The sequence below is a fragment of the Aspergillus nomiae genome, assembly GCF_001204775.2.
Source record: "Aspergillus nomiae NRRL 13137 chromosome Unknown contig00158, whole genome shotgun sequence".
In the NCBI taxonomy this organism is placed as follows: domain Eukaryota; kingdom Fungi; phylum Ascomycota; class Eurotiomycetes; order Eurotiales; family Aspergillaceae; genus Aspergillus; species Aspergillus nomiae.
In genome coordinates, this window is record NW_015378213.1 from 1,048 (window position 1) to 63,789 (window position 62,742).

A 62,742-nucleotide genomic window follows, 5' to 3' on the forward strand; every position below is an offset into this window, starting at 1 on the left:
AATACCCTGATGGAGAACAGTATGATTATACATACGCACTGGACTCCGTACAATACATACATCCTCTAAATGATTAGGGATGTCACTCGAATATGGTCGAAACGGTGTACTGAAAGAGACAGGACCTGAATTGAAGCTCACGAGCATTCTAGTAGTGGTGTGGATGATATTGCATTGTCAATTGGGCATTCATCTGCTTTCTTTTCTTTCTTTTTTGGTTCTCTCTCCTTCTCTTTTTTACTCTATAAATGGTATGTTTATGATACCGTCACCATCAATGAGTATTGGGAGGTATTGGGAAATTGGCATACTTGGATCAGGGTGAAGCGGGATCCATGGATGAGCTTTGGATCTGAGAATCGAAATGGAATGGTTCTACAAGGGGATTGTTTTGGGGATCTGGCCAGGTACAGCTTCACCTGTATCCCTCTATCTATGTTGTTAGTCGGGCGTAGTATATTTGCATTGGAAAATCCACTTTATTTTATTTTGTTTCCTTGTATTGTATTTTTCTTTGGGCTCTCCGTCTCCCTTTGAGATCGCCGCCTTATATGTTTGACATGTCGGATTGGAATGGATGATTGTAAGAATGCAATGCTTGGCTTGTAGGAAAAGGGTGTCAGGGAAAAATATCCTCAATCATATGAATTGGTTCTGAATATATAATTATTTTTTTTTTCTTTCATGAGATTCCTATGTAGATTGTCATTGACTCTCCGTGGTGGTGGTTCAATTGGAGGAGTGAAATTAAAACAAGATCAACCAAAATTGATGTTGTTCTGAGTGGACTAATCCCTAGGAAGCGTTAGCTCCCCAAGTTGAATGAAGACAAGAGCCCCCTTTCTTTTACACCACCAACGGACTGACTCTCCACCCCAAATCACTCCGCAGGTCCAATCGTTCTCGCCTTCTCCTGTCTTCTCTCTACGCTCTTCTGTTCTCTCTTTCAGCTTCCCTTTGAGTTTTTTTTCTTTTCGATTCTTCTGTTTGTATTTTTTTTAATTAAAACCTTACATCCCGTGCACACTCCCCGTTTCCTCCAAGACTCGGTGATCTTTGAGAGCTTTTTGTCCCCTGATTGTTGAACCATCTGATCCTCTCACCCTTTTTCAGGTGTTCGGGATTCCAAAGGTACGGTGGCACTTGCCTGCGCTCCTTCCCCCAATTCTTCAACCCCCTCCCCTCTAAAAAACCACTTCCCCCTCCCCTCCCTTGGAAAGAAGAGCCTGGTTCCAGATGCTTTCCTGATCTATTACCAACCCATCGTCTGAATTTCCGTCTCTGCCAGGGTATTGTCTGCTAACCAAGAAGGTGCGACCTGCTCAGGGGAACTTCCTCATCAACGCTCGCTACCTCGACATTTTTTTTCCAACCGTCCACGCTCGCTTCCTGAACCAATCGCTTAACATTCATAATGGGTAAGCTTATCGCTACCAGCGACATCCCACTTCACCGGCCTTGCTTTCTTCCCATTCTTTCACCTGGCGGACAATCCTTCATTCGTGTACCTCCGAAGCTCTTGCGCGTGGTGACAACATCATGGCACATGCCAGACGCCGGAGTGCAGAGGGTCGCTCGCATGTAGACTCTCAACGATTCAGTGCTTCTCCGTCGTTGAAACACCATAGATCCAAAAGCCATACGTCGTGTTCGCCAACTCGGGGAACTTTGCCTACCGGAACTCAATCCGATATTACGCCAGTTACTGACTTGACTTTACCTGTTGTAGCTTCACCACCCCCCACCAACGGCTCCGCCACCCCAGCCGTGGAGTCTCCTGAGAGCAGCAAGCCCAGCTCCCCCTTTGTTGAGCGCAGCAACCCCATGGGATCAGGAAACGCACAAACTGTCAGCTCCAGCGACCCGAAGGCTGTGGCCCAGGCCGCCACCGACATGAAGAACGTGGTTCGCCGCAAGTTGACTGGCTATGTCGGTTTTGCCAACCTTCCCAACCAATGGCACCGCAAAAGTGTTCGCAAGGGATTCAACTTCAACGTGATGGTTGTCGGTGAGTGCCCCTGATGAAAGGATAATGGATGGGCGTGACTGATATGTGTTCTAGGTGAATCTGGTCTCGGAAAGTCGACTCTTGTGAACACTCTCTTCAACACCTCTCTCTACCCCCCCAAGGAGCGCACCGGCCCCAGCCACGACATCATCCCCAAGACTGTGGCCATCCAGTCGATCAGCGCAGACATTGAAGAGAACGGTGTTCGTCTTCGCCTCACCGTGGTTGACACTCCCGGATTCGGTGATTTCGTGAACAACGACGATTCGTGGCGCCCGATTGTAGAGAACATTGAGCAGAGATACGATGCCTACTTGGAAGCTGAGAACAAGGTCAACCGTACTAACATTGTTGACAACCGTATCCACGCCTGTGTCTACTTCATCCAGCCCACCGGCCACTCCCTCAAGCCTTTGGATATTGAGGTCATGCGCCGGTTGCACACCAAGGTCAACCTGATCCCTGTGATCGCCAAGGCCGATACATTGACGGACGAGGAGATTGCTCAGTTTAAGCAGAGAGTATGTCATCTGTCTCGAATGAGTTGGTCCTGACCCTATGCTAATTTTGGTCTAGATCCTTGCCGATATCCAACACCACTCTATCAAGATCTTCGAGGGCCCTCGCTACGAACTCGACGACGAAGAAACCATCGCCGAGAACCAGGAGATCATGTCGAAGGTCCCCTTCGCTGTGGTCGGTGCCAACGCTGAGGTTGCCACCGCTGACGGGCGCAAGGTCCGGGGCCGTAGCTACCCATGGGGTACCATCGAGGTCGACAACGAGGAACACTGTGACTTCGTCAAGCTGCGCCAGATGTTGATCCGCACCCACATGGAAGAGCTCAAGGAACACACCAACAACTTCCTGTACGAGGACTACCGCTCCGACAAGCTGACCCAGATGGGTGTCGCTCAGGACCCGAGCGTGTTCAAGGAAGTCAACCCAGCCGTGAAGCAGGAGGAGGAGCGTGCTCTACACGAGCAGAAGCTCGCCAAGATGGAGGCAGAGATGAAGATGGTCTTCCAACAGAAGGTGGCCGAGAAAGAGAGCAAGCTGAAACAGAGCGAAGACGAACTATACGCTCGACATCGCGAGATGAAGGATCAACTGGAACGGCAACGCCAGGAACTGGACGAGAAGAAGAGTCGCCTCGAAAGTGGTCGACCGATCGAAGAGAAGGGCAAGCGAAAGGGCTTCTCTCTTCGTTAGATAGCTGGAATTCAATGACACGGACTCCCCCGGTGATGTATGGTCGTTGGAGGCACGTTGGCGGTTCTGTGTTGGATTCCCCACGACTGTTGATTGACCGAGCGCTCTTTTCGCCTGCCCTTCTATTGCTGTGTTTATTCGATTTCCTCCACGCTCTCTCAACCTCTACTTTCTCGTATCTGCTGCCAGTAATGACTCTGTTATCTAATTGGGTGCACCGAGGCAGCGGAATGACTCGGTTGTGTTTCATTCCGTCTGTCGGACGAACTCCAGTTGGGGCCTTTGACTAGGAGAAATGTGCTGGGACACCGGAGCAGCGCTGCCGGCCTGCTCGTGTGGTCCGGCCCATGGTTTTGCAAGATGATATGCGGTGGCCCTCACGTCCTCTTTTCGCTTCTTGTTAATGTACTTTTGCCTACGCTATACCTTGTTCTCTCCTGTTTCTTATTCCCCAGTGTGGCCTAACCTCATTTTCCCTTCTTATCTTCGTGCACTTTTGTCCACTTCTACACATTTTAGTGAGCTCTCCCACCCTCCGACCATCATTTCAAGATGCTTTTCCTATTTTCCTATCTCTTACTTATTGCAGTTTATTGTGCGTTAGTTGTCAATCTCAGATGTTCTTGAAAAGTCCGACCAGGCCAGAAAGCGACGGGGAGGGTCTGTTTCTGTAGAGGACGACGGGGAGGACGTCCCTGGTAGAAAATCACTACAAGAACAAAACCAAAGAAAAACGAACTACAATCAAAGACGTAAAAGTTTAAAAAGAAAGAGAAATATATATAAACAAATGCAGTAGGGCAAGACAAGAATGAAATCTGTGGAAGAAATTCAATTCGAATCGCAGGATGAAATAACCTTAGCGTGCCTCACCGGCTACTTGCATCATGCCGAGTCAATCCGTGAGTGTTTGTCAACGTCACTGGACAAGGTTTGGTCTGCCTCAGGTTCTCAGTCAGCTACGACGACTCCCGGAGCCTGTTAAAAGTACTCACTCCTCTGTGTCGTCCGCCCAGCAGCTTCTTCCCTCCTTCCCGATTTCCGTACTAAAGAATACCTTAGTCCAGCGAAAAGGGCATCGTCAAAACCCACCCACTACGACCGCCCCCGCCCAGCCTCCCCAAAATAGTGCAGGTCCGCAGGCCTCCACCGCTCAATTCGCTCCCCTTCCAGCTTTTCTCGACCCTTCTCTGCTCTCACGTCACAGCCACTTAGCGCATTGCTATCTCTCCGCTCTCGCTCTCGCTCTCTGAGGCCTTCCTTCTCACTATCTTTACGCACTTCCCTCGTTCCCGAGTAGACCACACCTTTTCAGCTCTCATGGCTCCACCTCCCCCATCGAACTTGCCTTTGGCCGAGAGGCTGAAGGCCCTGGCTCAGACGCTACAGTATGTGCTTCGCTGGCCTTTCCCGAGCTCGCAATGTGGATACTGACCGTATGACTCTCAAATAGGTTCGCGTGGTTTGCTGGGTAGGCTTCCCTTGTGATTGTGTGCTGCCTCGGCCGGCGGCACACGGTACCCGTTTGGAGCAATTTGCGACATCCGTACACCAGATGCTGCCCTTATCGGACGACATTCGCAAGTCCAGGATGGGAGAAAACAGATCCGCTGACTGGCTTTAGGCACGTCACACTGCTGCTCTCCGTCTTCCGCTACCTCCTGTCCTACATCACCTTCAACTACTACTCGTCCTCGGCCCAGGTGTCCTACCGCTTGGCTTTCCTTTCGGCTGCTGCAACATACGGTATCGTGGTGTACAAAGGACACATCGCCCGTGGTCGTCTTCAGGGTAGCGTTCCGAACATTGTGGTGAAGCTCGCTGGTGATGAAAATGTCCAGTATCTTGGTGAGTAGAACCGCCTGGCTGTCTGACCAAACCGGCATGGGCTGACCAAACCACCAGGAATGGCGATTGTCTGGCTCTATTCCCGACAGGTCCCATTGGCCCTCCTCCCCTTCAGCGTCTACTCAATCTTCCACGTTGCGACGTACTCTCGGGCCCACCTGATCCCTACCTTGCAGCCTCCCGCCCAGGGCGCCGCCGGATCCGGGTCGCCCTCTTCTCCTGGTGCTGCCAAGCCTGCTGCCAGTCCTTTGGCAGAGACCATTGGAAGATTCGTCAAGCAGTACTATGATGCCAGCATGGATCTCGTGGCTGGGCTCGAGATGGCGCTGCTGTTCCGCCTGGCCTTGGGAGTTCTGACTTTCTCCAAGGGAAGCATCCTTCTCTTCATTATCTACGTGGCCTTCTTCCGCGCGAGATACACCCAGAGCTCGTTCGTCCAGCAGGCCGTGCGCCACTTCACCGCCCGCGTGGATGCTTCGGTTTCCCACCAGAGCACCCCCCCTGCGGTGCGCCAGGGATGGGAGACCTTCAAGGGTGTTGTTCGCCAGGCGTATGAGAGCACCGACCTGGGCCGTCTGACTTCCGGAGCTCCGGGCAAGAAGCCGCAATAAATGGCACCTTTGGCGATGAGCGATGACCGCCCGGGACGCGTGGGAAAGGCCCAATCCGATTGCGACGCATCTTAGCCGGACTTAGACCATTCGCGCAGGCCCGGGATCACAGATTGACGTGTGGGCTCTCGTTTGTAAAGTGATGAGCATATAACGAATAATGTGCCATTGGTACTAACCCGGTTTGGGTTGGGAAGTGGTTCTTCTTACGATAAGCAAAAGATTGTTTACATGCTGTTGCGGGGGAGGATGTCGATGAGGATGTTTAGTGCTTGGGGGAGAGGAGAGTCATATTATAATCTTGTATTGCCATTAAGTCATGCACATGATGGACCTCCGATGGGATGTTTTGCCCAGACGGATTCCATTGCATTCTGTATTTGCGCGAAATTATTACTGTGAGGGGAAATGAGCACTTGTTTGTTGTTGAGGCATATTATTGTGTCCTATAAGTCTAGACCGACGACCACGTTCTTGTTCGGTAGTAGTCTAGTTTGGTGGATTCTTGTGGCAATTGAAGGGACTGAGTTGTTTTTCGGTCCATTGCCATTTGTTCCTTCGGACCCGAATTAAAACTAGCGAGAGTTTATTAAGGCGGCGTGGTGTGCCTGAGGTGGAGAGTCGGCCTCGGACGCGGAGAAAGCGGAAAACCGACCAAAATTTTGGGCTGAGCGTTGACCCATCGTTTCTGTGAACTACCGACTGGGAGAGGTGCCATGTTTCATTTCTTAACCTCTCGACTTTCCTTGATTTCTGTATAGTTTAGATCTCCTTCGATTCCTCTTCTCCCCTTCCTTCTTTCCCACCGTCATCCTTCATTGGGGTGGCATCCATCCGGTAAACGTCGCCGCCGCATCCCAACCCCCCGTGGTCTGGCCCGCACCACGATTTGGTGGGTTGCGGTATTCTTGCCATGAGCTTGACCTCGCGCGTGTTTGGCCTGTTTTCCACGACAGAGACAACCGCTCTGGACTCTCCTCCGACCGCTTCGTATTCGAACACCTCCAGCACCGGCGACCATGTCTTCCATGCGACGGGCCCGATAAGGGCAGGCTCCAGCCATGTACAAACTACACCACTCGAGGACGAGGAAGAGCCTCGTCCGCCATATCTCCATGTATGTTGTGCTATCTGCCAGACGGGCAATACGGATGGTGATGTGAATGCGCAGGGTGTGCGCAGAATTCTTTTATCTCAAACTGACATGAATCTTTTCCCGTAGGCCATGCTTGCCGGAGTACCGGTGGGACATGCGGCGATATGCTCATGCATTCTCTCGATACGGTGAAGACGAGACAGCAAGGCGACCCCCATTTCCCTCCCAAATATGCCTCGATGACCTCTTCGTATGCGACGATCTATCGACAGGAAGGTATCCTACGAGGCCTCTATGGGGGTGCGGTTCCGGCATTTTTCGGCTCCTTTCCCGGCACTCTGATCTTCTTTGGTGTGTATGAGTTCACCAAGCGACGGATGATCGACGCTGGCATCAATGCCAATGTGGCATACCTGTCTGGAGGTAAGAGCGTTGTCCGGTTTCTGTCAGGATTCAGTGGCGCTGACGCAACTGCTCAGGTTTCTTTGCGGACTTGGCCGCTTCCGTTGTTTATGTCCCTTCAGAGGTTTTGAAAACGCGACTGCAACTCCAGGGACGCTATAACAACCCCCATTTCAATTCGGGATATAACTACCGCTCTACTCGCGATGCTCTCCGTACGATCGTCCGCCAGGAAGGATTCTCCGCGCTCTTCCATGGATACAGGGCGACCATCTACCGTGATCTGCCGTTTTCCGCCCTGCAATTCGCATTCTACGAACAGGAACAGCGTTTGGCGAAGGAATGGGTGGGATCCCGCGACATTGGACTTGGATTAGAGATCCTGACTGCGGCAACCGCCGGTGGAATGGCCGGTGTGATAACGTGCCCCATGGATGTGGTGAAGACCCGCATCCAGACTCAGCAGAACCCCGATATCCAGAGCTCTGCGTCTTCGTCGAAACCTGCTGCGGAACATGCGTCGATCAAAGAAAGCCCTCGACAGCATACATCGTCTCAGACTACGTCGAGTCTGCGCACGCACTCACGGCCGATCTCCACGGGGGGTGCGTCGACGTCAGTGGCCCCGCCGGGAGCGCCTCGCCTGGACACCTCCTCTTTCTTGACGGGTCTCAAGATGATCTACCAGAGGGAGGGGCTTGGCGGCTGGTTCCGCGGCGTCGGACCTCGTGGAGTGTGGACTAGCATCCAGAGTGGAACGATGCTGGTCATGTACCAATACTTGTTAAAACAGCTGGAGTCCTACGACATACTGGGGGAGATGAATCCTCTGTGATCGAACGGGCTTTATTGCATGGCACGACGGGGATGTAGTGTTGCCACGGGGCGACACTTGTAGATAATGTTGAATCATCACCACATGGGACACGATGTGGGTAGGGCGTTCTGGGACGAGGCTGTTGCATGATCTCTCACTTCTTCTATTACCACCCATTTGCTTGGATCGGTCTGGAGCATGGCAGCATTTTTCCTTTGGGGTTTGTCCTTGCCGTTTGTTCTTGGTTTTAGACTCCCTGCTCCAGACGGGCATAGATTTGTATTTCCCCTTTTCCTTTTTTTTGTTATTTAGACATGGTTAATCACGCCACGATGTATATTATTATATAAAGTATAGAGTCAAAGAAGCACTGAACTGAGGGCCAAGTTGTCTTCTCCAAAATGAGGGTTATTTTCGGTCAGGTGGAAATGTAAACAAACGGATGCGGTCAAGCGCCCCCCGACGGGCCAATCAGCGAGCGTCGGGGAGGACTGTGACCTCACTGGTGATTTGTTGCATTTGCTTTTATTATTTATTGTGATTGTTTTTCCCTCTCTTGTTCGTTTTGGTTTTCGAATCCTTTTGGTCCCCCGAAACCCTGCGCGCGCACTTTATCATCATCCCACCCTTCTCCCCCTTGCTCATAAAGTCACCACCTCCCCCCCCGTCGCATGGTCCCTTATCCCCGCGCATCATGTCTGCCGCATTGCCTTATTTACAGAAGCTGCGCAAGTCCCAACTGACGGACTGGGCGGAAGCCACTGATCTTCACGAGTAAGTCTGGTGCCGTTGTTTATCGCCCCACCACGATAACAACCCCGGCTGACCGTTGACAGCTACGAGGAGTACAATAAACCTGAACTCGCCACGCTGCTGGACCAGCATCTCCAGGCCAACCAATCCATCTTCGCCAAGGATGCGCGCCTAACGGATTACTACCGTCGCCTGTCGCAAACCCCGCGCAAGGGGTCGCCGGTCAAGAGAGACCCTCGGGTGGAAATCTCGCCGCCTGTGAAAGAGACTCCGCGGTCGGCGCCACGGTCGGCGCGTCGTAGGCAGATGCGAGTCCTGGAGGAAGAGGTGAAGGGAGAGGAGACGAAGGAGGAACCCAAAGAGGAACCTAAGGCGGAACCCAAGGAGGAGGCTGAGCAACCCCAGTATGTCCTGTATTCTTTCCGACGTCGCGCGCGCGCATGGTCAGAAGCGCCGTCGCACGCGACCGCAGTAATCATGACGACATGAACTGATCCATTTCTTGTTGCAGAGAGGAATCCGACGCGTCTCCACCACCGGTCTTCCAGACTCCTGGACCGTCGCCGCTCAACTTTCAATCGGCCTTGCCGGCATCGCCGGCCCTCATCGCTGATGCGGTGGACCGGGAGTCCGTCGCGTGGCGCAAGAAGGCGAGCGATTGGTGGGCCGGCTCAGGGGTGCCGGATGGCACGCAGTCACTGCGCTCCTTGCTCAGCAGCGTGAAGGCCGTCCAGATTCTGACATTGCTGCTCGAAGGGTGTTCCATCATTTATGAAGTTCTACCACTGCGATTCGTGTCCACCATTACGATTTGGGCGATTGAGATCTCCATCAAGGTCCCTGACGTCTTCGTCCTCGTTGACGGCGTCTTCTGGGCCCCATTCTCGCTGTGGCTGCTGACTAGCATTCTGCTGCCATTGACCGTCGCATACTTCTTCAACATCAGCCTGAACCTCGCGCCAGGCAGTGCTGCGTCTCATGCGCGTCGCAGCCGCGCATCGCCTGCGAACTTCGATCCGCTCAGCTTCAACATTGCCAAGGCGGGGCTCGCATACCTGGTGTATGCCCGGCAGTTCAACTTCTTCAATCTGTACAGCCAATTTTCGATCGCCCGGGTGAACGCCGCGGTCCCCGGTCAATGGGCTGGCTTGGTGACCGGGTCTGCGATTGGGGTGATCGGCACTCTGTACGAGGCGATCCTGCGGAAGTAAATACGTGGTGTATATACGTGAATGTGTTGTGGCAGAGCCACTGGTTGTAACGCAGATTGATTGAGTAGGACCTGCTCCGTACAAGAGAAAAGGCGTGCGAGTGCCTGTCGGAGGGGGTTGTGAGAAGGGTTTCTCTCGCCTAGAAGGTCTATTTTCTGGATAATCGTTGGATTCCATGTGTGCAGTGCGATGGTGCTTCGGTCTTGTTCTAATGTTGAGTTATCTTCGGTTTCTCTCCTTTCTCGGGGGTATCTGGCGTGAGAATGGTGTGGCGCGTTGATTGTTATGAATTGATCTGATCTGATCTGATACTTCGCGGGGGGCGTTAGCTTGGGTTTCCTGGATGTACTATCGTGAAACCGATATAGGATGTTCCAATACAGATCCTTATTCATCGTACAGTAGCTGTTGGTATCTATCTAGGTATTGTATGCTTCTATAACCCCAACCCCAAACGATACACTATATAAAAAGAAAGACACAGACAGAGACAGAGAAGACTACCTCGTCCTCTTCAACCTCTCCGCCAACTCCACCGTAAAAAGCACCGGCACCAAGCTCTCCACCGTAACCACCTCGCTCCGAATATGATTACTCGTACTCAACTGCCCCCCAATCGCCGTCCTCCAATCCACCACATCCCACTGGAACCCACTCGTCGTGATCCTCGCCGGCCCCGAGAGCGGTATAATCCCCACATTCTCCTCAAGCAGATCCTCTCCTTGTTCCGCAGGAGATATTCCCGGCCGATTCGTCCCAGGCGTGCGAATGGTATTCACCCCCGGCCGCAGGATAAACGTAATACTCTCCTCGGAGATGAGATACAGATTCCCTATCTTCCCTGTCCCTTCTTGATTGGACGTAGAAGAAGAGCTGTAAGTTTGAGTCATGGAGTACAGATGGTGGATTTGCGAGAAAGCTTGGTCGACACGGCCGCCCAGTCCGCCGAGGATGAGGACGTCTAGCTCGCTCCCTCTTCCTCCTTCTTCATTCTGTTCTTCTGGTTTCGATACTGGAGATGAAGAGGAGATGAATTCCCCTACATGCGTACGCAGATAATCCAAACACTTTGTGAAATCCGTCGAATATTGATCTTCGTCTTCGATAATGCGAACTCCTAGATTGGCGTAGTGGGTTCTTGTGTCGGGGGTTATGGAGTCTAGATCACCGATTATGAGATCGGGGAGCTATTTCTTTTCATTAGAATATATGCCTATGCCTATATATGTATCATATCATATCATAAGTGGGACAAGGAAGGGAAGGAAAGAGAGCGTACATCTGTTGATTCCCGGTCGTGCGCTTTCATCATCGAGTAGAAGCGGTTTGCGCCGCCGTCCGCGCAGAGCGTTATCTTTGCTTTAATTTCATTTCTTTAGTCTTCATGCTGTAATGTGCTGGGTTTGGTATGTATTGTATCAATATATGGTCCACAACCACATCCATATTTAACACATGTAGAAGATTCGTAGAATATATGTACAGTAGAACATACCATGTCTCTTCAAAACGCGAAACGCGCGCTCATTGATTGGCTGGTTGAGGATCAACAGCGCAAAGGGGTTTGGAGTGTGATCATCACGGAAGAACTGGGTGGGATCCCACTCCATTCTGTGTCTTGGGTCGTAGTTTAGTTTCGTCCTTTGGGTTATGGTAGGGTCGAGGGGGGTCAACGTAGGGAGGGGCATTAAAATCAGTTGATTTTATCTTATCGGCGATGTGATGGAGAGTGGGGACGTATGTGGTGGTGCTGGGCGGCCAATCGGGTGGGGCGGGGGGATTTATGGATTATGGATGTACCGATGTATGATGTATATTATTTTGGGGAATGTTATGGTTTATTTTAAGGGTTGGCTTCGGATTTGGGTTTGGGTATGTACTGGTTGTGGTATGGGTTGGATATTGATACTATACTACCAAGATAATATACAAATGTAAAGTACTGGAAACAATGTATGACTACTGGAGACATCTTGGCTAAATTGTCTCTTATTCCATCTGGTAAGAATATGAAATATTATAGAATATTGAAAAATATACTTCAAAAGCTCGACTGTGCATATACTAATAGTCGATGATTGGCCCAGTAGACTTTTAGAACAGTATATGGACGGCCCTCTCAGTTTAAAAGAACCTCCTCGTATGACACTGTACACAGATGGCGAAGATATGGAGTAGACTGTTTCATACCCTCAGACCAATCCATATCACCAATACAGATTCCGTCCACATAAGCAAAACCTACCAACTTATAGTATACTTGGTCACTATTATCGTCTATGCCATAGCCTTGTCGCAGTACAACGGGAATGCCGAGCTGATAAACGCCAACGATCACCTGGTCGTCCTCTTCCACATTTTGTTCACTGAGGCCAAAGCCGATAGAGGATGTATGATGGATAGTAAACACTTTGATGCTATATAGTCTTGGCACCAGATCTCTCAGAAATCCAAACCCCGCTGCGGCTAACGTCTCCAGGATTGTGTCAGTATCTTGGTGGATCAAGTCTAATGTCTGGAATACGGCGCATAGCCTTGTCAAGAAAAATCTCGGGCAGTCGATATTAAATGCGGCATGGCTATATTCGGAAAAAACACCGCATGCTCGAAGGAATCTGTGTGGGATGTTCTCAGGCTCCCAGACATTATCCCACACATGGTGCCCATCGCCGTGTATTTTAATTACCCCCTTCATTTGGGCCAGGACGCTCTTCACGTCGGATGCGAACTGAAACATTGGTCTGCATTTTCCAATCAGACGCCCTGATATTCGTAGGGCAGAAGGATCTTCCGTGACAGGATCGCACCGTGGCTGCCAGATTGGTTGGATATCACGGCAGGGTGAAAGCCTTCTAGAGTAAGAAGCCCATTCATTGGCCGTGGACACCTTAACTGTCGTTGTGAGATCCGGCACCCAAGAAGGAATCGAAACGTTCTCCAGCCGATCCTTCCGCAGGCAGAACCGATCTAGCATAACGATATTTTCGAATCTCTCTTGCAGAAGGTGCTTTGCTGTTTCGAAAATAATTTGGCACAGAGGCTTGTTATAATCCGGCGGATATTCCCTCTGTAATGATGGAAGAAGACCATATAAGGCATATATTTTGTCTTTGGGATTTTGACACTTGCGGCTGCTTGTTTCCTCCAGGAGGCTTAGCAACGATATCTCGTCCTTCTCCGAGGTCCACGTATGGCTGGAGATTATAAAATCTCGTCTGGATGCCTCCTCAGACAGCTCTTTCCTGTGTGCTTTCATCTCTACGTAGTGGTCTTCTAATCGCATCCGTCTCCCGGTTATAACCTTAGAATGCATCTTAAAAAATTGGTCTGTTGCTTCGTAGCATGTCCAAAAACGATCGAACTCAGTTTTGGCTGGGAATTCTACATCGCCACATATGCAGATTGGTGGCTTCCTTCGTGACAATCGATATTCTTGAAATGTCCACATTCGCGTCCAGTACTCCGCGAGCCAAAAATGGTGATTAAAATCGAGAATGTTCCCAAGAGAGACAGAAAAGCGCTTTTCATACCGCACTGATATCCGGCATAGAACGCCTTTTATCCACCAGCATGCGCCTTTCCATTTCCGACTCTCCATGTCGGACATCTTCCGCCACTTCATGGCATCTGCCGTATTGTCACAGAGGTTATCCAAGCTGATGATGGCGAGCACAGATGTAGCATTGGCATATATTGCACTCATCAAGGGAACCTGGGTATTCTTCTCTACTACATCGTCTTGATTAATGCAGACAAAGTCGATCCATAAAACACGTCGCTTCGTGCGGTGGCGGAGTCTTTGCAAGATTCGGCGGACATTCTTTGGGACCGGGATTGTACGGCCGTCCAGTAGGATCTCATTCATCTCTCGAGTGTCACCCCATACATACGAGATGGCCTCATATTCAGGGAAAGTGTCCAATGATGCAACCCGCAGGGAACATCTAATAGGAGCTTTAGACATCCCAGCGGGTAAAATTGTTAAAAGCCTGATGTCCCTCCTAGCGCAATCGAGAGGATAGTCGTGTAGATGGTCTGCCATTTGGACTGGTATGAGATCACGGTGGGAATGTGAGGATTGTTTGAAGCCATTAGGAGTCTCTGTCACCCTCAAAAGGAGGTTGACACGTCAGTTGCGATCCCACAGCCTTACCGGTGGCGGTGCAGCCAATAGAAGTAGAAGCCGAGGGGGTTCATGTTTGCTTTTTCCTCTGTATATGTTCTTGAACTACGGAGTACCGGCTACTAGGAAAAGTGCTTGTATCTCCACCACACAGCGATCAACCTCTTCCCACGGTTTGAAGAAATGTTTAGCCACCCATAGTTCGTGACTAGTTTGGCTATAGTGTGAAATGTAGCTGGTCCAACAATCTCTGATTTCAGTGAATAGCTTTTATCGTTCTACCAAAAATATCCATACGGCTTCAATCAAGCCTCGGGCGTGAGCCCTAAACCTTACGCTACAGACTAGTTAGTTCATATCTGCGTTTGCTTGTCGTGTGTCAATTCTACTAAAATAAACTCTGTACAAAGCCTTACTGACTCAAAGTTTGTGTTTAAAACCCATAATTCAAAATCTTGCTCATGCGTCTGGATGTCAGCAGGCAAATACTTCAACGTCAATGGGACGCATCGTTGCAGTCGTTGCTCTGCATATATTCCTATAAACACCGATTTGAAATCAGCACTAAAAATGTAAGGATCGGAAACGGTGTTCGCTGAAATAGGACGATGCTTAGCAGCTTAACGAGATCCAACTCCACGCCCTATGAGAAGTAATCAGAGACCAACACAAAAGAGACCAGAAACACTTACGTACTTCAATCATTTGTACGAGATGATTTCAAAATTAGACGTGGATGTTGCTAGCAAGTCTTCAACGCTCCAACTAGGAATGGAATTAGCCGGCATTAGTATAAACGACTTCCCCGCAGGAATTTATCCGTGACTTGCCCAATGGTGGAGAAATCAAATGAAGGAGGAACATGTAGTCCGCAATGTGAAACAAGACCGAGGAAGAGTTAAAAGTGCCTGGTGGCCATCTTTCCGTATCACGATTACCCTTCATACCTCGAATTGTGTGGCTAAGACTAGAAATATGCGGTCCCTGGTTTTACTCGGGATGGGCTCCCTTGCTACGGCGACTTCCTTGTGGTCGTCGAAGGCCGCGTCCTGGGATACGACTAACGAGGCATTTGTTCTGGGGAATGGCAAGCTGGGGGGTAGGTCTATTTCTTTAATTTCTAAAAATTCCCTACTAACCCAGACAGTGATGTCGTTCGGAGAGCCGGGGGCGGAAAAGCTCAATCTCAACCACGACGAGCTTTGGGACGGTGGCCCCTTTGAAATCGATGTGAGTTCTGCTGAAGTATGATGGATTGTATGCGTTCATAACTGAACGTGCCAGGAATATCGGGGTGGTAATCCGAATTCTAGTATGACGGAGATCCTATCCGATATTCGAGACGAGATCTGGAAGAAAGGAACCGGCAGTGAGTTTTACTCCAAGGTCTGCGTCAATATATACCTGACGTTTTTAGACGATACACGGCTGCACGGAGACACAGACGGCTATGGATCCTTCCATTCATTAGCCAATCTTACCATTGCGATAGATGGAGTTGACAACGTAAGCAACTATAGTCGGTCCCTAGATCTCGGCACCGGTATCCATACGACAACCTACTCGACTAGTAAGGGAATGTATACTACAGACGTCTACTGTAGCTACCCTGCTCAAGTTTGCATCTATAAGTTGATCTCGACGGCAGCTTTATCGAACGTTACAATCTACTTCGACCAACTCGTCGAGCAAAGCTCACTCTGGAATGCCAGCTGCGACTCGGACTTCGCCCGTCTCCGGGGCGTCACACAGGAAGGGCCTCCGCGTGGAATGACATACGATACCATTGCGCGAACCTCTATCCCTGGTAGCTGTGACAGTTCAACAGGGAAGTTGGCCATTAGCGCCAGAAACAGCTCTTCGCTGACAATTGTAATCGGCGCCGGAACGGACTTCGACGCTACTAAGGGAACTGCGGCGGCCGGTTATACTTTCAAGGGGGAGGATCCAGCTGAATATGTCGAGAAGATCACATCCGCAGCAATTTCACAGTCAGAATCAAAACTCCGTACCGCTCACATTGAGGACTACAGCCCCTTGATGGGTGCTTTTACATTGACTCTGCCGGATACCCAAGACTCCACGGGCACAGAGCTCTCCACACTTATAACCAACTACAACGCCAATAAGACAGCTGGAGACCCTTACTTGGAGAAGCTACTTTTCGATTATGGTCGCCACTTGTTTATCTCATCATCCCGCGAGAACAGTCTTCCTCCCAACCTCCAGGGGGTCTGGAGCCCCACGAAGAATGCAGCCTGGAGCGGCGATTACCATGCAAACATCAATCTGCAAATGAATCTTTGGGGAGCCGAGGCGACAGGACTAGGCGACTTGTCAATCGCTGTCTTCAATTACATGGAACAGAACTGGATGCCGCGCGGTGCTGAAACGGCCGAGCTGCTTTATGGCGGTTCTGGCTGGGTAACTCACGACGAGATGAACATCTTCGGACATACTGGGTGAGTGAGGGCATTTCTTGAAACTTTGTCTCAGAGTACTGATAAACCAGGATGAAAACCTATCAAACCTCAGCGAATTATCCGGCCGCGCCGGCATGGATGATGCAGCATGTCTGGGACCGCTACGACTACTCGCGCGACAAGACGTGGTTCGTTGAACAGGGTTGGCCATTACTGAAAGGCGTCGCCGAGTTCTGGGTCTCTCAACTGCAGCTTGACAAGTTCAGCAACGACAGTTCTCTCGTTGTTAACCCGTGTACATCTCCCGAACAAGGACCGACCACGTTCGGCTGCACCCACTGGCAACAGCTCATTCACCAGGTATACGAGAACACAATCCAAGGCGCAGAGATCGTCGAGGAAATCGACTCCACCCTTGTAAAAGACATCAAGAACCAACTTACCCGCCTCGACAAAGGCCTTCACATCGGCACCTGGGGCCAAATCAAGGAATGGAAACTGCCCGACAGCTACGGCTACGAAAAAGAGGGCAACGAGCATCGCCATCTCTCTCATCTTGTCGGCTGGTTCCCGGGATGGTCTCTATCCTCGTACTTCAACGGCTACACCAACGCTACGATCCAATCCGCCGTCAATACCTCCCTTATCAGCCGTGGCGTGGGCTTATACACCAACGCCGGCTGGGAGAAAGTATGGCGGTCCGCTTGCTGGGCGCGCCTCAATAACACGGAACGAGCTCACTACGAACTCCGCTTGACCATTGACCAGAATATCGGCCAGAGTGGCTGTCCCTTTATAGTGGTGGCGATACGCCGTCTGGTGCCTTTCAGATCGATGCTAATTTCGGGTTTCTTGGTGCTGTGCTTAGTATGCTGGTCGTTGATATGCCGCTTGATAGTGTCCATTCTGAGGATGATATTCGAACGGTTGTTCTGGGTCCGGCTATCCCTGCTGCGTGGGCTGGTGGTAGTGTTGAGGGGCTTCGTTTACGTGGAGGTGGGAGCGTTGACTTCTCTTGGGATGATAACGGGCTGGTGGACAAGGCGACTGCGAAGGGGATTTCAGATAATGTTCGTATTGTTAATGTTGAGGGGAGTGTGCTTGTCTGATTTGAACATACTCCCCAGGCATAAATTAGGGTTAACTATAGGACTGGGACGGTAGGTACGAGTCTGCCAAGTGCCACAATGCCAATCTAGAGATGAGGTGACAACACTATCAATCGAGCTTGATCGATAACCCAATATACTAGAACCTATCATGGTCAAGCCTGTCAGTCACCATGCCTTTTAGCCCGCCCCACTTGTACCCACCTCATACTATGTTCATGATGTTCTGTCTTGAATGTGGTATGTGACTTGCGCAGTCAATTAGTCGAAGCCTTGCACGGAGCTAATTTTCTCCGAGTGGCTTTGATTGAATCAATCATTAGAGCTATTTCATTGGCTGTTCGGATCGATTTCGGATTTACTCATACTCCGTCCCAGCCACAGAGGCAGGAGCATCCATCATTGAACGAGAAAGTAGATGTACATACGTGCATACATCCATACTACTAACTTCTCCTAGGAGGTAGTATGCCCGGCATTCCCAAATTGGCCGCCATGTGACGTGGAAAAATATTTGAGCGACTCTCTTGATCAGCTGATATATTACTACCGCCCCGCTTCGACGAGGGTCGACCGAACACGACTCCATTTGGCGAACTGTGGTCAAGCAAATGGATAGCAGCAGCTCACCAAATTACAAAGAGCTCTTTTTGAGGGCTGAGGCGGAACGCCAGCGGGAAGCAGAGCTAAGGAAGCAAGCAGAGGAACAAATACGACAAACGACCTTTGCAGAGCTTATTCAATACTGTCACGACTATTTTTCTCGACCTTTGAGAGCCGGAACCCCGTCTCGTTCTACAACAGGGACGATACCACCGCCTAAGGGGAAATGCTGTCCGCTGCAGCTTCAGCCTTGGGCTGACTGCCTAGCCAGGCAGCAAGAAGTCTATCACTCTGTTTGCACCTATTTAGTACCATCAGGACAGCCTGCTGCACAACTATTCCCGTCGCGCAATTTCTTGGAGGGTATTGGAGAGGAGTTTAGGAATAGGGCTATAAGCAGTGAGCAGGATCTGGAAACCTATGAGAGATTTGGGGTAGAGAATTATGTTCGTGATATTATTTTGGAGCTCTGCAAGATACCTGCTGCTCGAGAGGAATTCCACTTAGGCGATGGAGTCCGCTTCGACAATCACGCCAACGCTCTTAGTGTGGATAAAACTGACCAGTTTCAAACTGATAAACCGCCAAGTTTCCGACGTTCCCGACCGGATCAGTATTGTATCCACCGTGTTGACAGCGACAAGAATTCAATCCTAACGACAGTTGAGTACAAGCCTCCCCATAAGCTATCTGTTGAGACTCTTCGAAAGGGATTGCGGCCGATGAAGTTCTGGGATGAGATAGTTAGACCGGATTCTATTCCTACGGAGGAGAGCAAGAAGCTGGACTATAACGCAGCCTTGCTAACCGGCTCAGCTGTGGTCCAGGAGTATCATGTCATGCTCCAGGAAGGGCTCGAATATTCGTACCTGACTAATGGGCTTGCATTGGTCCTGCTGTGGGTCCCCTATAACAACCCAAGCATCTTGTACTACCATCTCTGTGAGCCCAACAGGGAAGTGGACGAGAAGAGTAACTTGGATATTCTGCAGCGGCCGCTAACAGCCGTCGCCCACGTATTGTGTTTATGCCTTATGAGTTTCCGCTCACGATACCGTGACCAGGAGTGGCGAAATAATGCACAGAAGGTGCCAAAGTGGAAGACAAGTTTCGATCATACGCGTTCCCAGATCCCTGTGTCGGAATTGCGACAGAACTCACCGAACTCGGAACACGCGTCATCAAAGTCTACAAGCTCCGAACATACCTCATCAGAATACCTGCCGTCGTCGTCTCCTCCTCCGTCACCCGCCCGGTCTCGAGCTCGCTGTGCGCCGCCGGATGTCATACCGCACTACGATTCTGCGGATTCTGACGCAGATCAAGCTCCAGGAGGACGGAAGCGTGGTTTCAGTCAAGTCACATCATCTCCTTCCTCTCCATCTGCCCAACGATCGGCACGCCAGGCAAGATCTCGACATACTCAGAGCAGCGGTCAAGGCCAGCAGCATGTCGCAGAGTTTTGCACCCAGAAATGTCTACGTAGCCTGCAGCAGGGTGGCCAGCTAGATGATAATTGCCCAAATGTCATGCTCCACCGACAGGGAGGGAACGGCAGCCAACATCCCATCGATGCTGCCACGCTGATCCAGCAGCTGAAACATCAATTAGATGAAAATATCGACCGTGACTGTACCCCTCTGGGGGGCTGTGGCGCATCGGGAGTACCATTTAAGGTCACCTGCACTGTGTATGGATATACTGTGATCGGTAAAGGAACGACTGTTGAACGTTGGGACGAGGTTAAACGGGAAAGAGAGGTGTATCGTGTACTTCAGCAGGTACAGGGATCTGCGGTTCCAGTATTTCTGGGAACAATCGACTTGGCTAAATTCTACTTCGTACATGGAGCCGGCGAGATCCGCCACATGCTGATCATGGCCTGGGGTGGGAATCCCATACGCACGATAGAGCATAATAAGACGATCGCACATGAGATTAAGAGGTCTAAGAAGAAGATCCGTTCCCTAGGAGTTTTGCACCACGACCTCCGGCCAGACAATATTCTGTGGAACGCTGAGCTCGGACGGGCCCTGATCATTGACTTTCATTGCTCCGAACTAAATTACCGACCTATGAAAAGGCGGGCGAGGTTGCGTGGGAAGCATCCGTGTGGAGCAGAGGCGCGCGAGCCAAAACGACTTCGTGCAGTATAAATGAGGCCATGCGAGAACTACAATCTGTTATAACCGGAGGAACCTCTTGGATGATATTGCAAGTCCTACCTATTTCGACAAGAAGCATTGTGAACTCATCCGAGCACTGGAAATATATAGACACCGTACTGAAGGAGGAGCTTAGGTCTATCTCTATAGATATCCTAAATATTTACGAGGTCATGTCAGGTAAGCGATAGTCTATTGTATTGTTAGGTGACTGAATGGTGGTTGGCTAGCGAGCGCGCAAGAGAAGGAAGTATTAACTAGGATACCCATTTTAAAGCATTTGTATTTTATGAAGGTCAGTGCCTGATACTCCTTCGAAAAGTATATAACCGAGTGATTCCAAACTGTACAGGTTCACCTAATAGACTATAGCTTAACTCTAGAGAAGAAATTAACGGATTTTTTATCTAAACAATCAGTTGTTAGGAATTCCTTAACTGCCGTGACAGAGTCTACTTTAGATAATTTACAATACTATGTAATATACATAAAATCCTGTAGAATCTAGAGACCAGCACTATTAATACCCCGTAGTATTAGAGTAATTGGGATAGTATACTCTAAATGTTCTTTCTACCTGCTGCAAGTGTATAATACTATGAAGCAAAACGCTAGAACAAACCCGTTATGCATGCTCCTATATTCAACCCTAGAGATATATAAAGCAAGCCATCTGGAATATGCAAGGAGTATATAGTCATACAGACAGGATTGGGGAATAGTATGAATTCGTTATGATTATAAGCAGAGATTGACGAACATAAGAGAGATAGATGAAGAAGGCAGGACCGGATCGAATCGCAGAACTAAGTAGATTCACCAGCGTCCTGAACCCTAACCAGGGCAGATCCTCGTAAAGCTTCCACATCTGTTTCATTTGGAGATTTGCAAGTTATGATAATATCCGCTTTTCCGAGCATATTCGGCAAGTCTTTTGAAAAGCAATTTGGATCCGGGCGGTACCCTTCAATCCGAATATCCTTAGGTGTATAGGGACAATGAGAGGGAAGGTTGCCATACTGAGCAAGGTCCGTGAAAATACATTGGTACTTTTCCACATAATCGCAAAGATTATCTGTTTGCTCATAGATTTCCTGCCAGTCACCATCATAAAATTGGTAGCCCAAGATATGCACATCGCATTGATCAATATCTTGACGTATCCTAAAGGTGACATCGGCGACTTGGTCGTCGTTGTTATCTCTGTGCAAATGTTACTATAAGGTTCAGTTTACATCAGATCTGTTGCAAACTCACAACGTTACATCATAACGTATGTTAGCAAAGTAATCTGGATGTCCCGAGATGTCCAGCTCCTCCAAAACGACGTCAAATGGACGATCCTGTCCCCAGGCAGAATGTGCGAGGAAGAGTGAAAGCCATAGAAGCCAGGCTGTATTGAGAAATTTATCCATGACTACTCGTAGATCAAAGTTAAACGCAAGATGTCGAAGACTTTCTCTATTTGTGTTTAAGAAAAATGACTTCAGTGACAATCTAGAACCAAAGGTGCCGGAGTGAGGTGAATATATACCCTCAGACTAGAATAAATCTATAGTAGGAACCATTCCGAGATAGGGCTACTCAGTCAAATAGTTCCAAATTAACTCCTAGATAGGAACAGCCATGATGTCATAGCTGAAAGATCTGCGAGGACGATACTTTAGGATATCGCCAATCAACATGATAGGGGAATAGAAGGTCAATGCCAAGAGTATTCTGATATAGTGATGTACTATTGCTTTCTGAATTTACATACAAGGACATCAACCGGGGGCGGATCTGCAGTCTCCAGAGTTCAAAACGGAGGCGTCAAAAGCAAACATAGATTATTGGGTCAATTCCTAGATCAGATGCTCCTGCACCCGAATCCATATGACTCCAAGTTTGAACATATCCATTATTGCACCACGAGGCCATACCTTGCTTCTCTGGCCCATGTCTTTATTTTAGTCATCATCTCGATTTGGATAAAATCGTTGACATCCCACTTTCGTTGCACATCCAACGCAGAGGCACGATGTCCAAGCGCTATGAAGACGCCCTGAATGTTTACCCCGATTCTCTACGGTTCGTTAAGCAGCTCAAAGAATCGGAGGCTTCCTCAATATTTGAAATAGAGATTCAAGATAAACGCTATGCGATGAAAGTGGTGAGTAGCGTCAGGCCATGTCCAGAATTCCCCTAATTTTGAAGTTTCATGACAACGGTGACCCTGGATTTGCCAAAAATGGCCGTGGACTTGAACCGTTTTCGCTACGAATTGAACGCTTACAGGAACCTCTCTTCGTTTGGCGTATGCGAGCGTAAACTGGTTCCGTATTATTATGGCTATATTGATCGACTTGATCCAGCAAGTTTCCAGCCGCATCTTGATGGTTTCACGAATGACATTCACCACCCAAGGGCTATTTTGCTCGAGTATTTGCAAGATATAAAAAAAGCTCAACTGTGTAAAATACTCGGATGAGCGCATTCAAGCGGCGATCAACGGGCTTAGGGAAATCCACCGCTCTTTAATTCACCACCACGATATCTATCCAAAGAATATCCTCATTATTCGTGGACAACCAGAAAGAGCTATTTGGATAGATTTCGATATCGCGATAACTTCTCCAAATAAAGAGTCCATAGGTCACCTCGAAAAGGAAATTTGCAAGGAGGAAATCCAGCTTCTCAAAAGCTTTGGAAACCTTCTGGTTTGTTAAATCTTATACTCGCTTTCAGCAAGGTCTAACAGATGTTTAGCGAGAGGATCAAAGGCAGGGTCTTCCCCCAAATACGAAATACTACTAGTCGGGCTCCTCTATCAACCCCCCGAAACGATATGCTTTGTCGCTGTATCGGATGCGAAGGACAATTAATGTTGAGATCCTCATCTATTTTACTACAATCCGTTTATCCAACGCCGTTCAAACCTAAGAACAAGAAATATTGCCAGCGACTTTCTGTTTAGTGGTATTGACCTAAGGAGACTGTCCGAGAGAACACTTTGGGCAAGACCCAGGTAGAGAGGTATTATTTCTCTAATTTCCTTACTCACTCCCTATTCTTGCCTGTCTTCATTTGCTCCAGATTCTCATACTTATTCCCATTAATCGTGCATCCCCATGAATAATTTGCGTGAGATCGAGTGGATCCCTGTACCTGCAAGCAATTGATTGCCCAATAAAATGCATGCCTAGCAGAGTACAATAGCTACAACCGCATATTAATCCGTAACGCGCTGGTCGTGGATTGGTAGAACACTTAGGACACGCGTATGGAATGATAAGGCTATTTACCTGATCTGATATGACCTTATCCGGGTTTCGGGTCGGGGTTGACCTTAAACCCCAATATCTGGAGCGGGGTCCAGCGGGGAACCCTTACCACTCCAATCGTGATATATATTAGATGCTACTCCAGGATTAATCCTAAATCACTCCTATGCACCGGCTTAATACTTAGGGAGCACTCGGCCCACATCTGCCTTGCCGCACACTCGCGGATAACTTCCTGAGAGATCAAACAGTGACTACTAGCTTTCTTGATCATACATCGCCACAATGGCCGCTTCCGCGAATGCTTCAAGATGTACCTTGGAAAAGGCACAAGAGTTGCTTAGTTGCGCCGAAAAAACCTTCATCGAACAAAATCCAAACTCCAAGGCTCAGCATAAGCTGGCTAGTGAAGTGTTACCAGGTGGTAATACTCGCTCAGTACTCCACACCAACCCCTTCCCAATCTGTATGGAACGAGGCGAAGGCAATAGATTGGTAGATGTAGACGGACACGAGTAGGTATCTGCATTATCTTTGCCATTTTGAGGCTAACTTCTCCACTCTCAGATACCTGGATCTGGTTGCAGAAATGACAGCCGGCCTATATGGCCATACAAATCCGATCATCCGAGACACCATTGTCTCTACGGTTACGAAGATAGGGTTGAATCTAGGCGCGACGACTACCACAGAGTCCCGGTTTGCAGAGGCGATTCGTCAGCGAATCCCGTCCATAGAACAATTACGTTTCTGCAACTCTGGCACAGAGGCAAACCTGCATGCGCTGAGTATTGCTCGCGGTGTGACCGGAAAATCTAAAGTCATTGTGTTCAACGGCGGTTATCATGGCGGTGTTCTCACGTTCCCACATGGGGTCGCTGAGAACAATGTTGACAAGGAAGATTGGATTGTCGGCAAATACAATGATGTGGAAGGAACCCGCAAACTCATTTCCGAAAACAGAGACATAGCCGCAGCCGTGCTTGTCGAGGGCATGCAAGGCGCCGGGGGGTGTATACCAGGCACCGCGGAATTCCTACACACAATTCAGAATGAGGCTAGGGCAAACGGGATGGTATTTATTCTCGATGAGGTTATTACTTCTCGACTTGCGCCGGGCGGACTTCAGTCTGTCGTCCGAAGTCCCTATGATGGCGCAGCGTTGAAACCTGATATGACCACTTTAGGGAAATGGATTGCCGGGGGAATGACTATTGGCGCCTTTGGGGGTCGTAAGGATCTTCTCGCGGCGTATGACCCACGGCCTGCGTCAGATAAACCGGGGAAGAAGGTCCAAATTAGCCATTCGGGAACTTTCAATAATAACACCCTAGCTATGAATGTGGGGTTGGCGGCCCTGGAACATATCTATACGCCGGAGACTTGCATAGAACTCAACAATATGGGGGACTGGCTCCGTCGGCTTTTGCAAGAGCGCTGCCGAGGTACTAAAATGACAGTCACCGGGCTAGGGGCAGTGTGTAACATTCATTTTACGTCGCACATCGACAAAGCAGGAATCGCCTCTGTGGATGATTTGGTAACAGAGTCGAACGGGGTTGAATCGATCTTGAAAGACTTGTTCTGGTACTATGCTGTCCGGAAAGGCTACTGGATGACCAGACGTGGCATGCTGAGCTTGATCTTAGGAACTAGCAAGGCGGATCTCCAAGGTTTTCTCGATGTGGTGGAGGCCTTTGTTCAGGAGCATCGGGATCTTCTTACATAGTTTTTCGAAGACTAGTCTGTTTAATCTTTGTTATTTCCAGTACCTGACTCCAAATAGCATGCTTGGTGGGCCTTTTTTAGTATCAATGACATCTACTGTAAGGACTGATGAGCTGGTGTTCTCCTAGTAGTGCTTTGTGTATAATTGGACACTATATATGGTAACCGATGTTGCTACACTGGCTATTGAATGACTTAGGTCACACATGTTTTACCCTCATCCATGTGGTAGTGTATGATACCATGCTTATAGTGAATTATATCAAGAGATTTGCTTACGTCCTATCTCACTTTTTCAATGTCCCAAACTTTCCCTTCAAGGGACAGCGCAGAAACACCAGCAAGAAACCGGCAAATGTCTAACTTGACTGAAACGAAAATACAAAGAACACACCATCCCTAGCATATAAAAGTTTCCATTTGAAACTCGTTGAGATTTCACTTCATTCTCTACTTGTGAGATAGTATATGTTGTTACTTCACTGCTCCGAAGACACCCAGGAGATCACTTACCACACCACTAACAAATCCAATAACTCCATACATCTGATCATAGTAAGAAAACCTCCATATACTACCTAAGCGAAAGCCCCACCTAACATATCCCAGCTACAATCATGTGCAGAAACCTATACAAGAAGTACAACTGCTGCAATCATATGCTCACCGATGTGATACTCTGTACCAACCGACCTTTCTGCGCGCGGTCTGAAGATTGGGAATATCCTTCCCAGTTGGAATGTCCTCGCTGCTATGTATTATTATCGTCAACATCGACATCAACTCCTCGGATCTCTGATACTCCCTGGAGCCATGAGGAACGGACGTTTGTTGAGATTCTGAGAGAGGCTAGGACTTCGCGGTGGTATGGGGTTTGATAGATGCTTTTGATGTATGTAGATTACAGAGTACAATCAGATCTTCTTTAACGATTCCATCACAATATTGATACTAAGAACTGCGATACCCATCGAAATTGTGTGACGCGCTCATAATAACGCAAAGATCTAAAAAACCTTAATATACGTAGGAACAGAGTTCAGAATCGAATTCTTCTTTCATCTCTTGCCACTTTCTGGCTGCACAGAGCCTCGTGGGATTGTTTGGCATGCTGTTGTCGGGAAACACTTGGCGGAGTGGGTGCAATGTATGCTTCTGGCTGGGTGAAAGCTACCATAGGAAGACTCCTGGGCAGACAAGGGCATGTTTTGTCTCGAAGTGCTTTGGTCTGAGCCTTGTGTTTTGCAGTCAATACTTGCGGATGAAAGATCACTTGTGTGTATTGAGCTTGTCTGCCGTGGCAACATCTATACACTTATAGCAGTAGCCTCTAGCCGGCAAGTTATCCGTTGGTTGGTTGGCCGAATCCTACTTATACCCCATGTCTCTTTTGGTGCCATGTGTACACAGTCTATGAGATCCATATCAGCTTTGAGCCGGAAAGCACAATGGTAAGGGAAATATTGAGAGTGATGAACTTGAAATCAACCTGAGAATCGTACAAATCACACGTTTCTCGAGAGAAATTTCCTCACTTACGAACTCCCGTCTACTGGGGAGGTCATCTCAGGGACCCTTGCAGCTGAGGGCAGCTTATATTATATTCGTCGAAAAGTTGTAAACTGCGTTATATCCAATCCCTTCTAAACATTGTTGCGAATATTGTCGATTTCCCTATTCACCCGAACAGTTTCATGATAGTAATATCTGGCTACATTAACCAGGAAATTCCTCAATATGGTTCCAAGGCTACAGCCCTAATGCTTGAGGCTGTTAAAAATAGAGTATTTACTTGATCAGGTTATACAGGTGAAAGGGACGATTAATCAACTACCTACAGCATATACGCAAACAAGTCATTGTGCTAATTGGCCATAGATCGGAAAAAGGGCAAGGAAGAAAGAACAATCTACAGATACACCCGTTTACGTAGCAGAACTTTTAGGCTTCCTACGCTTATCACGAACGAAGATCTCTGTGGGTAAGCCAGTTCGTAAGGAGCGGCGGGTAGTTTCAAACAACGGGGAGGCGGTGATGAGATCGCTGAGCTTATGGTATCCATGGGTACGAGAGTCGAAGTCAGGATATTTTTTGTGAGGAGGTGACCTATGACAGAAAGCCTAGCCCAGCCATCGTCATCCGAGGCTGCTTCTACCGTCGTTCGCAACTGACTTGCTAAGCAGCTATCCTTTTCAGTCTGTCGGGTTGATAAATGGTTTTTAGGAACGATAGCACTGTCCGCATGCGGTACAAGCTCATCAATATGCACGAGATTTTCAGTGTAGATAAATTTGTCGCATGCCGCGACGAAGGGCTGGGGCGTTTTATGCTCCCCGAATCCGTAGACAATTGCTCCTGACTCGCGGATACGAGCGGCCAGCCGGGTGAAGTCACTGTCGCTTGAGACGAGGCAGAACCCATCATATCGGTTAGAATACAGAAGATCCATTGCGTCTATAATCATAGCTGAGTCGGTCGCATTCTTGCCGTGGGTATACGCGAACTGCTGGATGGGTTGGATCGATTGCTCAAGGAGCTTGTCCTTCCAGCCCTGCAAATTAGATGTCGTCCAATCCCCATATGCTCGCTTCGCATGAGCTGTACCGTATTTCGCTATTTCGGAGAGGAGGAGATTAATAACGGAAGACTGGGCATTGTCCGCGTCAATGAGAACTGCGAACTTGGGAACGTTATCACCAACCATGACTGTGGACGTGTATGACGTGAAGAGTCAGATCACAGCAACACTCGAGGCATGTTATCATCCCCATGAAATATTTCTGGGCTTTGCTATTGAGCGTATATAGCAGGTTCTCAAGAGTAATAGAGCCCAATATCATGACATCATTTGTTTAGCAAGGAGAGATATGAACGGCCAAGACCCATATCGATGACAACACCAAAGAAAATACGCGGATCTAGACCGCAGTTTCGGCATTAAGACGTATATAGCAGATTCTATCCAACATTAGACATTTAGAAAAGCTATTTCAGCTGCTAAGCAAGTCACGAATCAAAGATAACTTACAATAGATATGGTCCTCTGGGCGCGTTGATATGACGCGAGATTTGCTACATATCATTGTACCTGACCATGAATGCGAGAAACAATTTCATGGAATGCTTGTAATAGTCTCTTCGATAAGCAGACCCACCTGTCAAGCTTGACTTTGCACTCTGTACCAAAATTATGCGCTTTATACACTATTATTTGTTATTGCCATAGGAGTCGATAATAACAATATCTGTTGTGATAATAGAAATAATAATAATAACTACTACACGGTTAACCTCTTCTAATAAAACAGTTCTATATACATTGGTTCTCACCTTTTAACAATTTCCTGATACTACCTTATAGCATACTATCTTATCGATACTGGACGATGAGGAGGTCTACGAGACGACATGTGAGAAAACTGTATTATTATAATCCGGTTTGGTATATTATCTTGGAAATGTAGTAATGTACATGGCTGCGTATATCCCCACAAGTCTGATTATAATCGAGGTCATGAAAAGCTAAGCAAACGACCATGGATCCAGCGTCAACTTCACCATGTAAGTCTGGAAGGTTCGAAACGACGTAAGTGAACATACACATGCATCAACTGGCCGCAAGAATATATCTCAGAACAGCTCCAGCAAACATCTGGTTCAAGTGATCATCGTTTAATCCCCTCAGCAGGCATCTCCGCTAATATGTTCTCGGCTGGCATCTCGAAGCGAGGTTGATCCCTAGTTCCCATCTCATAAACCTCTGGTCCGCTGCCATACAACTCTTTCCGGGGGCTTTGATCCAGCGGTGGGATAGCTGATGCGTCACTCTGCCATGCCAGTCGAGAACTACTCGCAGCTTTTGCTTTCCGATGTCTTAGGGTGAGGAACCATGCAAGACCAGCAATCAAGCCCACACCGGCGACGCAACCGACCACCACGCCGGCAATGCCGCCGCCGGATAGGCTTTTAGATGCACCGGAGCTCTGTCCAGTCGTACTGGGGGTGGAAGTCGATGAGGTGCCAGAATCCGCGACGTTGTTTCGTTTCTTAAATAAATCTTCCATGCTCGTACTATTGAATCCACTCTCGGGCGAAACTACTGTTGCTCCGCCAGTTTCACTATCAATTGGTTAGTATCCGTGTCTTTGCATAGGGAAAGTTGGAGGAACGAAGTTGACATACCTCCCACCAATGATGTCAGACACCTTAGAAGGGATCTTATACGCATCGCTGTAACTTGCATTATAGTTAGACAGCCACGAGAGAGAGTGGAGGTCGAAGATGCTATCCCATTAGCAAACGTAGCGCTGTCGCAATTCTGCGGTAACGGGTCATATTCTCGATCCGTGACTGGGGTATTGCCTCCAACCACAATCATGGTATTATTCTGAGGGCGTACACATTTGTGTTTGATACGAATGCTGTTATCGTCTGTAGCCCGAATCCAGCGGAATGAGGGCACTGAGAGAACGTAGACATTGCCATCTGACTGAGCTGTCGTGTTTGCCATTCCGCCGAATACATAACTTGAATGTCGGTTAGTATACAGACAATCATTGTTGGTTGAATAGCAGGCCAGATGGCTTACATGGAGTATGATGATAGATCCTGGGCAGGAGCAACAACTGTACAGCCTGACATTCGCCAGCCGGGAATATCGCCCGAAGTTTGTTGAGTGTACCATTTCTGCTCCGCGATGTCGTAGACACGCACCATTTCCATTGAATTCTGCAGACATTAGCGATGACATAAAACAGGGCTAGGTTTCATACCCGATGAATTGTTTCATTTTGCCGGTAGGCCAAATATGAAAGTGTCTGGCCAACTGGGTATTTATAGCCGCCAAAAGCTACTATGACGCCCTCGTCTCCCGCCGATTCAAGCAGGCTCGTATACCCGTCGCCTATGGTCCCCCATTCATTCATATCTGCAGTCGATGCGTTCGTCCATTGCAATGTATCCATATCGAGAGTAATTAGCCCCGGGTCCATGTATACATCTGCCCCCTCGGTGCCGGCAAAGCTCGGGTTGCCGCCTGGGTTCAGGGAGCCACCGAGGTAATAGGCCTTGTTCGAAGACTGAACTGCACCTCCCTGACAGAGACGTACAAGGGCGGCACCCGAAAACCCGCTATGGGTCCATTCGTTGGATACGATGTTATACTTCCATGTTCCGAGAGGAGGGACCGAAGGGCCATCTACTCCACTGACATAGCCGCCATAGAAGAAGAGGTTTTCTCCATCCGACCAGGCAGCTCCCTCATCCAGATATATCGCAGTATGGTTCGCGAGGGGCTTTGGGATGTATGTGTACAGATCGGAGTCTGAGTTGACCCAGGACTTGGTAAGATCGATAGTTTCAAGGTCGTCAACTGTTGGACGTTAATTCAATGTCGTAAACAGCGACGGGAGATTCGCACTTGGCTTCGTAGTGATCGTGTCATTCGGCCACCGGGTGTGCATTTCACCGCCATCGATGTAAATCTTTCCATTGCTGACGACGGCTGAGCAGGACGTCAGTTCGGCTGTTGCAGCAGGAGTGGCAACCGCGACGTACCAGAATGGAATATGCGACTGCAGTTTGTCTCCGCCGCGAGGGCATACTGCGTTATTGTAAATAAAAAGAGGGTGAATAGAACTACCCCGGCCATAGTGAAGTTTTCAACGCGGATAGCTATAGTCACCGCAGGAGTCCTTGGCAATCGCAGGAGTTCACAAGCCAGGGGTTTATCGTCCCAGAGATTTGAATGTGAGGAGAGCCTCGCAACAATGTGGGTACAAATCATGGCGTTAAGGTGCACCCCAGTGAGGGTCAATGCTGCTAGATCAGAAAAAGCCTTGGGGCGGTGCTCCGGACGTGCATGAAGTCTTGAGTCCCTAGTCTTTACACGGAATAGTTTAGACCATGTTTACACCTACAGAACAAGAGTACAGAACAAGATTGGTAATTGTCGGTTTCGGTTGGGAAAACTTGGATGATAGTCTTTTGTGAAAATTCAGATCTCATCAATGCAATGCCATCCGATTCAGCACCCCATCAATTGGGGTTGGCGACTCAGTTCTCATCTCTGCACGCTAACATACCGAGTGCGATTGGTGACGCGCGTTGAGAAAGATAATAGCTCGGAGAAGGATGATCAGAAGTCTGACAGGATTGGTTATTTCGTCTAATCGCTCTCTAGACTATCTTTAGGACGTAACATGGGGGGGGCCAAGGTGCTTCTCCGCACAGTCCCTCATCGCGGTTCGTTGGTGCATTCCTCCATGACCCATAATAAACTGCGACTCACACACAGTCTTGGCGGACCTACTTGCTTTCAGCCTCGTGGAAAGGAGATCTATTCTGGGTTTCCAGTGTACGAGTTGTGGGGCAGAGGAGAGAGCAGAAAAGTACCACCCGCGATCGACGGGGAGTAATGATGATCAGCTGAGTTGGCATAGGAGCTCCACGGAGGAACGTCTCTGGAACATCAAATCGGCCTAAGGAGTACTAGTAGTATCTTAGCATATGTGAATGGGTCGAAATTCCTCTCCAGTGTGCCTGACGGAAAGGTGCTTTCTTATCGAAGCAGAACGACGTTTAAGACTGTTTAGCTTCATGGTACTCGGTACTCTCGCTGGAATATATTGATCCGTGCATACGCCCAAGACTGGACAACCATGCACAGCTATGAACGGCCTCTCGATTGGTTGGTGAGGCATGGGGCTCGGCGTCAGTTTGCATGAAGCCCGCCAATGGAGGAGATGTACCGGGATAAATCACGGTAATCACCCCCAACTAGCACTGCTCTGGAGTCCTTGTCTGCAGCAGTTACCGCTAGTAATCCTCTTTTCCCTGGTTCAGCGTAAGGCTTGGGAATAGTCTAAACTGACAACCCCCATGCAGATTGCAGACATCTGGTTCATTTTTATCTTGACATTGCTACAAGGCCTCTCCACTTTCAGTTGAGAAAGTGTCCTAATGCTTAGGTCACTGAGTCTTGTGCAACGCTCCCAGCTCTAGCCCTGACTATCCTGACTACGCACAGACGAGGCAGTCAAATTAGTGTCATCTGGAAACATAGGAGTAGAAAAGGGTGGATTGATTTCTCAGTGAGGACATTGTCCGAGGAAACTAGCCCGTTTATCATGCGTCCTGCAAATTTTAGGCGGGGACACTACCAATCAGCCTCCCAGAGTCCAGACCGATAAAGAAAACTTTTCTATGTGAGGTCTCACGGACCAAGCCGACAAGGATATCACAAGGACACCCGAGTAGAACTGGGGCGCCATGCTGACAGGTACAGTACCTCATACATGTGTACCTCTTGTTTGTACCACGTAGGACATCAAGCCAGTCCTATTTGCCCACGAGGTTGCTCTGTACTGCATGATTCAGTATCGGTATGAACGGAAGGCCCCTGGCGAAATCGGAGAGTGGTAATGACCCACAGTGTTCCACAACCTCACACCCATTGGATCACGGTGTTGGGTTGGTGCCAGGTACCGTTGATCTTGACTGGTTCTAGTTTTTGCAATTTTTCTTTTTCCTTGGCTCTGTTGGTCTGTCTTTCCTTATTTCTTTTTTCTTTCTTATTTCTTTTTTTTCCCTAGAGCAGTTTGTTGTGCATTTGCCTACTATGCGTTCTTTATAACAGGGAATGGGGATGTAGCTGGCTCCGCCTTAAGCACTCTGCTCAGGGTTTGATATCCCACGTTTCCCACCCCACGGCAAAGACGAACAGGACACTGAAAACTTTCTAATCAGTTGGATTTGGGTGGTTCCACGAGGCTGTCCCACCGTAGGAACATGGCTAAAAAAATTAATTTCCCCAATCTGAGGAAGTCTCCATATTTCCGTGATTATTCAGCGTGGTTTATCAGACCCTAAACCAACCAGCGAACGAGCCAAAGGGTCCACTAAACCTCATCAATGAAGAATCACCCCCCTTGGCCATTGATCTTGTTTCATAATTGGCTGCAAAGTATCGCCTTTGGGGCCTCAGCTTATCTGCTGATTGCGACATATCCACCATGACAGTCCCCCAGACCCTGAAGGGTCTGACCTTCCACCCTCTCTATCTGTCTGAGCCTGCTCCGACAGCATCTCTGCCATGATTCCGTTGCCACAGCTGCTTAAGCGCCGGTACATCTTTCTGGTCGTCTCGGGTATCGTCCTCCTCGCCATCGTCAACGGCTTGTACCTGAACGTTCTCCCCGTCCCGAGCGTCATTCGCGGCTCTGCGGAGACAGCAGTTGAACGACCCGACCTCAACGAGGCTGCGCCGCACCCGATCGATGGGTTAATTCGCGACGCCCAAGCGAAATGGGATCAGCTCCTGTCGAAGCGCGTGGATTCCCTAGCTGATGCAACGAAGCAGTATCGAGAGCGAAGAGGCCGCCACCCGCCGCCCGGGTTCGATCAATGGGTTGCCTTTGCAAAGCAAAAAGATGCAGTACTTATCGAAGACCTGTTTGATCAAATATACGATGACCTGAGTCCATACTGGGGGTTGGACCCTCAAGTGATTCGGCGCCATGCAACGCACTGGGATCCTCGGATTGTTATACGCAACCATACACTGTCTTCTGTCGGTCATACTGGCGTCAACTGGCTCGAGGTCTGGATGGATTTGATCTCGACAATCCAGGAATTTCTCCCTGATATGGACATCCCACTAAATGGTCTGGACGAGCCGCGGATCATCGTCCCATGGGAGACTATCTCAGAGTATCGTGCCAAAGACCGCGATGTTCAGCAACAATTGGATCCGAAACAAACCGTTAATCAGTATATGACTTTGCCAGCGGAGGAAACGTCTGCGGAATACTCGCCGCCCGCATTCCAAGGAGCTGACAAGCCATTCTGGGACATCATGCGCGGTGCGTGTCCTCCCGAGAGCCCTGGCCGCACCAGCAATATCCGAAAGGTCGATTTTGCCAACCCGCCGGCCGAATTCTTCAACTACCGCAATTCCTTCTCTGAAAATGGATTTGTGAAAGACTTCGAGCGCTCGAAGGACCCCTGTTGGCGGGCGGAACTGCAGGCCTTACATGGCAGCTTCATCGAACCTACCACTACGTCTACCACGCACGAGCTGATCCCATTATTCGGGGGCTCCAAGCTGACCGTTAACAACGAGATCCTGATCCCACCGGCGGTGTACTGGGAAGACAACCCTACTTATTCTGGTGGGAAAAGCAACCACGGCGGCCCGTGGGCCAAGAAGAAAGATATCGTTTTCTGGCGCGGAATTGCAAGCGGCGGCCGCAACCGTATCGACACCTGGACGGGCTACCAACGACACAGACTGGTATCGATGCTGAATGGCACAGAGGTCGCGCTGACAAACGGGACGTCGCATGGGATGAACTTCCGTCTACCCGATTTCCAGTACTATCAGGTCACGGCGGGTCTGGAGGGCACACTGCCTGAGTTTCTGAATGAGCATTGTGATCTGGGATTCTTGGATCTCTGCTGTTTTCCGCACGAGGATGATAGCCCACATTGCTCTTATACCGATGATTACTTCAAGATCGTCCAGGGAATGCCCATGAAGGAACAATACTCTTTTAAATATCTGCCCGATGTAGATGGCAATTCTTTTAGTGGACGTTACCGTGCGTTCCTCCTTTCAACGTCCTTGCCTCTCAAAGCAACGGTTTACAAGGAATGGCACGATTCACGGTTGATTCCTTGGGCGCATTTTGTGCCGATGGACTCCCTATATATGGATGTTTACGGAATTTTGCAGTATTTCATGGGATACAAGGGACGTCGTAGGCATGACAAGGAGGCAGAGAAAATCGCTATGGATGGTAAGAGCTGGGCTGAGAAGGTCCTGCGCCAGGAGGATATGCAGCTCTACGTATATCGCCTGCTTCTGGAATATGCACGACTTTGTGATGATCACCGGGACAGTCTCGCCTTTGTAGGAGACTTAATGAATAGTTAATAATAGATAATGAACTTTCTTTCTGTTTATCTCATATTGTTAGATCGTTGCATTCACGCAGCTTCCAAGTCTCATGAAACTACATCACGGCGTGCAATATGGCAAGCTGCCTATAGATGTTTATTTTTCAGATGAAACTGAGAACACCAGCTCTGAAGTCAGTCAATAAGTATCCTTCTATGCCAGTCAGTGCTTCCATAAGTCTAGATGGCTCATATAGCGAACGATTCTTGAAGTCCCTCAAACAGGGAACAGTCTTCTCATCAGGTCGTCTGCCGAATAAGATCTTGCACTTTGATTCTATTATTCCTCCTATGAGTAATGGCATCTGTATCTGCTTCTTGAGAATATACGCAAATTCTGAGCTTGCTTGAGCTCCCAAATTATATTTAAGCCTTATCTTCAACGTGTGCGTCCCTCAAGGCCATTGTACCCTCATGTGGATAAAAATATTCAATCAACCCTAAACAACACAAAATGCAGTCACTACCCTTGATCTCAGGTCCATAGATCCTTATAAACCATTATTCAATTCAAACCCCTGAACTCAAAAGATCCTCCGGCTTCATAATCCCCCTCCTCAACATCTCCACCACGACGGGCCCACTATCGCTATAGATCTGGAAGCTCTTAATCTTAATCCCATCATGCTTAGCAGTCCAATCCTTAACAAAATTAAACCGAAACATGCACCCCAGTCCCAAGTCCCAACGCCTGCCATCCAGATCTATGCCTTTCTTAGTATCACCTTCCTTCGTCAGATCAATGAAGAGGGTGGCCTCGCCGACAAACTCCCACCCATCCACCTTCTCCGCAACACACACCCACTTCGGCTCATGGAAATACTCCTTGAACGCGCTGTAATCAGCCTTGCTCGCCTCCCAGGCGGTTTCCCCGCCCGTGAACCGCTCGCCATTTGGCTTGATGTATGTGTAATCGTCCGTGACCCAGTCCGACCAGGGCGTGGACCAGCTTTCGCGGGTATCCCAGGCGTCGTGCATTTTTCCATCCAGGCCAGGGCTGGATGGATGCGTGCCTGCGCCCAGCCTTTGGTTGAGCTTAGGAATACGGGGGTGGTGGGGAAGGACATCTTCTGTGGATTTTTGTACGGGTTTAATCGTTTAATTGATCGAGGGGAGTGTCATTCTTAAACGGATGGGAGTACCGTCGTACTCACGGGGTCCTGAGAAAAGTCATGGTTATATAGTGCACTTCCTATCGCAACGAAGGGTACAAAATATATTAATCAATTAAGCGGATCATAGCTACAGAGAGACCCCCAGCCTAGACCTAGCTGTCGTATAAAGTTCGATACGAGATTTGGGGTGGCGAGACGGAACCGATCTTCAGTGGACGATCGGTGAGCAAGTCCGCTAAATCGAGCCGGCTAGAATCTGATGAAGGTTTAAGCCACGGATCCGTAAAGCTTGACTTCATCCCATTCTGAACGGTAGGTCATATGCTCAGTACTGGATGAAGGGCTTGTGGTCATGGTTGTATTTCTCATAGTATGACATGGTGGTCTATATATAGGCCAAGGCTAACTTGCTAGTTAGTATAGAGAATTAGCATTTGCAAGAAGCCAAATAGTATTGGCCGATACCATAAACAATTCAAATTAACGTTAATCCTGCCGCTGCTCCTACGGACAGCCCTAGATCGTCCGCACCTCTCGCCAGCTGAATATCTCCAGTGAGCGGTGATACGTCGGGTGAAATTTCCAACCATAGTTTAGGTAGCATGTCTCCCAGCAGTCGTCTGAGCTATATCTGCTGGTTATCTTCGCCAGTTGATAGGCGGCCGGAGAGCCGTAGTCTAGAACATTGAACTCCGAGGTCGCAGACATCTGGATTAATGGACGGATATCGTATGACAACGACCAGCACAATATCATGCCTCCTACAACCATGCATTCGTCATCAAGATATAGATATAAACTGATGCTTGTACAAATGGACAGGTTCTAGAACCAAACTATGATACTTTCTACACCTTGCAATTTATAGAATTCTCACGAATATACAGTCTTCTTTTTGCCTTTATCTTTTTTTGCTATACCAAATTTGTGACCTTTCACTCGAACAGAAATATGCACTACGAAAAAGAACGACCACTGACGCCTCTTCATATCCCCAAGTTCAGAAGTATTTTCATGAGAAATATGGCTTTTTTGACTCGTCTCCCGTTGTTCTTCTGCTTCATATTTGCCAACTTTGCCATCGAGTTCACTGCCCCCGGTAATGCTAATATCGAAATCTTTTATACCCTTATGAACAAACACGATGCTGGGACAGACGGGGCCGGTAGCGATAGTTTTGCCCCTCTGGAAGCACAGCTTAAGAAGGTCCGCTCAGCGAGGACATGGCACGAAGATACTCATTTTTGACAGAACTAATACACGCAATCAACACTGCTGTTGGAGCGCCAGGAGCTGTGACTAGCACCCCTTCAATTACGAGTACCCTCGTTACTGTCGGAAACGCCCTTGGTGCATTGGTCGGATTGTGTGCTGGAGCGGTTGTTGGGGAATCAATTTTCTTCGCTCCAACAGCACATATCCTTAGCTATGTCCGCAGTTTTAACACACTTACTATGTTTATTTCAAAGACATTGGCTTTATACTTAACTACTTTGGTGTGCCTTGTAGTTAATAATCTGTGTCTAATATATTTATACAGAAACAGGCGTACACTGTCAAGTTGATTACACTTTTATTAATACCAAGGTTATAATCATGTGCTACTGCTGCACAGTCTAGCTCAGACGTCTTTTGGTCACTATGTACTTGGCGAATTCTAGGAGTTGGAGTGAGACTGGAGTAGCAGCAGTTCTATTCTGCATGATTCCACAGAATTTCGAGGAGCAGGGTCTTGATAAATTAAGCATAGTGTTCGAAGAAGATCGTGCATACTATACACAATTGCTCGCTTGACTAGTCATTATATGGTAGTGATATTTGCCACTAGGTAAACAGGTTAAAATTCCCCTCCAGCCGCAGTCTTACCAGTTATGAGCCTGCGTCGGATACCAGTCTATTGTTGTCCAATCTGACTGGTTCACTTCGGCGTCCATTGTCACCTGTCCAGGTATATCAGGATAGCCCCTGAACTCCGGGTTTAGAAGCCCGTAACCTTCCATACCGTACAGAAAGTCATGGCTACCAAAGTCAGTCGGCATAGTCATTGACAAATGGCCCGTGTTCGTATTCAATCCGCCCTTGGACTGTCTTGAGTTGCTTCCTAGTGTACCTGCCATCGTCTGCGCGACCTCTTTGATCCTTAATACAAACCCGGGCGGCTGAAGTGGCTTGTTTACCTGTCTGTATACCGCCTCACGCGCCTCCCAGGCCTCGAGCACAATTTTACCGAAGAAGTCAAAGAATCGATTGACCATTTGAATTTCCTTGGAACGAGCTTCGCAGTTATCGTTCATAGTCTTCCAAATCCTGTCTGCGTGCTCCACCGTTGGCCTCTTTCGCAAGTCTTTCAGAATATAAATATATGCGGGAAACGGGAAGTGGAACTCTGTAAGCCAAAGATACCCCTTCGTTAGAGGAGAGGTCATAAGCTTTGTATCGCACTCAATGACGCTTAAAGCGTAGGAAATAGCGATATTGCGCTGCTCATCTGTCTGCGGCACGGAAGCATATCTCGAATAATATTCCAGGAGGCGGTTCTTGGCAAGTTGGCCTCGCGTCGTCCATATAGTCATGAAGTGAAGCGGGTTCTCTGGATTGCATAATCTGAGGTATCTATCCTCTATCATCTGCTCAAAGGCTAGCTGCCTATCTCCTTCTGAACCACCGCCGTACGGGGTATCTTTAACGATAGCCTTCAAGGAAGGGTTCGTAAAGTCGAGATGGAAAGCGCTGCGGCGCATGAAGTCGCTCACTTGGCTGCGTACGACAGTGAAAAGAGCCTCGGTGGGTTCATCGTGACCTTGTGGCAATACTTTCATTTCGGGCCGGATGTCGAAGTCATTCACGTTCAAGGGAGCCCTACAGTCCCAAGTGGGAATAAGTATGGTGGTCTTGTAGTCTGTAACCTCGGAGATACGATGGTCGAAAATAGTTAGCGACCACCACAGCCTTCGACGCATTTCGCCCTCGAGAGCAGTGCATCTGGCATTGGTTGCCTCGTTGTCCAGACCCATACGTTGTGCGATGCGGATAGCAATACTAAGCATTGAGGATACAGATCTAGGGTCTGTACTAGGTCTGACTGAGACCTGTGAGAATTAGAAGGGTTTAGGCAAGATCGCCACTTGGTGCGCTTACCAGGTACAAATATAATGCTGCCAGGCACTCAACACTACTGGTACGGAAAACCCCACATTTCAGTAGAGCTTGTTGGCATGCGAATTGGTACTTTTTCAGAAGATTCTCCCTCGGTGTCCGAAAAATGGCATGGCATTCGTCTTCGCCAAGGCTCATTATGGATACGCAATATATACTGAACATTATTGCTTCCAATGTCGGACTGATATTTGCCACGTCGCCCGCAGCATCGATAATGCGAGGTTGCAGAGTGGGAGTGTGAGTAACTTTAAGCAAAGGGTTCACATTGTCCAAGTAAACCTGCCACAGCCGGAAAATCTGGACCTGATCTGGGTGCAGAGTTGAGATATCGACATTTGTGCTACATGAACCAAATAGAAAGTCTTGCTCATTGCCCTGATATACCTGATCCCACGTCTTTTTAACCACAGTCTCCCGCAGATCGACCTGGGGGTGGTTGCTATCGTTTCCATCGGTGTCGTCCCCATCATTGTCCTCCCCATCACTAGGATTTAAAGACTTTTTTTTCGCATTGTCAGTGGAACATCAACCCACTGGTGTTTATATGCATACCATTTGATTCATGAGAAACCAGAAATTTCTGAAGGGGGTCAGCCATTTAGGAGTATGTATTTCTAGGGCAAGCCTCACTTGGCCTCGTTTGAATATTCACACTTTACTGTTTTCTTCTCGCTTGACAGCTGATCCGTCCCCACAGTGGACTCTACTATTTTTCCCGGGGTTCTAGATCCTCTGGGATGCTCGCTTTGACACGGGCTTTCTGCAGCAGGTGCGTGCAGCGGGTCGAATGGGATATTGTTCTGACGGAGCAGGGCCTCATAGCGCCGCAGACGCTCCAGCAACTCTCGCTCGGGGAACCTACGACGCCGCTGGCGCGCACCAGCAGCAGGAATGCACTGGACGCCAGCTCTGGTGCAGTTGAAACACGGAAATTCACGATTACACCTGACCTTGCGCTGCTGGCACAGCACGCAAGAAAGGACCCGTGGTGGCCTCGTAGCGGATCGCGGGAACTCCCCCGCCTGAGAATAGGTAGTCGTGGACTCCTGCGTCGACATTATTTCCGGTGTATTCGCCGGGCGATTGAGAATCCCACTCTAGCAAGGACCGATAACACTGTTAGGGGTGAAGATTTGTTGTGACATAACCCACGGACGATACGTGTGAGACATCTCGGGCTTTTACAGCCGTTCGAGAACGTCCTTTCGGGCGTCTCCATCTCCCGATCATTTATCTTTCTCAGACAAACAGATCAAACAAAAGAGACATCCAAACAATCTGGCGAGATCCTCGTTCCCCTCACTCACATCTTCTCGTCACACGCAGCCTTCGCTTACACTCCTTTGACATCCAATAGAAGGCTGCAGTGGCTATGTAGAAAACTAACCTTGGTGGGCAATTTTGTTTTTGTTTTTTTGAGTTCTGCGATTCGGCTCAATTCATGACAAACAGCTAACTAGGTACAGATAGCCCCAGGAATTTAGAGGCAGAATGCTGCCGCCTTCGCCTCTTCGAGAGATTTGGATCCAGATAAGATCTGCGGTTGGTAGCCAGACTCGGCTTGTTTGCAGCTGTTCTGAAACTTCTCTACTTGATCTATCTGGATAACGCATGAATCTTCACCGCAGAACATCCCACCGCCGTTTTCACAAATTTGTTTCTCCTCTTCTCCATAGATAATCGGGTAGTTACCAGTTCCCGGCTGGAGTTCATTGTGATTTCGGCAATAACCCACGGTGTACTTGGTTTCTTGGGCTGAGGATAGACCTGTGGAAGCCAAGATCAGAAGAGAGGTTGCGAGCTGGAAATGCATTTTGGTGGCTGGTATTATATTTCTTTCGATCAGTATATTGCAATCCAGTCGAAAAACAGAGGTGCATTTTAAGTGAACATACCAACAAGCTGGGCGGTAACAATTGATAATCTGGAGAGAAATGGCAAATTACTCGTTGTGCGGATGAAAGTGTGAGGGGAATACACACATGAATCATTTACTGGGCAGGAGTCGCGTTATTTATAAGTTTCCAGGGTTCCAGCACCTAAAGCAAAATGCTAGCACCAGCTCAGAAACAGCATGATCATCCAAGACACATTCTGTGGATGATCCACAATATAGGTATGGAGTAGAACTTCATGCAAGATACAGGGGGTAATTGATCGTCATCGCTGAAAGGAGAACGAATCCCTAACTCAATGAAGGCAAAAGCAACATGGGCCCAGGTGACTATTATTTTATACCTGCATGTACCCACAGTGAAATTCAGCTCTCCCGCTCAAGAGCAAGAACAAATACGCGGTACAAGGTTGCTTGACTCTGTGGGTATAGACGCATCGAGCAGATCAGTCGTCGGTGAGGAGGTGGGCTAACGAATACTCCACGGTATACAAATTCCCAGGTTGCAAGTGTTGCAAGTCACGACCCAGTCGCTGACTGTGGGAAGTTAAAGCCCAATTGAGTTCGCTGGTTCTCTCGTAAAAATGTGACTAGTTGTTTTACCAGCAATATTATTCTACAAGTTCAAGATGTTTGTTTTGCTCGGATAATCTCGGTAGTGGGGCGATCGATCGACTTCTCCATAATCTACATTACTAGTGGCTCTAGAATTCTACTATACAGGCTGCCATTCCTTTCGGCAGAATCGATTGCCTTTCGTTCAATTGCCGTAAAATTGGACGTATGGGTCCCGCTCTTTTTCACATAAGTACTGCCTTCATGTCACGGTAATTCTACCGTAGCGTAGCAACGTAATCAACATTTTCCAGGCGTGCAGATCTCTCTTACTTCCTCGGGTTGATCTGGCGCGATGATTTCAAGAGACCATAGGGATTTGCATAGTTTAGCTAGTTGGCGCCGGGGAACCTACGCAATATTATATAGTATTGAGAATAGTGCTCCCTTGCAATTTGCTCAGGCTCATTCCGGATAGTTCTTACTGAGGTCCCATCATCGACATCGCCGCAAAACAATAATTTTCCGATTAGGTTCTCTAGGGTTCCCACTCTTGGCAAATGACTCTGTTCGTGTTGGAATCTAAATCTACCTTGACCATTTATAGTGAGATACCGAGATTTTCCGGAGCTAGTTTGGCTTTGTTACGTGGCCAACGCTCTGTACCGTAGGAACTCAAGGGATGTGCCGCTCAGGAAACCCATAGCCCGCCTTATGAGTTTGATAAATTCCGCTTGGATATCAAGACAGGCAGGAGATTTAACCTAAGATGGGTAATGCCTACGGGGATACATCCTATATCACATCTTTATCTATATCTGTACCAGGCACGACCGGGAGTACGCTGAGTATACCAAGTTAGGTTCACTACTGAGGGGTTTTCCAATAATATGCCAATAACCAGAGACAGCGACAAGGAAAATTCCTTTTGGGACTATCTCTTGGTCAACACTATAAAGGAGTCACTTAAAGCTCTTAGGCACCCTGCGGATAATTCCCAGGCCACATACATCAGCCTGTATATATAAAACCCCTTGGTCTAACCTATTATTCTACTCTAGAACTGAGACTTACAGTTCAAAGACTAACTAAGCGACAGATTACAATTTATCCTAATATTGCGATGCGGTTTTGATCTGTTATGTAGCTCGTTATAGTGGCAAGAGAGAAAAATCCAAACCATTGTCAGCTTCAGATCACCCTGTTTCTGCTAAAGGGTATATGGCCTGATTTTACCACATCCCACAGCCTTGATAACCAACCTGAGTAGTCTGGAATAACTAATCATAGCGTTCGCAATGTGTCTAGAACTGGTGTACAAGTTTCCAGTGTGTGGTCATACCGAATCGCAAGCAGATATCTGCCCATATATCCCATTTTGCCGATCACGACAGATAAAGATGGATGCAGACAGGCCTAAGTGCAAAACTTGCGCAGCACAAGACCACACAACACCTGAATCCTGAGGGAGCTTCCTAGGATGGTCAATTAATGTAGAAGAAAGAAGGTATTATTTCATTTGTGAGCTCCTAACCTATTTCTTATTCCAATGATACTTAAGTAGAGGTCCAGTTTAGTGTTTCAAGTTCAATAATCTTTGAATACTTACTGATTATCTATGGGTAAACCTTTTCGAAATTCTTCCCTGGCGCTCTTTTTGTTTGCTCTCTCCCTCTTTTACACTTTAATGGCGTATCATTTCTGCCTAAGTTTCTGATTACAATATCTCATATCATTTCACGATATACCCACTGTTTGTAAATGCCTTGAGTATCTGTGGGGAGAAGATTATCTTTCCTTGCATTTGTATACATCTAGTCATAAGATATATCATTTTGGCGCAAGTTCTTTATGTTACATTGGGATCATTCTCGGTATAAATGCCTCGTCATCATTTACGGGCTGCTCTTCGCTATCAATGAAAAGGATGTAGCCAACATATGCGGGTGTATATGGACTTTTCAGGAATGATACTTAGGGTTCGCAAACAGACAATTCCAATAAAGCTCACGAAAAGTATTGTACTTGGCTAAGTTTCCATTCAAAGCATGTTTTCATGCTGTGTGTGATATATACTTCCAAGAATATGACCGTGCTACGCAATAACTCAATCAATCCTTTACTTCAGTTGTGAGGGCTGACTTTGACAAACTTAGCCTCAACATACTAGATTCGTCTTATGGAATTAATGGCGACTATGTATACTGTATTTGAATAAGATTAATCTTCTGGCCGTTGACGCCACCTCAATGGCTGAGATGATCTATTTAACGCAAGACTACTTTAATATTCAACTTGACTAGTCTAGATTTATTTATAACGAGCCTCTTATGGACGGTTGACTTACAAGATTTTTGGAGCATATCTTCGTTGAGGCACACCTGTACAACCTCGAAATGGTGAATGTGGCGATTGCAGCGCGAACGACTCCTCGCAGACACAGAAGAAAATGCAGAGAATGGGGATGACAGTGCTATGATACCCGTAATAGCAGATGTCTTTCAAAATTAAGGGCCTAATATCAAAGCTCCGATATACTGACCTCCCATTGGAAAGCGCCTATGGATAACTTGAACCGTTGGTTGTCCACATGTCATGCCCGAAGAGGTGCAAGTGGGCTACCCTATCAATCTAATGTTTGAGCCTTCTTTCCACCCTATTGTTGTTTCATTCCCAAGGTACTGGCTTAATACATCTATGTAGTAAGAATACCCAAATAGGTCAAATTGCTCCTGCTGACTAAGAATCACAGCGGAATGAAATAAAGTCAGCCATTGATTGGCTTCTTGCCTCGTATTTATATCTCGTCAAGAACGAGCGATATGGTTCTCCCAGGTTTCTATCTCAAGATTCCTGGAAATGGGCGTGCCTCGAAGTACTGGCTGCTTACTCTGTGTGCAGCGTCGTGTAAAGGTCGGTCTTTCGATACTCTGAAGCCGCCGCTGCATTGATGACTGATATTGGAATAATAGTGTGACGAGGGGCTCCCTGGATGCGCGAAATGTGCGAAATACGGAAGACCCTGCCCCGGATATGACCGAGGCTTCAAGTTTGTCGCGGGGAAGCCGCATCGCTCCAGACGGCGTCTGGGGTCGAAACCAGCGGTGGATGACACGCATCTCGTAGACATCAGCTCAGGAACAGCCAGTCAGGCTATGCAGCAAACCCTAGTTCGGAGGGCCAGTTCATTGTGGTTGAGGTCTGCAGACACAAATATAATGCAGAGTCTGGATATCTTAATTGGTGATGTCTCTCAGCCATTTCCTGCCTCCTCAACCTATACAACATCTCGCTGGTTTACCTTCCTTCCCACTATATATGGAAGAAACAGAACCCTGGATTCCTCCATCAGATGTTTCGTTGCACATCATATTGGCATGATGACGGGAAATAACCAGGCTATCATTTATGCCAAGTCCACATATGTCGAAGCTCTGAACAGGCTCCAGCGATCTCTGTATAATTCAATGGAAAGTCTCTCATCAGAGATCCTATGTGCCGTTCTGCTTCAATGCTTCTATGAGGTGAGTTATCCATAGCCTCGCCTTGCAGCTGGTCTAACACTCTCAAGCTCTTCACCAATGCACACGACTCCACATCCTGGATGAAACACGCCGACGGGTTAAGTCGACTTGTTAGGTTTAGAGGCTGTGACAGCTACCAGACCGAGCTCGATCATACCTTGCTCAAGGCCTCTCGTGGGTTAATTGTATGATCCTCGCGCATGTTCACTACTACCGTCATATAAACACTGTATACTGACCAACGAAAGATCATGCACTCTTTATTTTCAAAGGAGAAATGTTTTCTCACGTCTAGCGATTGGCAATCCGTGATGAAGCAACAGTTCGACTCTACCTTTCCCACCTCTTTCTACGCGCAAGTAGAGGAGCTCTTTGCTCTCTACACAACCATACCGTGCTTCATCCACCAGTTCTTCGAGCTCCGAGAAGCCGATCCAGCGCACGAAACGACGCTGTTGAAGGCATCTGAGCTTCTAAACGACGCCCTCGATATGCAAACCAAATTAACCACTTGGTATGACAAGTTCCGCCATACGGCGCCTCTTCCAACCGAAGTCCTCTCGTCGATGGGCGACACCTTGTATCCAATAGTGTACTCATTCACCGATGTCGACACTGGAACCATCTTTGCCGCGTATTATTCCTATATGGTGATTATTCATGCCATTCTGGGAGCGTGTCGTTACCCCGGTGAACATGCGGCTATGGTTGTGTACTACCGGGACCAGATCTGCATGTCGGTCGAATTCAACGCTCAGGGGATTCTGGGTCCCTCTCGATTGGGATTTCCCTTGCTTGTGGTTAATGAGTTTGCGGACCCTCCCACGAAGCTGTGGGTTCAGGGTTGGTTACAGCGGCTTTCGAGAACTTATAAAGTTATGCTGCCGCAGAATTACGAACGGTGAATATCTGCTGCTATTAATATCGTAGCTTTTTTTCACAAAGCACCATACATTTATGTTTCATATTCTCATGGCTCAAAAGTAAATAAGGTATATAAGGACACCATGTGTCTTCGCCGCTGATCAACAACAATCTATGCCCGGGCCTCTTCAACATCACTGTCAAGTCCTCCCCGAATCGGCTCTGCCACTGCCCGGGCCGACAACAAAATAATCATAATCAGAATCTCCATCAATAACCCCATTCCAACCATAACACTCTCATCGCCATTAGCAGGGTCGAACCTTTGCGGCCCATACTGCGCCAACAACATATACGCGATCCTCACAACAAAGAAAGGAAGCGCCGCCAGGACCAGCAGGACGCAGCGGTGGCCAGCTCTGGGGAGGATGGAGCGATAAGCCACGGCTATCCAGCCAAACAGTCCACATCCGAACGCAAAGATGAGAACGAGCAAAACAGATCCAACCACTTTGCATGCATAGACGGCGGCACTCTCTCCCACCACAATCAAGACTATACCGAAGAACACGGGGAATCGGAAGAAATGGAGTAGGAAGCGGATGGTCTTGGGATATCTGGAGTTTCCAGGGCCGGTTCTACCTGTTTGTCCACTATAACAAGCACGGTTGTTAGACAGTGAATCAATACAAAGGGGAAGGGGAGCAACTAACCTCCTTAGCATTACGAGGCTCACTTCAAACAATAATGGCGAAAGGCCAATTCCTTGCAGGATTGCTTCTGTCATAATCACTTTCTTGTCCTTGGAGCCTGAGAGCACCATTCCGGACCCGGCAATTCGAACTGGCGTTCTAGGGTCAGCGTGGGTACAACACGATTATCACCAGGATGTCACTTACGTTGTGCCACTAATCCGATCAAGCCATACCAGGAGTAGAAAATACAGCGAGGAACGGATTTTCGCTTGTTATGATGCCAGTATTTCCACTCCTGCAGAAACCGGGTGGTACATTGGATGATTTGGATGAGAGAGAAGATGACCACCTCAGCAATGGCAATGTGGCGCTTGTCTGTGGAGAAGGCTGGGATTGGCATATTTCGATAGTCTTTCTTTCTATATTCTATATAGAAGAGGTGTGGCACTTGTTGGGTGTGTATAAGGTGTGTATAAAGGAGAAACCGAGATTGTTCATATAAAGATGGGTTCAGTATTAGGAATTGGAACACCGAACTGAGTGATGAAGATCAGCGTAGACATGCTTCCAGACACCCTTTTATATCCACATCTGTCCCCTCTCTCAACTCCTGCTGAGCCAGAGAAAAGAATATAGATGTGAGGCGCAGTGGAGCCCTCGCGACAGCTGACCCATTTGGGATTAGCGCCTGTTCAGTTCGCGCGCCAATCAACGTCCACAGACTATACGAGGCCTCCAGTTGTCACTTGGAACTATTTGCATGGAGTGAAGCACGAACCTTGGAGACATTGGACAATCTGAACCTTTTTGATACCCTGGAATAACGTCAGCAGGAGACAGCATAACACACAAGTCCTATCCGTATTGTTTGCTGGGTCGAGCTGTGTGTACATGGCAAGTCCACAGGTTACATGACAACTACCATTAAAAGGCCAGATCTTGATAAGAGAACTGCTCGAAAAAAAGCCTTCGGCCTCATAGCCAGGGATCACTACTCAACATTCGAATTCTGAGATTAGGGCTGGTAGACAGTTTTGATCCAAGCAGTCACCTGATCAGGGCTGGATCCTGCGTGAACCTGCATGTCGTCTTCAGCCTTATTCTTTAAAATCGCTGATACGATGACGTCCAAAGCCGTGGCCAACCGAAGAAGGAAATTCCTTGTCTAAATCAACATCACCAGTGCCTGCTTAACTACTTGATGTACTCCGCCTAGTTTATTGCATCGTGATTGGTTGTTAGTGGTGGCTGAGTATGCAGATCTTCGATTAAATCCGAGTCGCCTACGAGGCTGAACTGCTCATAAATTGAGTTCACCGCTTTCTTCAAACTCCATGCTTCCATTAGAAGCTCATCCACAATCAGGTCGTCCTGGGTAAGCTATGCATTATAAACATTTGTTCGGCAGATATCATGAAAGCCCGTTTGATCTGAAACTCCGAGGTTGGATGGGCAGAAGCTGCAAGATTTGTCAAAGGGATTTCGTGAGTGAGAGCGCCGTCGAACAATCAGCGAAGCTCACTGGGTGTATCCTGTGCAGAATCCTTCAGCAAGTCTTCAGTTTTGCCCGCGCCTCAAAAGGATGCTCTTGCCGCGGCTTCGACCTTCTTGACTTCGTATGGGTTCAACAAGTCAACTCCGTCCTGTGGTTCTGCAAAAGCTGTGGTGCAAGGCTCGAGCTACAACTATACACCTTAGATGGTATTGTCCCCACTATCCCAGTAGTTCTCTGTGACCAACTAATGTTCAGGAAATTACCATCCCGAGTTGGACAGATTCCGTGAGTTGGGACGGGTTGATGTGAGACGACATGCAGTGGAAAGTACACCAACCGACGCTGCAATGTCCGAGGTATCTCAATGGTTGGACACCTGCACTAAGCAACACCCCAAATGCCATCTCGCGGAAAACACCCCGTTACCATCACGAGTGCTTGAGATCGACGCGAGTCCTGACCACCCTCTGAAGCTGAGGCTCTATAGAGGTGCACCTGACGAAATGGGACGGTACATTTGCCTCAGTTATTGCTGGGGACCAAAGGGAAGTCCGGTTCAACTAACGAAAGAAACACTGTCGCAATTCCAACAGGATATCGCGTGGGACACACTTCCCCTCACTTTTCAGCATGCTGCACTTCTTACGAGACAGTTTGGCGTTCGGTATTTGTGGATTGACTCACTGTGTATCGTGCAGAACGACAGTGAAGACTGGCGTGAGCATTGTCCACGTATGGCTGAAATATATCATAACGCTTACATCACCTTGGCGGCCAGTGCTGCGCCAGACCCTCAAGCGGGTCTGTACTCTATATCCGATGATGAATGGGCCCGTGGAAAGGAAATCTTCAGCACGAGCGGCGGTCACCCAATTCGTGTCTTTGCTCGTGCCCCTATGCTCGACATGAACACGAGACGGGATCGTGAGCCTCTTTTTATGCGAGCATGGGCGTATCAGGAGCGCATGTTATCGCATCGCATCCTCTACTTCTCTCAACGGGAGATGATGTGGGAATGTAACGAACAAGTTGCATGTCAATGTCTTCACTTGCAAGAACAAATGAGTCTCAAAATCGCATTTTCCGAATCTGCCAATACAAGGGACTTCAACCTCTGCTGGAATGAGATTGTGAGCGAGTACAGCAGTCGCAATCTATCCCATACAGCCGATAGACTACCTGCATTAGCAGGAATTGCCAAAAGAATGCACTCATTGAGGGCCAACGATACTTATATAGCGGGCTTGTGGCGAAGCACCCTTTGCCAGGACCTAATATGGTACGATTCAAGGTTGAGAGTTCATGCGAGACCGACTTGGCAGGCGCCTCATGGTCCTGGGCGTCCGTCAGTTATGCAGTCACTTTCGAAATGAACGAGAAAAACATACAAGACTATTGCCTGAGACTCTCATATGTATCTCACAGTTGCACGCCACTTCATCCAACTGATGAGGGCTGTTTTGGTGGGCTCCAGTCAGCGTCGCTGACGGTCAAAGGAAAACTGATTCCAACTAGTGGAAATCCCCTTTGGAATTCACTGCACATGGGCGAAAGTCGCCTGCAGGGTTATTTCATGATAGGCTATGATTTCTGGCCAAGTGCAGGATCGACGGTAGAAAATATACCCCTCTATATTCTTCACGTCTGCGATAAGCGTACTGGTATTAATAAAACCGAAAGCTACTATCTTTGCCTACGGCAAGTCGATGGAGAAGTACACACCTATGAGCGAGTGGGAGTGTTTCACGAAATACGGAGATCCAGGGCGTACGAAAAGCTATGGCGAACCATCAGCGCAACAACGGTCACTCTGGTTTAAGGCTAGGGATTTTGTGGGCATGTTTGACGTACCCTGGAAGACAGAACCATATAGCCGAACACAAGATAGAAAGTTCCGTCAGCCTCAAAAGGGTAATACAATTTGTCCTGGAGACACTCCAAACAATGGCATCATTGTTTTGTTGATTCTCGAAGGCTGAAAGTTGAAACACTCTCTGGAAAAGGGTCAATTGTACTATACTCAGAAGAAAAAGGAACGAAAGGGCATTGTTGTGACAAAAACCCAAGACTGAGATTGAGAGTACAATAACCTCCTACCTAGTGGAGAGTCAACGTATAAAAGACGGAAGAAGCACTCACACATAATTGACTCGTTCCGTCTGTAGGACTCGACCAATAAACCCAGCTTGAAATTACTGCACTTTCCATTCCGCGGTCTTCTCTCTGAAATCAGTGAACTATTCGCTCGATGTACATACATCCCCATAGTTCGTTCGAACCATATCCCATGGCCACTCTCGCGCGTATTCCACGAGAAGTTCTCTACTATATAGTAGATTATCTCGGCCCTGAGGATCTCACATCGTTATTAGTTGCCTATCCTGATATTACAGGCCACTTGACATCTCAACATTTATCTGTGGCTGGAAAAATGGTTCTACACTTACTCGCTGATTCAAAAATCGAACCCGACCCGGCGTTAAGGGACATGGCAGTAGAACGTCTCAAACAAAACAGCGCCATTCCCGTTAATAGTTGCGATAAACAAGGCTGCACTCCGTTGTGGATAGCAGCGAATCGAGGATACGGAAAGATGGTGAAACTACTCCTAGGGCGAAAAGACTTGGAGCCAGATATACCGAACACATACGGGGTAACCCCACTTGAACAAGTTGTTATCACTGGAGATAAAGCCATGGTAAAACTGCTGTTGGCACATGGTGGCATTGATCCCATTCGCCAATATAGCTATGACAGGAAGAAGGCACCACAATTGTGTCCGCTTTCAACGGCAGCCACGATGGGGCGTGCAGCTATTGTAAAGCTGCTGGTAGAGTACAGTCCGAAGGAGCAATTAGAGAGTGCGGTTGCCCTGGCCTTCAAATGCGCCGCATGCAACGGCCGTGAGGAGGTTATGGAGATTCTAATTAACGGAGTTGAGAATGTTAATTTTCAAATCGAAAACGGACAGAGCGTGTTGTTGTACACATACTCTAAAGGCTACAGGAGTATTGCAAAGCAGCTGTTGACCAAGAACGGGATTGATGCAGGTTGGGAAGGCGACAATGGTCGAACCATGCTGGATATTGCAGTGGATCGAGAAGATATTGAAATGGTGGAGCTCCTTAAAGCTCGAGAGGATGTGAAGTTGTCTTCGGGATTCGCGACGGTGAGGCAGACCTAGCACGCTGTGCTAGAATGTTTAACATCTTACCGGTAAAGTCATATGAACAACTAATGAGGGTAGGAGAAATATGGGAAAGCTTGAGTGAATTGTCTAAGATTAACCTAGGTGGACATGAAACCAGTGGTGGATGTTTGATCTAGTACGGGGAGCAAAGGAAGCAATGAAGCATACGAAGATTTGGAGCAACACCACCATTCCCCCAAGGCATTTATTCAGTTGAATAGATTTGAGGCCTATGTCGTGGGTGTCAGACAAATAATGACATTGTTTACTCTGGTGTATTGTATTCATACTTCATAGATTGGTACTTCATAGATTGGAAAATGCAACAATACTATATCTGATAATGGCCAAGTCTAAAGTCGTCAATGTAAATCGTATTCCGATTCTAAGTAGCTCCAATAAACAAAATACCACTACATTGGCCCCGTATTCAGCCCGAATAACTTAATTCAGGGGTTTTGCGGACAGGCACAGAGTGATTGACACCTTCATTGATTTTGATACCATCGGCATCGGCCTAAATATGATTGGCCCACTGCAACCCGTGACCGGCCAATCCCAAAGTAGCAAGTTCTGGCCTGAGGCCACCAACATCACGAACTCCTCCACATCGACTTTCTCCGGCGGTTCTGGCCGATCTGCTCTAGTCGCCTTCGCATTTCCCTTTCATGTTGTTGTTGTGACTTCCAACCCCGGTCCTACCTCTCTTACCTCTACTCCTCTCATACACTCTTTTCTCCCGCCATGTTCCGTCCCGCCTCTAGAGCCCTCCTCCGCGCGCCGGCCGTCGCCCGTGGCCCGGCAAGCAGACGATTGATAAGCACCGCTCCCGCCGAGTCCAAACCGAGGAGTTGGAAGAACACCGCTGTACGACTGGGATTGGCCGCTGGCGCGATCTACTACTATAACACGAGCAATGTGTTCGCAGAGAATCCTTCCTGTACGTTGAACCCACGAGGAAATTTCCCCGGGTTAAACTACCTCTGCCTTGCTCCTCCGAATCCTATACACAACAATTTTTTTTCAATCAATCAGCATCGCAACTAACAACAACCCCCAGTCTCCCTCAACTCCCAGCTTAAGAAAAACTCCGCCGAAGAACCCCTCCCCACCCTCGACTCCATTAAGCCCCGGATCCGCGAAGAACGGGAATCCGCCGCCCCCAAGCCCCATGCCGAACAAGCCCCAGCACAAGAGCTCTCTCTCGGCGAGGGCGCCTTGAAGTCGCCCCAGGAGCTCGAAGAGGAGGCCGGCCAGGAAGCTGCCTTCAACCCCGAAACGGGCGAGATCAACTGGGACTGCCCCTGCCTGGGCGGAATGGCTCACGGCCCTTGCGGAGAGGAGTTCAAGGCTGCGTTCAGCTGCTTCGTGTACTCTGAGGAGGAGCCTAAGGGCATGGACTGTATTGAGAAGTTTAAGTGCGTTTGAACCTGGACCTGGACCCATTTCGGTGTAGCCTTTTTTCTCCATTGAGGGTTATTGTGGAGCTAACGTTTGGGTAATCATCACAGGGGCATGCAAGACTGTTTCCGCAAGTATCCCGAGGTCTACGGCGCTGAGCTTGAGGACGATGAGGAGGGTGCTCCTGCTCCCGCCCCCGAGGGTGAGGCCCAGAACGCTGCGCCCCTAGCCACCGAGGTTGATGCGGCTTCGCATCCCGAGGAGAAGCGTGCCCGCGCGAAGGAGACTACCGCCCAGGTGAAGTCAGAGCTCTCCGAGAAGGGCGAGCTCCCTGAGAGCGACGACTTGCTTCCCAAGGCTTGGCACGACTCGGAAAGCAAGAACGAGACTCCGTCCGAGAAATAAAGCAATGCGCAACTCACATGGGTGTGTTGAAAATGCGTGACATGGGCCAACGGAACAGAGTCGGATCTTTTGGATTATCTCGGTGGATAAAATTTTAAAAAGTTTCATGAGGCTAGATCTGAACTGCTCTGGGTCCGCGAGGAATATTTTGGGATTGGTTGGAGGCTGTGTGTATTCTTTTGTACTATATACCCTTTTTCCACCTTCCCCAGTTTGTTTCTCTGTCGTGTCCTATTTATAAAGCTATCTCACGTCATCTCTCTTCTATTGTTCTTCCCTATGTTGTCTTCCTTTTTCTTTTTGCGTTTGAAGTCTCAGCATCCATTCCCACTTTTGCCTTGTGTTTTTCCCCCTTCACCATGTAACTTATTGTACTTGTACGCTGTGGCCTTTCGGAAAGAGTCCTGATAGAAATAGAGTCTGCTTTCTACTCCGCAGTATGCTTGGTTACATTGCTTGTTGAGCGTCTCGGCTGTGATGAATGTTTACAGGATAGTTGCAGTTCACGTGGTACGGATCTTAGGGTTAAGAAGAAACAACATGGCATTATCATCATTAGCAATTTTCCATGCAAATTGTTGGATCTCTGTGGCAATTTTAAATCGATCCTTATAAAGTTCAGCAAGGTCCCAGTCACTTATCCACATTGCCGAGCTCATGCAGCGTCGCAATAGGGAAGTCGTGCAGATGATCATAACACATCTCGTCACAGTCTCATGGCGTTGTCCTTTCTGTTGTCAGAGAGTTGTATAACAGTGAGTTGAATCCTGCATCAATTCTTCCTGGGCAAGTGTCTCAGAACAAGTGCAAGACTGGGTTGACATGCACAAGACATATTTGGGCCCTTAAGAATAAACTTGTATTCTTGTAAATATGGGTTCCAGATGAGCTTCGACGTTGTGTCTTTCACCAGACATGAATATGCGGTGACTTGTCAGGAGGTACCGCGCGGGAGGTCTGCGGCTGGTGCAAAAAAGAGCGCATCAAGGTACCTTGTACTGATGAAGTCGGTGACTCGGTACCCTTTCGTATAGTGGATTAGAATTCCTTCGGCCAGTTTACCAGTTCACGTCGCTCAGCTGCAACTTGCGAGAACGAAATGCCGTCCGATTGCCGCCAGACTTATCAACTCTGGAGTCGCGAGGGGAACGTTTCTCGAGTGCTGGGTGTAGGTTAGCAATGAGTAGCAGTTGTACATTACAAGATTGTCTCACCCTCGGCAGTTTCCGCCTCATTGGACATCTCATAATTAAGCACCAGGTTCTTGATCCGTTGTTGTTCTTCTCGATCAGCTTGCTGTTGACTTCTCATGGCAACTGCAAAACTAGAGTCAGACGGCAGGTCGATGGTACGAGTCTAGTCTCAGTCAGCAGGCGGTTCTTTATATACGAACATGAATAGGCAAACCTGTTGCTTGTTGCCCTTTTTAGTCATCAAGGAGAAAGCCATCGTACTGGGCTGGGGCAGGGGCTTCGGCTGTGGCTGTGGCTGCGGCTGGCTAGTCTCGGGAGCACTTTCACCTGCCGCATCCCGAGGAGCTCGTTTCATGGGAAGAGGTATATCGAATACGCCCTTACGCTCGAACTTTCGGGAATCCATGCTCTCTGCCATCATTTTTTCAAACTCGCGATCGAACTCGGCTTCGGCTTCAGGGTCTCGTTCCTCCTCTTGGCGTGTAACGAAGATTTGTTCGTCTTCCGAGTCACTATCACCGTTTTGTTCGGCATTGGGCCCCGATGCCTACGAGACATTTGTCAGCACAACTAATTTGAGTCTATATGCAACGTATCTAAAACTCACTTCAGCTTCGTCGCTGGACTCCCCGTCCTCGTCCACCTCGGGCATGACATCATCCTCGAAGCCGTCATCAGATGAGCTACTTTCCGCATCGTCATCATCTGGCTCTGCAGGCCTCTCGGCATCTTGTGTTTTGTAGTTCTGAGCTACAGCCTCGCCGAAGACACGGGTGGCCTCTTCCAGGTCGGTGACTAACTTCCACTGAGGACGAGTCATAGAGAATGTATCTTGGACAAGGAAGTCAATGTCCATGGGCAGTGGATCTTTTGTCGTCATGTAGTACTACATGATCAATTAATAACATATCCAATCGAGAAGCGCTTGGCAACGGTTATTACCTGGAAGAACGTCAAGAAGAAGTCCAACTTCTTTTTAGCCGAGCCACGGTCAAAGCAGTGACCACAGGTATCCAGGAGAGTGCAAACCAAGCGAACTCGGAAAAAGTCATCTGGTAAATCTAACGGGTTCAGTTTCCCCGGAACCGGTGTGCCGCCCTCTGTATCATCATTAGTATTGGGATACTATTTGATGCTCGCTTTGGCTTACCATGACCAAAAGTAACAATCCTGTACAAGGTATCAAAAATAACAGGAGAGTCGATCATTTTATAGTTATACAACTCTCCGAGGTACTTGACCTCGGCGACGCGCTTCTGGTTGAACTTGAAGTCGTTCTGCTCAAGGCCCAATGTGATTTGCTCGAGGACGTTGTCGACGATGCCAATAACGAAATCCTGGTGATATCTATACAGAGCGCTGACCAGGATCGCTAGAAGGTGGATATTGCCATATTTTACCTTCACGGGTTTGCTGAATACACGCTCTATAATATCAACAACCTGGAAGCGGTATTAGTAACCTTTATTGAGAGAAAAAAACACCAACTCCAACGGATTTCTTACTTCTTGTTCCTCCCAATGCAGTTTTCGAATTGACTTCAATATCCTGGTATAATTGCGCTTGTTCATATCCAAATAGATAAGCCTCCTGATGTAAGACTCCATAGGAGTACGCTCTTTCTGTTGAATGGCAGGCCGGGGTGGAGGATCAACGTAGTAAACCGCATTTTCAATGATCATTCGTTCTTGTTGACCCAGATGCTGAACAGTTTTCTTTCTCCCAAGAGTTTCCAAAAATGAGGCCATTCGGGGGGAAGTCTCGGGGTTGCGAAGCAGATACCGTCCACAGTTCTCTAAGAGATAACCAATGATTTCAATATTCATGCGTGAGAAGTCGTCAAGTGAGACCTTGAAACAGTGGAAAATAATATGCTCCGGGACCACTCCGAACTTGGTCAACTCTGCGAGATAGCGCACATTGCTCATACGAACCTGCCCCAGAAACTCTTTGGACTTGCGGCGTTGAAGGCTTCGGAACTCTTCGTCCAGATAAGTAATCAATCCCTGCGGTATATCTGGTAAATACTGCCCCAGAGTGGCCACCAGGCGCGAGTACAAGGGTAAAAGATCGATACGCCCCTTCGGCACATCCGACACAGCCTTAATGAGCCTATTTCTAGATGCTTTGGAGTTGAGAAAGCAGAAGTCGAGGGCTAACTGATCAACGTGATCCTTCGTCTGCAAATCGGGGAGCTTAGCCAACAGTGCATCGACTTGGGCTCCAACAGTTTTGCTTGCAATGGCCATAGACTGATCGTCTGCATCCGCAGCAGCCCTGTCTTCTGATGTCTGGGCCGGGGCCGGTTCAGACTTGTCCGAATCCTCACCGTCTTTCTTTTTCCCTGCTTCATCGGAGTCGGTCTTCTTCTTCTTACCGTCCTCCAGGAGAACGGCTGGAACCTTGCCTTTGAGGTCAACCAGGTTCTCATAAAAGCGCCTCTCTTCTTCGTCTTCCCAGATACCGGCACCTTCACCCTGGCCGCGTAGGTACTCGGACGTTTTCACAAGCCCGATGCCTCCACTTGACGCAGGGTCGGCAGATTCCTGCTCAGCTAATGCGGGCATTTCCGCTCCCAATGCCTCACACAAGACCTGCGTGTTGGCAACCAACTTTTCCAAAGATTTGCTTTGTTTCTCAAAGTTGGCCTGGCGGTCCTCAAAGATTTCACCACTCTTGACATAAGCCTCAGCGTTACGGCGACTCTGGGCTGCCAGTGCTCTTTGGTCACGAACCACATGCGCCTTGACGTCTTCCAGGTACCGATTCAGGATGCTCTTGAAGCGAGCCTGTGTCTTCTCTGGGGTGAGAGGAGGGTCATTTTCAGCTGCCGTCACATCTCCCGCGCCCTCCTCGCCATTCGTGACCTCCGCAGGGGTCGTCGCTCCATCAGCCTCTACGGTTTTCCTTCCTTCGTCGACAGTCTTCGCTCCGAGAATATCCCAACTGAAGCTCTTGACAAACAAAACGGCGAGTGGCAGATTGGTGTGGTCACGGTCATGGCCCAATAGGTCCTTCAACACTTCCAGGGGAAACGGCTCTGCTTCCTTATCACTGTCTCGGACGGCCGACGGGGCCTTGGCTTTGACTGGGTTTTCTGACGCCTTTCCACCTATCCCAACGACACCCTCTTTGCCCTTGGCACCCAGATCCTCCGGTCGTTCGATATCGTCCAGCGTCCTGAGTACACCAACCAACCAGAGTTCCGTAACCACTCTCAGCAAAACTCGATGTCGGGATAACCGTTCCTTTTCTTCGCGTTCGCGCACCTCCTGGCTGAGCGCTTTCAACTGTCCCTTGTCCGGTGTGCTAAGTCCTCGACCCAGTAGCCATCCAATTTGTCTCGTGAACTCGGCCGGTCCGAACCTCTGGTGCAGTGCGCTCGTGATTTCCACGCCTGTGGCAATTTCCCCAGGCGATTTCAATTTACAAAGCCCTTCATAGCAAGCGGATATGATTTCTGAGAGATATTTATGGAGCGACAGAGTGCGGATATCGGCCAGGAAGGTCTGCTGGGCGGAAGCATTAACTCCGGTGCGTAGACGCTTGATAAAAGCGGTGTTTTTCTTCAACGCTGAATCAAGGGATCTGCCAACTGGAAAGATATCTGTTTTCATGCGGTTGGGCGGTTAGATTGGAACTTGTTGTGCGGGACATTGTATTGGGACGTCATTACCACTCTCACCAGCCCAAGCTCTCTCATTGAGATCGCGAAGCTCCCCTAGAACAAGAACCTTAGTTAGAAACAAAACGTGTACATGGTAAATGAGAGTTGAAGACAGGGTGCGGGGTACACACGCTTCCTTTGACGATCCATCTCTTACTGCCGTTTGTTGTCCGCACAGTAATCCCGCAGTGTCGATTAACTATCGTGGGGTCCTTTCAAAGAGTCGGAAAGGAAAGCGCATAAGTGACTTGAACGCCACATTGGTGAAGCACGTTGGGACCGAGCGCTGCGCAACGTCTTGAGCTTTCTGTCACCGTGCGCCAGGGTTGAGGTGCTTTTAAGAAAAGCTGTGTCGGAGACACTGCGGCGGCGAAAGTGGGAGCCGAAGGCGGTCCTGTTGCTAGTTTCCTGACCAATCCACACCGCGGTTTTCCGCGCGGGTCTAGAAGAACTACCTACTCTTATGTCCTGCCTTGAACTACTTTTGAACCCAATCGTTTCCACTTTCTTTCTTATGACCTTTTGCTATCTGAATATTATAAACCTTTCTGATCTGTGCCAGTACCATAATTAATTCTTCTCTCCTTCTCCATTGTCCACTACGTACTGATATTCCGACCTACACGACTAAGGCTCCAAGATATATCACTGTAGATCCATTACCGAACCGAGGTCTTGGTGAACCTATTGCTATTAATCAATTTGTTAGGCATACATCAATAAACACTAGACATGAGGGGGAAAGAAGCATTGGTTCAAGGAGAAAACGCGAACAAAATCCGAAACAGCCCGCTGTCAGTTGGATCCTATCCACCTAATCATAATCCCATATCAAGTTAGACAGGTTTCATGATCTGGTCCATTGCACCTTCAATCATCAGTTATTCCGTCATTCATTCATTCATTCATTCATTCATTAGACTTCGTGCGACGATTCGGTGAAGCCAGTCTCCTTCCCTTCTTCCACTCCCAACAGCCAGGCCTGAAGCTCATGCTTCCTGTCCTCTTCATTCCAGCTCTGGCGTCGATCAATCATTGGCTTCCACCCCTCGCTCGAAGTTCGACTATCTCGATCGACATCGGAAGCTCTCGGCAGTGCTTCCTGGTCGTTTGCATAAGGTTTGGTAGTTGGTTTCCCAGGAAGCAGGATGGTTCGGTGAGTTTGGGGAATTTCTTCTTTCTGACCTGCAGATGACATCTTGGGGAACTACTAGTAGTAAAGTAGAACCTGGCCAGGTGAATGGTTGTACGTTGATAGTGAAGTATGGCAAATGGTAACTGTAATCTTTAGAGGCTTTGCTTTGAGGGCACCGATCACTTTTTTGGAGCTAAGCTGCAACACTTCAGTAAAGGCAAATATATCAAAGCGTAAAACCCACGTTACGGGTCTGCGAGGATACTGGTTATATGGCTCTCGTCGTCACTGCGTAACAGTGACATGCCATGTCATACGTTGTGGCGAACCTGGAGATTTATTGACGCTCAGGCCGACTGAATCGAAATCATATATCGGGCGAGAGGATAAGTCAACTGTCAGTTGTCTTTCGAAACCCCATGTATCATTGTTGAGGAGATCAGTTGCAAAATCACCATGAAGTCATGCTTGCCTCCCGTCGGTCGAGATAATGTCACCTGGCGCTATACCCGAATCAGTAATTATAACGACATACCTCCAGATATTCAGATCGCCACATCACCCAAATCCAATCCAGTCTACCATGCTCAAGTCATCTTTTGTGGAATGGGTCATCGTATAAAGCTCCAACTTCATCAAACCCGAGTGTGCACCATTCAAGCTAAGTGATGACTCCATGGCTCAAGCTTCTGCGAACATCAAGGATATACGGCATGGCAAAGTTCAGAGGCGAATACCGACAACATACCATGGCCCAGATGTCGATGTATTCCGCTGGTGAGCCCGGAGGTCAACAGGAAGCCGGTACTGAGAATTTCCTGCAGACTGCTTTCCTTGCACCGGACATGTATGGTGGGATTTACGTAGACCTGAACACCTTGCTGAAACCACCTCGCTGCCAAATTGAACTTTGGCTTCGCATCTCGCCTGAGTGACCTCATAATTGGTTATCAACTGTTCGATGCTGCCTGTTTTGGTTAACAACTGAAAGATCTACGTAGCAAGCAATCAGCAATGAATTGGTATCCACTGGCCGAACGCCATTATACGATCTCCCCCCAGCAATTTGGGCTCAACTATGGACTACATCCATTGCAATCCCAGTTTGCTCCATCCACGGTGTCCGGAGACTATCCGCAAAAGCCAACACGATCGTCTTGTCTTCCACGTTGAAGTCTGGGCGCAACCAAAGGAATTGGGCTAGACCTGCAAATACTGCCCACGACGAGCCACCACAGAACAATCTTCTTCATGTACAAGTCTACTCGCCATCCGAAAGGAATCCTGGTCGGTAGTTTTGACCCAGGGATCTGGGGTTCTTCGTTCCAGCACGCTGGGCACAAAGTCATATCCAATCCCCTCTACTTTATATTCACTTTTCTTATTATCGAGTGTCTCCGGATGTGCCAGGGTAGATCCGACTGGGTCCACGCCAATGACAGACATATCTTGACTCTTCTAGGCGATTCAGCTACACCAAAGGCGTAGCGCCAATATGGTCTGCAACACACCCGCTCAAAGGCTGGCCGATATATGGAGGCGCCATCGTCTTATACTTCACGTCGGTAGAGACAGAGTAGTACGTAGACCCTACAAGAGAAAGCTAGGTGGGGAAGGAGAGAGCAGTTTATTAGATACCGGTATCAATTAAAACATCCTCGATGTGGCATCGACCTAATTCATTCCATTGATAACAACTCTGTAAATATGCAAAGATATCTGAACAACTGGAACCAACAACGCCCTTGACATTTCCTAATCGAGTAAGTCATAGTTCCAAACGACGGAGTCCCCACTTCCCATGCCCAAAATGGACTTCATAAAGGCACACAACGCATGAAAGAGAAACTTCCAGCCAGTTACTCTACAGATATTTTTCCACCTTGGTGTTCGTTATAAATACCCTATTCTAGACTCTGCCCTGTACATCCTAGCAAGAATATAAACCGAGGAAAGTGAGCGTCGATATCACAATTTTCCACTAAATCTCTCTTCAAAACCAACCCAACCCAGACCAAATACAACAAGGAAGAGAAAGAGATAACAATGGCGGCATCCAGAGAAAAAGAAGTCCTCCAAAACGCAGCAGGCCAACTCCGCCTCATCAAGCACTTCAAGACTCAGTGTGTTTCCCTCTTGCTCTCATGATACTCCAAAGAATGAACACCGACTAATACTCCGACCAGTTCACCAGACAACCAAACAGCAGGATGGTCCAATCTCTGGGACACAAACAGCAGCAACCTCTGGGATAGAGGCATGCCCTCTCCTGCACTGATCGATTTCATAGAGGAGCGATTAAACCCGCTTACGAAAGACGGGAGAAGGAAAAAGGCACTTGTTCCAGTACGTCTTCCCCCCTTTCCCTGTTCTCTTCTTCTTCTTTTATCGTCTCTATACCTTTCTAGAAGGAAATACGTGGCCAGATCCTAGTCACAGTTACTAGTAACACCCCAACAAGAAACTAACAATCCCCTCAGGGCTGCGGGAAAGGCTACGACGTAGTCATGCTCGCGCTCCACGGTTTCGAGGTCTTCGGACTCGAAGTCTCAGAAACAGGTGCTTCTGTAGCGCGGGACTACGCACGAAATGAATTGCATAGTCCGCAGAACTACAACTTCGGCTCCCACTACAAAGTAAATCCGGGAGTAGGGAAGGGCGAAGTGACCATTCTTCAGGGCGACTTTTTCAAAAGGGATTGGGAGGATGGGATGCAGTTCGATTTGATTTATGATTATACGGTTCGTTTTACCCTCCTTTCCTCTTTGTTGGGCTTGGAGGTGATTGATAGGTTGGTTGGCGAGTGAGTGGTACTGACGCGTATACTAGTTCCTCTGTGCGCTTCATCCAAATATGCGTCGTCAGTGGGCTGGGAGAATGGCCGATCTGCTTGCGCCGAGTGGGTGGCTTGTTTGTCTTGAGTTCCCGTTGTTTAAGGACCCGAAGATGCTTGGTCCGCCTTGGGGGTTGAAGGGGGTGCATTGGGATCTGTTAGCGGAGGGCGGAGATGGGATTGTTGGTGGAGATGTTGGTGAGGATGCTAAGGGGGAGGGCAAGGGCGCATTTGAGCGGTTGTTGTATTTGAAGCCGGAGAGGTCGTATGCGAATGGGAAGGGGACGG

At 48.4% G+C, this 62,742-nt stretch overlaps 22 protein-coding genes across 22 annotated transcripts; 14 read left to right on the plus strand and 8 right to left on the minus strand.

Moving 5' to 3' along the window:
- Window positions 1-1,539: 1,539 nt before the first annotated feature.
- Window positions 1,540-3,220, plus strand: aspB (septin AspB; the record flags this gene model as incomplete). Its single annotated transcript, XM_015552354.1, has 3 exons — window positions 1,540-2,008; window positions 2,063-2,529; window positions 2,585-3,220. The coding sequence occupies 3 exons, from the start codon at window positions 1,540-1,542 to the stop codon at window positions 3,218-3,220; spliced, it is 1,572 nt and encodes a 523-aa protein (XP_015406344.1).
- A 1,038-nt stretch (window positions 3,221-4,258) lies between these two features.
- ANOM_007099 (uncharacterized protein) lies at window positions 4,259-5,679 on the plus strand (the record flags this gene model as incomplete). Its single annotated transcript, XM_015552355.1, has 4 exons — window positions 4,259-4,608; window positions 4,674-4,691; window positions 4,845-5,068; window positions 5,126-5,679. Exons 1-4 carry the CDS (start codon window positions 4,541-4,543, stop codon window positions 5,677-5,679), a joined length of 864 nt encoding a protein of 287 aa, XP_015406345.1. The 5' UTR covers window positions 4,259-4,540.
- Window positions 5,680-6,592: 913 nt separating this feature from the next.
- ANOM_007100 (putative mitochondrial carrier protein) lies at window positions 6,593-8,012 on the plus strand (the record flags this gene model as incomplete). Its single annotated transcript, XM_015552356.1, has 3 exons — window positions 6,593-6,851; window positions 6,902-7,198; window positions 7,255-8,012. The coding sequence occupies 3 exons, from the start codon at window positions 6,593-6,595 to the stop codon at window positions 8,010-8,012; spliced, it is 1,314 nt and encodes a 437-aa protein (XP_015406332.1).
- Window positions 8,013-8,601: 589 nt separating this feature from the next.
- ANOM_007101 (uncharacterized protein) lies at window positions 8,602-10,256 on the plus strand (the record flags this gene model as incomplete). The annotated part of the gene is made up of 3 exons (XM_015552357.1): window positions 8,602-8,768; window positions 8,831-9,151; window positions 9,259-10,256. Coding segments are annotated over 3 exons (1,158 nt in total), but the record flags the coding sequence as incomplete, so codon positions are not given.
- A 202-nt stretch (window positions 10,257-10,458) lies between these two features.
- On the minus strand, window positions 10,459-11,604 carry ANOM_007102 (thiamine diphosphokinase; the record flags this gene model as incomplete). Its single annotated transcript, XM_015552358.1, has 3 exons — window positions 11,454-11,604; window positions 11,238-11,317; window positions 10,459-11,145 (listed from the first exon to the last, which is right to left on the minus strand). The coding sequence occupies exons 1-3, from the start codon at window positions 11,566-11,568 to the stop codon at window positions 10,459-10,461; spliced, it is 882 nt and encodes a 293-aa protein (XP_015406331.1). The 5' UTR covers window positions 11,569-11,604.
- Window positions 11,605-12,077: 473 nt separating this feature from the next.
- ANOM_007103 (HET domain-containing protein) lies at window positions 12,078-14,000 on the minus strand (the record flags this gene model as incomplete). Its single annotated transcript, XM_015552359.1, has 1 exon — window positions 12,078-14,000. One exon carries the CDS (start codon window positions 13,998-14,000, stop codon window positions 12,078-12,080), a length of 1,923 nt encoding a protein of 640 aa, XP_015406330.1.
- Window positions 14,001-15,056: 1,056 nt separating this feature from the next.
- Window positions 15,057-17,613, plus strand: ANOM_007104 (glycoside hydrolase family 95 protein; the record flags this gene model as incomplete). Its single annotated transcript, XM_015552360.1, has 5 exons — window positions 15,057-15,180; window positions 15,229-15,311; window positions 15,366-16,543; window positions 16,594-17,194; window positions 17,287-17,613. 5 exons carry the CDS (start codon window positions 15,057-15,059, stop codon window positions 17,611-17,613), a joined length of 2,313 nt encoding a protein of 770 aa, XP_015406329.1.
- Window positions 17,614-18,224: 611 nt separating this feature from the next.
- On the plus strand, window positions 18,225-20,372 carry ANOM_007105 (uncharacterized protein; the record flags this gene model as incomplete). Its single annotated transcript, XM_015552361.1, has 1 exon — window positions 18,225-20,372. One exon carries the CDS (start codon window positions 18,225-18,227, stop codon window positions 20,370-20,372), a length of 2,148 nt encoding a protein of 715 aa, XP_015406333.1.
- A 2,029-nt stretch (window positions 20,373-22,401) lies between these two features.
- On the plus strand, window positions 22,402-22,691 carry ANOM_007106 (uncharacterized protein; the record flags this gene model as incomplete). The annotated part of the gene is made up of 2 exons (XM_015552362.1): window positions 22,402-22,533; window positions 22,578-22,691. 2 exons carry the CDS (start codon window positions 22,402-22,404, stop codon window positions 22,689-22,691), a joined length of 246 nt encoding a protein of 81 aa, XP_015406328.1.
- A 1,238-nt stretch (window positions 22,692-23,929) lies between these two features.
- On the plus strand, window positions 23,930-25,373 carry ANOM_007107 (aspartate aminotransferase family protein; the record flags this gene model as incomplete). Its single annotated transcript, XM_015552363.1, has 2 exons — window positions 23,930-24,159; window positions 24,212-25,373. 2 exons carry the CDS (start codon window positions 23,930-23,932, stop codon window positions 25,371-25,373), a joined length of 1,392 nt encoding a protein of 463 aa, XP_015406327.1.
- A 1,908-nt stretch (window positions 25,374-27,281) lies between these two features.
- Window positions 27,282-28,076, minus strand: ANOM_007108 (uncharacterized protein; the record flags this gene model as incomplete). The annotated part of the gene is made up of 1 exon (XM_015552364.1): window positions 27,282-28,076. The coding sequence occupies one exon, from the start codon at window positions 28,074-28,076 to the stop codon at window positions 27,282-27,284; it is 795 nt and encodes a 264-aa protein (XP_015406326.1).
- Window positions 28,077-29,037: 961 nt separating this feature from the next.
- ANOM_007109 (kelch repeat protein) lies at window positions 29,038-31,022 on the minus strand (the record flags this gene model as incomplete). Its single annotated transcript, XM_015552365.1, has 6 exons — window positions 29,038-29,491; window positions 29,551-29,898; window positions 29,961-30,100; window positions 30,145-30,743; window positions 30,792-30,875; window positions 30,929-31,022. The coding sequence occupies 6 exons, from the start codon at window positions 31,020-31,022 to the stop codon at window positions 29,038-29,040; spliced, it is 1,719 nt and encodes a 572-aa protein (XP_015406325.1).
- Window positions 31,023-33,464: 2,442 nt separating this feature from the next.
- On the plus strand, window positions 33,465-35,306 carry ANOM_007110 (endoplasmic reticulum-resident kdel protein; the record flags this gene model as incomplete). Its single annotated transcript, XM_015552366.1, has 1 exon — window positions 33,465-35,306. One exon carries the CDS (start codon window positions 33,465-33,467, stop codon window positions 35,304-35,306), a length of 1,842 nt encoding a protein of 613 aa, XP_015406340.1.
- A 533-nt stretch (window positions 35,307-35,839) lies between these two features.
- ANOM_007111 (uncharacterized protein) lies at window positions 35,840-36,307 on the minus strand (the record flags this gene model as incomplete). The annotated part of the gene is made up of 1 exon (XM_015552367.1): window positions 35,840-36,307. One exon carries the CDS (start codon window positions 36,305-36,307, stop codon window positions 35,840-35,842), a length of 468 nt encoding a protein of 155 aa, XP_015406341.1.
- Window positions 36,308-38,306: 1,999 nt separating this feature from the next.
- ANOM_007112 (putative C6 transcription factor) lies at window positions 38,307-40,661 on the minus strand (the record flags this gene model as incomplete). Its single annotated transcript, XM_015552368.1, has 4 exons — window positions 38,307-39,533; window positions 39,583-40,101; window positions 40,156-40,183; window positions 40,234-40,661. 4 exons carry the CDS (start codon window positions 40,659-40,661, stop codon window positions 38,307-38,309), a joined length of 2,202 nt encoding a protein of 733 aa, XP_015406342.1.
- A 4,250-nt stretch (window positions 40,662-44,911) lies between these two features.
- Window positions 44,912-46,481, plus strand: ANOM_007113 (Zn(II)2Cys6 transcription factor; the record flags this gene model as incomplete). Its single annotated transcript, XM_015552369.1, has 4 exons — window positions 44,912-44,965; window positions 45,025-45,576; window positions 45,624-45,761; window positions 45,825-46,481. 4 exons carry the CDS (start codon window positions 44,912-44,914, stop codon window positions 46,479-46,481), a joined length of 1,401 nt encoding a protein of 466 aa, XP_015406343.1.
- Window positions 46,482-46,612: 131 nt separating this feature from the next.
- Window positions 46,613-47,535, minus strand: ANOM_007114 (uncharacterized protein; the record flags this gene model as incomplete). Its single annotated transcript, XM_015552370.1, has 3 exons — window positions 46,613-47,093; window positions 47,154-47,283; window positions 47,340-47,535. 3 exons carry the CDS (start codon window positions 47,533-47,535, stop codon window positions 46,613-46,615), a joined length of 807 nt encoding a protein of 268 aa, XP_015406336.1.
- Window positions 47,536-48,977: 1,442 nt separating this feature from the next.
- ANOM_007115 (HET domain-containing protein) lies at window positions 48,978-50,003 on the plus strand (the record flags this gene model as incomplete). The annotated part of the gene is made up of 1 exon (XM_015552371.1): window positions 48,978-50,003. The coding sequence occupies one exon, from the start codon at window positions 48,978-48,980 to the stop codon at window positions 50,001-50,003; it is 1,026 nt and encodes a 341-aa protein (XP_015406337.1).
- Window positions 50,004-50,917: 914 nt separating this feature from the next.
- On the plus strand, window positions 50,918-51,814 carry ANOM_007116 (ankyrin repeat domain-containing protein; the record flags this gene model as incomplete). The annotated part of the gene is made up of 1 exon (XM_015552372.1): window positions 50,918-51,814. The coding sequence occupies one exon, from the start codon at window positions 50,918-50,920 to the stop codon at window positions 51,812-51,814; it is 897 nt and encodes a 298-aa protein (XP_015406338.1).
- Window positions 51,815-52,519: 705 nt separating this feature from the next.
- ANOM_007117 (coiled-coil-helix-coiled-coil-helix domain-containing protein) lies at window positions 52,520-53,626 on the plus strand (the record flags this gene model as incomplete). The annotated part of the gene is made up of 3 exons (XM_015552373.1): window positions 52,520-52,760; window positions 52,881-53,238; window positions 53,332-53,626. Exons 1-3 carry the CDS (start codon window positions 52,565-52,567, stop codon window positions 53,624-53,626), a joined length of 849 nt encoding a protein of 282 aa, XP_015406339.1. The 5' UTR covers window positions 52,520-52,564.
- Window positions 53,627-54,490: 864 nt separating this feature from the next.
- Window positions 54,491-58,436, minus strand: ANOM_007118 (regulator of nonsense transcripts 2; the record flags this gene model as incomplete). The annotated part of the gene is made up of 7 exons (XM_015552374.1): window positions 54,491-54,788; window positions 54,841-54,982; window positions 55,034-55,366; window positions 55,427-55,705; window positions 55,762-55,919; window positions 55,970-56,261; window positions 56,325-58,436. The coding sequence occupies 7 exons, from the start codon at window positions 58,434-58,436 to the stop codon at window positions 54,685-54,687; spliced, it is 3,420 nt and encodes a 1,139-aa protein (XP_015406334.1). The 3' UTR covers window positions 54,491-54,684.
- A 3,231-nt stretch (window positions 58,437-61,667) lies between these two features.
- ANOM_007119 (uncharacterized protein) lies at window positions 61,668-62,742 on the plus strand (the record flags this gene model as incomplete). Its single annotated transcript, XM_015552375.1, has 4 exons — window positions 61,668-61,744; window positions 61,808-61,967; window positions 62,102-62,362; window positions 62,451-62,742. Coding segments are annotated over 4 exons (790 nt in total), but the record flags the coding sequence as incomplete, so codon positions are not given.